We start from the raw sequence: 60,948 nt of genomic DNA, 5'->3' as shown, positions 1-60,948 counted from the left end.
CCTCTCCCTACACTAATCTGAGCAGAGTGACGGGCGGCGCTACGTGACTCCAGCTTAAATAGAGCCTGGGTCACATGCTGCAGTTGGCCAATCACAGCCATGCCAATAGTAGGCATGTCAGTGATAGCCTTTTGGGGCAAGTAGTATGTCGCTTGTTGATTGGCTGCTGTGCAGCCTTTCAAAAAGCACCAAGAAAGTGCCGAACACCGAACCCGAACTTTTACGTAAGTGTTCGGGTTCGGGTCCAGGTGCCGAAAAACCTAAAGTTCGGTACGAACCCGAACTTTACAGTTTGGGTTCGCTCAACTCTATTTAAGAATCCTACATTGCCAGGTCTTGTAAAAAGCCTCCAAACACAGAAGACATGACTGCAGCAAACACCTTCTGGTTATTACCTACAAACCTAAACAGTCCCAACACTATGAACAGGAGCATTTGTCATTTCACTCCAGAGCGTTTACCACCCGCCGCCACCAGCATCATATGCCGTTCACAAGGACTCATTGGCGTTAAACAGAAAAGAACGCACACCTCATACAGCATTCACAGCAGTAGACATTTCAAGGAGAGGAAAAATTATTATAAATGAACACAAACGCATTTCAAACAGTTATATCTTTTAGGCATGAAAAAAGCTCCAGTCTTCCAAATGTAGAAGAAACATTGGTGCGTTACTTGCTCCCACTGCTCTCTGCACACGCTCAGTATGGCCACTGGATCGAGAGACACATCTCCAACTTACCTACCCCCACACTAAGCCATACTATCTACATGTCCCAAACAGAGGACTTTGATTCCATGTTCGAGCTCAAGCCCCCAATGAACCCAGTACCAGAGCCACCATTAGGAGAACCCCAGCCTATAGCAGAGTTCGAGCCATGAGAATTACTACCTGAGCCAAAACTCTGTGGCTGGTCTCTTGGCTGATTCTCTTGCCACTGATTGATACCTTGTGGACCAGGCTGATTCTGCTGACTAGCAAGCATACCCATCATCCCCCAGCTGCTCTGTACGGCTGCCGGAGCAGCAGCCATCATTGTAGGGTAAATGCTGAATGGCCCAAAGTTCATGCCACCACCATCCCCCATGTCATTAGGCTGGTTGTGCGCAAGGCCTCCATTGTTTGGCCTGTTATTAGGATATCCCCAATTCCCAAAGATGAGTCCTGGGAATCTGCCACCGCTCTCCAAAGGGCTCTTTCTATTGTGTTTAGATGCCGATACGTGAACACAGAATCCTTTGATAATCACATCTTCTCCACACAAAGACTCGGCAACCTTGGGAAAAAAATAAAGACATTCAGTCACCGAGGTGACATCTACAAATCCAATTCTAGCCCCAATGACTGGGAAAAACATTGGAATTACCGGGCTTCTAAACAACGGCACATTGGTTAACCCTTTCAGCACCGGGCCACTTTCCACCTTAAATCCCAGGCTGATTTTTGCAAATCTGACATGTGTCACTTTGTGTGGTAATAACTTTAGAACACTATTACTTATACAAGCCATTCAGAGAACGTTTTCTCGTGACACATTGTACTTCATGACAGTGGGAAATTTCAGTCGATATATTTCACCTTTATTTATAAAATTATCCCAAATTTTCAATTTTTTTTTAAAATTTACTCTTTTCTAATTTGAATTTCTCTACTTTTCAGACATCTAGTAATGCCTCATAAAATGGTTACCAATCAACATTCCCCATATGTCGGCTTTGTGTTGGCATCATTTTGTAAATGTTCCTTTTATTTTTAGGACATTAGAAGACTTTCAACAAAGTTTCCAAAACCATTTTTTAAGCACCAATTCAGTTATAAAGTGATTTTGAGGGGCTTACGTAATGGAAACCCCCCATAAATGACCCCATTTTAGAAACTACACCCCTCAAATTATTCAAAACTGATGTTACAAACTTTGTTAACCCTTGAGGTATTCCACAAGAATTAAAGGAAAATGGAGGTGAAATTTCAGAATTTCTCTTTTTTGGTAGATTTTTTATATTAATCGATTTTTGCTTGCAACACAGCAAGGGTTAACAGCAAAATAAACATTTTGGAGGCAGATTTCACAAGATTGGTTATTAGGCACCATTTTGTATTTGAAGAGACCCTGACATACCCCTACAGTGGAAACCCTCAAACAGTGACCCCATTTTGGAAACTCCACCCCTTAAAGATTATGTTACGGATGGTATTGAGCACTTTGACCCCCTAAGCGTTTTACAGAATTTGGAAACACTTTGCTGTAAAAATGAAGTTTTGTTTCTTCCAATAAAATGTTGCTTTAAGGGGGTGGAGCCTGCACCGGAGCTAGATGGCAGCTTGAAGTGCAGCTCTGCTGTATAATTAGCCTTCACAGCCTTCTCAACCCTGCTTTTTGGACCCAGAATGGTCAAAATAGGTGGCCAGAGACCCGTGGACACACAAGGGACCATCAAAGAAAAGATCCCGACAGAAGAAATGGATAAATTTCTAAAGAAAGCGGCTCAGGCACACGTTGCTAAAGAATCCAAGATGGCGCCCGGAACGCCGAGAGCAGCAGGGAGCAATGTGAAAAATGCAGCGACAGCTGAGAAGGTAAGGGAGGTTTCCCCTGGAGCTGACTCCCTGCCTATATCAAGATCATTCTTGAAAGAAGCTCTGTGTGAAGCGCTGGTCCCTCTGAAATCAGACCTCACTTCTATAAGGGAAGATATGCGGCACATTGGGAGGAGGGTGGAAGCGCTTGAAGAGTCACAAGTTGCGATCGTATCGCATCAAAATGAAGCGACCTCTGCACTGTCCCTGCACCAAAGACACCTCAACTCCCTTTACACACTCCTGGAAGATCAGGAGAACAGAGGGAGACGCAATAATCTGCGTTTTAGGGGTATACCTGAATCGGTGGGAGCAGGAGAAATACAGGAAGCTGTGGTAAATATCTGCATGCAGCTGCTGGGCCCAGATTCCTCTCATGAGATAAACATAGAGAGAGCACACAGGGCACTGCGCCCTAAACCCTTACCTACTGAACCACCAAGGGACGTGATCTGTAAATTTTTACATTACCCTGTCAAAGACGCTATCCTGACCAAAGCAAGGACTGCCCCACAAATAAGTGTGGATGATTGCCCTATTTCTATATACCAGGACTTAGCTCAAACCACATTAAAGAAAAGAAGGGCCCTAAAACCGCTGACGGAATGGTTACGTAACAACAAAGTGATGTATAAATGGCTTTTTCCGTTTGGTTTATCCTTTGTGTTCAATGGTCAAAGATTCTCCATCTCCACATTTCAAGATCTGAACAAAGCCTTCGACGTCCTACAAATTGACCATCTACACATTGAAAACTGGGACGTTATTCAAGGTAATATCTGTTCAACCAATCTCCCATCAGCGGTTCCGTGGGAAACTCCTCGTCCGGCCAAGTCTCAAAGATCAAGAAGAGGTCGTAACTCCTCCACGCCAAGACGTCTTCCCCTTAATGAAGATTGAAGACTCCTATTCCACATCTGGAAAAGACAGCTCCATTTACTGTGGACTTCCAGTACAGTTACCATTAAGTATTCTATGTGATACCTTATACCTCTAGCACCTTATATGTTTTTTGTCCTTTTAGTATAATGCCTTAGGCCCCCACCTATTCTTGTACCTAGTAGGGGTCCTTCCTATTAACCCATATGAAGGTGAAGTACATGGTCACATGATATTGTGTACTACTTCCCCCCCTTACCCTGATGTGAGCTTGAAAGCTCTAATCTCTAATTTGATGACAAACATTTGTTACTACTGTTACTACTGTTCTCATGTTTGTATTGTTCTTTTTGCTAGGATGACAGGTTATTCCAACTGCCTAAGACGCTTTTCCATAGAGAGGGGGGGCGTTTCTGGAACCCGGATGCTCCGCCGTGAAAGGATAAGTACCCTCACATTAAACTCTTATGAGATTTCACAAGACTTACATAGGTCAATCATCCCTATGAGCAATGGCTGACTTATGTGTTGCTTCGTTTAATGTTAAAGGGTTCCATGCCCCCTCTAAACGCTGCCAAATATTCTCACAAATGAAGAAAGAGAACTGCTCTGTACTGATGCTCCAGGAGACCCACTTTAAATTTAATAAATACCCCAACTTATCCAGATCTCTGTTCCCAATCTGGTTTCACTGTGGCTCTAACTCAGCAGCATCTAGAGGCGTGAGCATCGGGTTCCGGAAGGGCCTTCCCTTTTCCTATATATCGCATATTCAGGATGTAGAAGGTAGATACATATTTTTAAAAGGAACCATCGCCAACCAATACTATACCTTCGCTAACATTTACGCACCTAACGTCAATCAGGTACCTTGGATTGTAGAGGTTCTATCTCTTTTAGAATCTTATAAAGAGGGGGTAGTGCTGTTTGGAGGAGATCTAAACATTGCAATGGATCCGCTACTAGACTCGTCTTCCAAGAAGTCTGCTATTTCCTCTAAGGCTCTCAGACACCTTAAGAGTAAATTACAGCTAAGCGCTCTGTTGGATGTTTGGCGTCTACTTAACCCCGCCAGCCGAGATTATACTTTCTTTTCTCCACCCCACCACTCCTACCATCGTTTAGATTACCTGTTAATCTCTAAGGAGCATCTTGGCTTGTGTACTCGAGCACACATAGGCAACATGTTCCTCTCCGACCATGCACCCATTTTCTTGAATCTATTGGCTCCATCATTGGCTCCACGTGCCTTTAGGTGGCGGCTAAATGAGCAGCTTATCACAAATGAAGAAAACCTGAAATATGTCCAGCCATTATTAGAGGAGTTCTTCTTGCTTAATTCTCTCCCTGAAACTTCTCCTCATATTTTGTGGGATGCCCATAAGGCATATATGAGAGGTCAGTTTATTAGTCTGGGAGCGAGACTTAAAAAAAAGAGAAAAAAACAAGTTGATGCCTTGCTGTCCCAGATCCAAAGCCTAGAAACCCTTCACAAAAAGTCCCTAACACAATCCCATCTTGATGAACTCACAGACATGAGGTCTAAATTAAAAAACATCCTCAATACTTCTTCGGCGAAATATTACCTCCACACGCAATTTAAATATTACGCACATGGAGATAAGGCGTCAAAATTCATGATGCAGCGTATAAAACAGAGAAAGTCACATAACTATATACATAAGATCAAAACCACGGACATAGATGAGGTGTTTTCTACCCCAGAAATAGCAAGTCGGTTTCAAAAATTTTATTACTCATTATACAATCTAAAAGATGCGGATAAGCTGGAAAATAGTTCCCCACCTCCATCCCCGGAAAAATCTGCCGCGGCCTTTCTTAAATCCTTATCCTTACCATCTTTAACGGAAAGTCAATCCCAAATTCTCCAAGCCCCAATAACACTAGAAGAAGTCTTGTCTACAATCAAACAATTGCCAAACGGGAAGAGTCCTGGCCCCGACGGTTATCCAGCTTTATATTATCGCACCTTCCAAAACATTTTGGGCCCATATTTGCTTAACATCTTCAATAGCTCCCTGTCTGGTGTTCCGCTCTCCCAAGACATGACTAGGGCAAATATCACACTTATCCCAAAAGAAGGGAAGGACGCCTCTTTATGTGCTAACTACCGCCCTATATCCCTACTGAATATTGACTTAAAGATTTTAGCTAAAATATTAGCCTCCCGCCTGTCTAACCTTCTTCCGGCCCTAATCAAGGGAGATCAGGTGGGGTTCGTCCGTGGTAGGGAGGGTAGAGATAATACGGCTAAAGTCTTAAACGCTATATACTACGCTAAGAGGTTAGGTCGCCCTCTCGTCCTCCTTAGCACGGACGCTGAAAAGGCTTTTGATAGGGTCAGTTGGGAATATATAGGGGATGTTCTTCAAGCCTTCAACTTCCCAGACCCATATATCAAAGCTATTTTCTCACTATACTCCCACGCATCAGCTTCCATCATCATAAATGATACCTTGTCCCCACCCTTCATTATCCGGAACGGCACCAGACAGGGTTGCCCCCTCTCTCCACTAATATTTGTCTTAGTCATGGAGACATTATTACAGTCAATTAGGAGAGAACGAGGGATTGAGGGTATTAAAATTGGCCAACAGGAACACAAAGTAGCTGCATTTGCAGACGACCTATTGATATTAAACACTAACCCGAGTATAGCCTTGCCCCTGATATATAGAATTTTGGACCAGTTCAGTATCCACTCAAATTTTAAAATCAACATGAGCAAATCCCACATATTAAGCATAAATCTTCCTCCCCCTGTTAGAAACCTATTAAAATCCAGCTCCCCTTTAATTGGGACTCTCCCACTATAACATATCTTGGAGTTAAAATTGGCCCAGACCCCGCCTCATTATTTGATATGAATTACACCCCCTTACTGAAATCAATAACTGACCAATTATTATTACTGAGGAACCCCTCACTATCATGGTTTGGCAGGAAGAATATTGTAGCCTCCTTAGTCTTGCCCAGACTTACCTACCTTCAACAGGTATTGCCTGTCCCAATTCCCAAAACTTACTATGATAAAATTAAGCGTGAAATTAGCTCATTTGTCTGGGACGGGAAGAGGGCTCGACTCGCTCGCTCTGTTCTCTGCAGGCCCAAGGCTAAAGGTGGGATAGGATTACCGGATCCTGAACTTTATGGGAAAGCGATACTACTGTCAAGAGTGGTGGAATGGTTGACGTACCCTGTACACAGGCCTTGGGTCTCCATGGAACAGAATGATATGGGTTCGTGTCTCTCAGGTCTTTTAGTAGGCCAAGCTAAGTTTCCTACCTTGAATAGACCTCTTAATCCAATTGTAAAATCGACACTGTCAGTATGGAATTGGTTTCAATCCTCACAATTTGCAATCCCTCTCCCTTCTCCCTTACTACAAATAAGAGATGTAATGGCACACGCATCTCCTACCTTGAGGGACTGTTTACCTACATCGGTAAAGTATTCCACAACCCAAATTCTCTCTCTATATAGTGAAGAGGGAACACTATTAAGTAATGAGGAGATTCTCCTTCTTTTGCCTGAATGTAAACCCTTCCCTCATTTACTTACCTTTCTTCGTTCCTTTGTTATTAACAATGTTCCGTTGGAAGCCTTATTACGGCCAATAACGTGGTTTGAAAGCCTTCTAGTACATACCTCAAAACACACCAGACTGATCTCCAAACTATACAAAAAACTAATCACACCGTTAAATATGGTCAAACCGGCCTTTATAGGCCATTGGGAGAAAGATCTGGAAGTGACATTCTCCCAAGACGAGATATCACAGCTACTGGTTTTGCCCCACAAATCATCCAGATGTGTCCGAACCCAGGAAAATGGTTACAAAGTTTTGACCCGATGGTACAGGACCCCAGACATCACCTCTCTATATAGCCTGAATGGGTCGGACAGTTGCTGGAGATGCGGAGTCCAAAGGGGCTCATTCTACCATATCTGGTGGTCATGCCCAGTTGTGCAGAAGTGGTGGATTGAGATATTTAGGTTAGCCAACGATATATGTAAACTGGAGATCTCGGTATCGCCTCAATTGGCACTGCTGGGTTTCCACCCTTCCTCCTGTACTGGGACCCCCTCCCGCCTATTTTATTGCATGCTGAGCGCAGCTCGCCTCCTTATTCCGAAACTCTGGCTATCGTCAGATGTTCCTTCCATAACTCAATGGACGGAGAAACTAGATCAAATATACAGGTTTGAAGAGATCTCGGCTTGGGAGAATAGGAGGATCACCCCCTTTAGGTCCACCTGGAAGGCCTGGGCCTCCTTCAGGAAGTTTAACTAATATAGCTGACTTTTATTGTTTAGTCTTAGCATTATAATCCTATTCAGAAAACTCAAGGTGGGGTACTATATCAATTTAAGCTGGGTAGTTGGTATATAGAGAATGTGAGTCTAACCAGATATAAAGCTCATTGTGCCTCTGTATCCAAAATATGTATATTGAGTTTATTATATTGCTAACCTGTCATCCAAAAGACAAAAGATAAATTTGTATAATTTGTACAAGTTATGTTAATTTAATAGCATGTACTTTATATGTACGTTCTCAATAAAACTCTTTTAAAACTTAAAAAAAAAAAAAAAAAAAAAAAAATGTTGCTTTAGCCCCAAAATTTTTATTTTCACAAGGGGTAACAGGAGAAAAAGCATCAACTAATTTGTTACCCATTTTCTCCTGAATCGGTAACACCCCATATGTGGTGATAAACTGCTGTGGGGGCTCATGGCAGGACTCAGAACAGAAGGAGCGCCATATGGCTTTTGCAGCGCAGATTTTGATGGATTGGTTTACGGGTGCCATTGGTTTTTATTGTCTTACGTGGGGGCTCATTTTTTGCGGGATGAGGAGACCGTTTGATCGGTACCATTTTGGTCGCTTGGTATTAAACTTTGTGAGGCAAGGTGAAAAAACATGGCTGTTTTGGCATAGTTTGGTTACGCCGCAGGATACCACGGTCAGCGCTGACCGAGGCAGTGCAAGGGTTAATGCGCTGGCATCAGCATTTTCTCCGATGCTGGCTCATACAGCAGAGGTCCGACTATCAGTGACTGCCGGACCACTGCGGCTGATCGGACGGGAGCAGCTCCTGCGCCCGCACAGAGCACCGTAGCTGTATGGTGCTGGGATTTGTGACCCTGATACCAGCGCCGTACAGGTACAGTGCTGGTATCCTACGGGTTAAAGGGCTTGTCCAGGTTCAGGGCTGTAGCCGGATATAAGCTCCCCTTCACTCCATTACCATGTAGGAGTGCAGCATTTCCTTGCTCCGATGCTCCACTTGTGCAGGGCACGGTCTGTTTTACTGCCGGTGACAGATCAGGCTTCACATCAGTATGCTAGGCAGAGACTTCCACCTAGCAGTGAGCCTGGTGACGTCACCAACACAAATGGGTAGTGTATAGCACTGTTCTGGGCATCAGTGGTACTGCCTCTAAAACCCCCCAGAACAGCTATCTACACGGCCCATTTGTGCCAGTGACATCACCGGGTTCCCTGCTAGGCACAAGTCTCTGCCTAGCATACTGATGTGAAGCTCGGTACGTCACCAGCTGACAACAAGCTACACGATGCAAGGAAAGGGAAGCTTCTATCAGGTTCAGCTTTGAACGCAGCCACTCCTTTAATGACTTGTATTAGGAATGTAAGTGAGTGCTCTCATCTGGGGATTAAGGGCATAAACTCTTGGGCCCACTACTATCTTGAGAACGGGGCCCTACCTTACCCTGATAGGAGGCTGTGCACGCATGGATCTCCATTCACTTCTATGGAAGTTTCAAAAATAGCCAAGCATGGGTCCCCTTTTCAAGATTGTTGTGCTGGTCCCACTTCTGAGACCTGCCTCCATCAGACATTTAGGACATACCAGTGGATGTGCCACAAGTATAGATGGGACAACCCCTTTAAATCCAGACAGCCACATGCCAAAAAGGGGAAAGCTAAGCCAACTGGTGGTCCGTCATATCCACAATTGTCAGTGTGAGCACTTTTCAGAACCTACCCAATGCTGAGGCAAGAACTGGATCCATTAGTATTTTCTCCATAGATGTGCTATGGAAGGTCTGATCTGTGGAAGCCAGAGCTATATTGCCCACATACAGGGGGATATGTTTATGTGCTTATATAATAGGAAATGATACAATCCTCTAATATGCATGTATATAAAATTCTGCATACATACCTCTCATATCAGACAGCTGACCCTATATGAAGAAGAATGGTACAGCCCATGTATCAGTCCTGTGTAATGTATCCATGGCCGTCATGCCACACCCTTCACCATACAATGTATGACATTACTGACGCCATGTTTAGTCCTAACCAGCCCTCCTACGGATGCATTTTACAGGACTACAATGGACTGTGACAAAGGCCCGGATATAAAAAGGTCCATGAACAGAATTTGAAATAGATGTATATTAGTAAATTGCTCCATAAAACCGGAATATCTGGTTAAGAGGAAGTGAGCGCTTGCACTCAGCCCCCCAGACATCACTGCTTAGTTCTGCAGAAGATTTCATCTACTTAAAGGGAGTGCCCCAAGTCTTCCACAACCCTGACTCTGCATTCACTCTCCATGGGAGCCTCTGAAGTCTTAAAGGGAGTGCCCCAAGTCTTCCACAGCCCTGACTCTGCATTCACTCTCCATGGGAGCCTCTGAAGACTTAAAGGGAGTGCCCCAAGTCTTCCACAGCCCTGACTCTGCATTCACTCTCTCCATGGGGGCCTCTGAAGACTTAAAGGGAGTGCCCCAAGTCCTCCACAGCCCTGACTCTGCATTCACTCTCCATGGGAGCCTCTGAAGACTTAAAGGGAGTGCCCCAAGTCTTCCACAGCCCTGACTCTGCATTCACTCTCCATGGAAGCCTCTGAAGACTTAAAGGGAGTGCCCCAAGTCTTCCACAGCCCTGACTCTGCATTCACTCTCCATGGGAGCCTCTGAAGACTTAAAGGGAGTGCCCCAAGTCTTCCACAGCCCTGACTCTGCATTCACTCTCCATGGGAGCCTCTAAAGTCTTAAAGGGAGTGCCCCAAGTCTTCCACAACCCTGACTCTGCATTCACTCTCCATGGGAGTCTCTGAAGTCTTAAAGGGAGTGCCCCAAGTCTTCCACAGCCCTGACTCTGCATTCACTCTCCATGGGAGCCTCTGAAGACTTAAAGGGAGTGCCCCAAGTCTTCCACAGCCCTGACTCTGCATTCACTCTCCATGGGAGCCTCTGAAGACTTAAAGGGAGTGCCCCAAGTCTTCCACAGCCCTGACTCTGCATTCACTCTCCATGGGAGCCTCTGAAGACTTAAAGGGAGTGCCCCAAGTCTTCCACAGCCCTGACTCTGCATTCACTCTCTCCATGGGAGCCTCTGAAGACTTAAAGGGAGTGCCCCAAGTCTTCCACAGCCCTGATTCTGCATTCACTCTCCATGGGAGCCTCTGAAGACTTAAAGGGAGTGCCCCAAGTCTTCCACAGCCCTGACTCTGCATTCACTCTCCATGGGAGCCTCTGAAGACTTAAAGGAAGTGCCCCAAGTCTTCCACAGCCCTGACTCTGCATTCACTCTCCATGGGAGCCTCTGAAGACTACAGCAGGATGGGCAGGGTGTACGTGGGAAACTGGACCCCCACCAATCAGGTACTTCGTTATCCCTTATCCTGTGGGCAGGGGACAGCTTGAAAACTTGGCACAACCCCTTTAAAATGTATGAATGAACACGTTAAAAACTATTTACTCATGCAGAACAGATGACAGATACAATATATACCTGAGCTTCCACTTACCTGCTCATCGGCAAAGGTCACAAAGGCAAACGCTCTAAATGGCTTTGGGACAAACACATCCACAACCTCCCCGTACTGCGTGAAGAAATGGCGAAGCTCCTCCGCTGTCATATCCTCAGTGCACCGGCCAACATATACCATCCGGCTGCGTACAGGTTCATCCGTGCTTTGCTGTAGAGAAGCCACAATGAGTGAGAGGCCTAGAAGTATGCATCCCAACGTTGTGACGAATAGTAATAAAGTGACATGGCAGCGTCACGTAAATAGGCACAGCAGAGCTTTTACCATTTCCAGAGAACCCTCATTATACAGCTTATAAGAGAATGCATAAAAAAAATGCAATTGCTGTCAGACCGCTCAGGCAAGATGGCTGCCTCCACAGTGCGGGTCGGAAGATAGAAGGAACAAAGTCTGCCATGAAACTAGATTAGAACCAAAGGACTTGTGTGTCACTGTCTGGTTTTAACGGGCAGTAAAGACTTCAGTGACATATCCCTTTAAAGAGGACCTTTCCTGGGTGTGTAGTAATTGAGATAAATATCTGTGCTGCCACCCTGCCTGGTTTTTAAAATAGTGCTCCTGCGCCCCGTTTTGGCCCCCCACAAATTCTGCGCTCAGTATGCTAATACGGAGCAATGAGGAGGAGACAGAGTCTCTCTGTGGACGTCTCCTTCTCCCTGGCGGTAGAGCTGTCCAATCGCAGCGCAGAGCGTCACAGCCAGGGAGAAGGAGACGCCCAGAGAGAAAGACTCCGCCTCCTCCTCATTGCTCCGTATTGGAATACTGAGCGCGGAATTTGCGGGGGGCCATAACGAGGCACAGGAGTGCTATTTTAAAAAAAACGATATATCGCCAAAGCAATCGTATCCCGATAATCAACGATTGTGATATGGCGAGTTGGCCAACCCAAAAATGCTGTGATAACCTACAATGATACCCGGCCGCCCGCGATGCCGCACAGCGCGGTCGGCGGTTGTATCAACAGAGGGAGGAGGGGCTGGGGGCCGGCATCTGGATTAGGAATGACAGTGGGGACCGGTGCAGTCCGTGTATCCTAATGTACCGGCCCTGCTCACTGTTGTATAATCTTATCTAACCTGCATTGCTAAGATATAATAATCATGTGTAATCCAGCTGTATTACTTACAACTAGGTTCTGTAGAAGGGAGGAGGCAGGACGGGAGGACGCCGCCTGCTTCATTCATAAAGTGGGCGGCGCAGGTGCATGACGTAGTGAGTGACGCGTCGCCCGCCCGTCCTCCCGGCCTGCCTCCTCCCTCCTCCGGAACCTAGTTGTAAGTAATACAGCTGGATTACACATGATTATTATATCTTAACAATGCAGGTAAGATAAGATTATACAACAGTGAGCAGGGCCGGTGCATTAGAATACAGGGACTGCACCGGTCCCCACTGTCATTCCTAATCCAGATGCCGGCCCCCAGCCCCTGTATTCAGGGTCATTCACACTGCAGGGACACTGTTATGGGGGGGGGGGGATCTGTGGATGGCACAAAGCATAAGATGCTATAACAGTGTCATCCACAGATCCCCCCATAACAGTGCCAGCCAGAGATCCCCTCCATAGCAGTGTCATCCGCAGATCCCCCCCATAGCAGTGTCATCCACAGATGCCCCATCACAGTGCCATCCAGAGATCCCCAAAACAGTGCCATCCACAGATCCCCCATAACAGTGCCATCCACAGATCCCCCATAACAGTGCCATCCACAGATCCCCCATAACAGTGTCACCCACAGATCTCCTCCATAACAGTGCTATCCACAGATCCCCCCATAACAGTGTCATCCACAGATCCACCCATAACAGTGCTATCCAGAGATCCCCCATAACAGTGCCATCCACAGATCCCCCGTAATAGTATCATCCACAGATCCCCCATAATAGTGTCATCCACAGATCCCCCATATTAGTGTCATCCACAGATCCCCCATATTAGTGTCACCCACAGATCTCCTCCATAACAGTGCCATCCACAGATCCCCCCATAACAGTGTCATCCACAGATCCCCCCATAACAGTGCCATCCACAGATCCCCCATAACAGTGCCATCCACAGATCCCCCATAACAGTGCCATCCACAGATCCCCCATAATAGTGTCATCCACAGATCCCCCATAACAGTGCTATCCACAGACCCCCCATAACAGTGCCATCCACAGATCCCCCATAACAGTGCCATCCATAGATCCCCCATAACAGTGTCATCCACAGATCTCCTCCATAACAGTGTCATCCACAGATCTCCTCCATAACAGTGACATCCACAGATCCCCCATAACAGTGTCATTCACAGATCTCCTCGTAGACAGTGTCATTCAGAGATCCCCCATAACAATGCCATCCAGAGATCCCCATAACAGTGCCATCCACAGATTCCCCCCTAACAGTGCCATCTAGAGATCCCCATAACAGTGCCATCCACAGACCCCCCCCCATAATAGTGTCATCCACAAATCTCCTCCATAACAGTGCCATCCACAGATCCCCCATAACAGAGTAAACCACAGATCCCCCCATAACAGTGCAATCCAGAGATCCCCCATAATAGTTTCTTTTTTTTTTAACTCGTTTTATTGAAAAAAGAGTAACAAGGCACATACATGGCATAGACATATGCATATCGCAAAATCACATGCAGTAGGTTACAGCAAGAATAATGCAGACATACCGGAGTAGTCTACAGTACAGTACAATAAATAAAGAGTATACAGTCATACAGATGTCGTTATTTCCTTCACGAGCACAGTGTGGACGATCAAGCATATGGGAGAGCACTTAGAGGCGCTATACCCCGCTCAGGGGTTGTCTGACCTTACAGAATTGGGTGAAACGGTTAAAGAAGAATCGCACCATAAACCCCAAACTTTCTGAAATTTGTCAGGGCACTTCCTATTCACATAAAGTACTTTTTCGTACGGGACGATCTGATTCACTAGCCTTTTCCAAATACCCACAGTAGGAAGATCCTCCGCCATCCACTTAAGGGCAATCACTTTGCGGGCCATAAACAGGGATTCACTGAGTAATATTTTATTGTAGTGCGACCACCCGTCATTGTCAAATATACCCAGCAGACATACCTTGGGACATAGCGGAATCGGGCCCATACCCAATGACGACAAAACCCTAAGGATATCCTGCCAGTATAATCTGATATGGGAGCATTCCCACATCATGTGCCAGAAGTCCGCGTTAGTCTGTAAGCATCTAAGGCAGTTAGGCTGAGGCATCCTCCCCATCTTATGCAGCCTGGTAGGAGTCAGATAACTACGGTGCAACATATATAACTGTATCAATCTGTTGTTAACCGAGGGTGACACAGAGGTGACAGCCTCCAACGCCTCCGTCCAATCCTCTGCAGTAAGAAGAGGAATATTACCCCTCCACCTGGCTTCGGCTAGAATGGGTTGCGAGGACATTCGCAACCCCAGCAGATAAGTATAAAGGGCTGAAATCAAACCCCTAGGTCCTTGTGATTTAACTACACCGATTAAGGGATATGAAGAGATGGCCCTGCTCGGATCCCTAAACTGCACCTGCAGGGCGTGCCTGATCTGCAAGTATCTAAAAAATTGGGTACGCTCCAGGCCAAATTTCTCCTGAATTTGGGAAAAGGAACAGAGAACACCATTCTTATACAAGTCACGCAGCGCATGTATCCCTAAAGATGCCCAGACCTGAGTTCCCTCAATAGACTGTAGATGGGGAAGCAACGGATTATCCCACAGGGGTATATCATCTGCCCAGTCCTGATAACGCCTCAACTTGGAGTCTTTCCAAACTTGATGTGCCAGCTTGTGAATCTGCAATAGTTTCCCCGATAACGACCCTGCCCCTTCTAACACTGGCCATAAACTGGACAACCCCAAGTACTGCTGCAAGTAATATTCCATATTCACAAGAGGCTGCCCATTAACCCAACCGGCTAGAAATTTCAATTGACCCGCTAAGAAGTACAAGTGAAAATCCGGGAGAGCAGCGCCTCCCGACAACCTGGACCGCTGTAACGTGTGTAAGGCTAATTTATGTCTGGCCTTGCCCCAGATAAACTGCACCATTAAGGAGTGAAGCCTGTCAAAAAAATTCCTAGATATTGGAGTGCAGGCATGTTCCAATAAATATAACCCCTTGGGTAATAGGACCATCTTTATCAAGTTAATCCGTCCCATAATAGATATAGGCAACATTTTCCAGACTGCAAACTTGCTAGAAAACACAGATTCCAAAGGGGCAATATTTCTGGCATACGACTCCCTCGGCTCCTTGGTAATGAAGATCCCCAAATATTTAAAATGATCTACAATCTTCAGATTATGATAATCATTGGGCCAGTCTGCGCTCCATAAAGGCATGAGCGCCGACTTGGTCCAATTGATATGCAAACCCGAATACCGCCCAAACGTCTCTATAATACTGATCGCCCGCGGCAAAGACACCTCCAACCTGCTGATGAACAATATGAGATCGTCTGCGTATAGGCCCACTCTGTCCTCCCTCCCCCCAAGCTCTACACCCTCATATATTTGATCCCGTCGAATGCGAAGAGCCAGATGTTCAATGGCTATTGCAAACAGGAGAGGGGAAAGAGGGCAACCCTGCCTCGTTCCCCTTTGTAAATCAAAATAAGCTGAGGTGGTACCATTCACCAAGACATTGGCTCTGGGACTTTTATACAATACACAAATCCACTGCAGAAACCCAGGACCGAAGCCAAACTTCTCCATTACCTTCATCAGATAGGGCCATTCTAGCGAATCGAATGCCTTCGCGGTATCGAGTGAAGCCAAGGCCCACTGCCTGCCACCCTGAGTACCAATTTGGGCTACGACCTGAGTCCTACGTATATTGCTAGAGGTCGAGCGTCCAGGTATAAACCCAGTCTGATCACTATGTATTATGCTGGCTATCATCTTGTTCAACCTATTGGCGAAGATCTTTGTCAGAATCTTATAGTCAAGGTTCAGCAAAGATATCGGCCGATAGGAGGCACATTCCACTGGAACTTTATCCGGCTTCAAAAGCACTACTATAGTCGCTTCATACAAAGAATCAGGTAGCCTACCCAACCTCCACGCCTCTTGGAACATCACCTTAAGTTGAGGCCCAAGTATATCTACATATTTAGCATAAATCTCTAATGGCAGGCCTTCAGGGCCAGGGGCCTTCCCATTTGCCAGGTCTTCTATAGCTTCCCGTATCTCCTCGACAGTTATGTCCTCCTCTAACACCTGGCTATGCTCCACTGATAAAGTCAGATGGTCTATCTCAGCTAAATAAGCTTCCAATTCTACCTCCGAGTGCTCCGCTCGTGACCTGTATAGATCGCGATAAAAGTCGGCAAAACTCGCTAGGATATCCGGCACGGAGTCCCTCACCTCGCCATCCGTGGCCTTAATACGCAGAACCGGCGGGGCTGCCGAATTCCTATGGACAATCTGCGCTAATACTCTCCCAGCCCTATCCCCCACCTCGAAAGCCTGCTGTTTATAAAAGAACATCTTCCGACTACTCTTTTCATGCAAGTATACCATATACATCCTGCCCTTCTACAACCAATCCTGCCTGTTTCCCTCAGAGGGATCCGCAGCAAATCTCGCTTCAGCCTCCCTGACACATGTGTTAAAGGAGTCCTCCTTCTCCCTGGTCTCCCTCTTGATATAAGATATAGAAGATTTAAGACATCCCCTAAGGTATGCTTTAAGGGTATCCCACAATAATAACGGATTCGTTTCCACATCCTGCACCTCTAGAAACACTCGCAACTGATCAGGAATCCTGTCCTGATCCTTCAGGAGCGTGAGCCAGAAAGGGTGAATTCTCAGTTTCGTTCCAGACCTCCTCTCCCGTGAATCATTCAGCCTAACTAGTAATGGTGCATGATCCGAGACGCTCCTGGGACCATAAGAAATATCCGACAATCCCAGGCACACCTCAGGGGAACCAAACACGTAGTCTATCCTAGACATTGCACCGGCGGAAGGAGTGAAACAGGAATACTCTATGGAGTCCGGATGTTTCTCCCTCCACAGGTCCAACCATCCCATCTCCGCAATCCAAGACGCCAATAAACTCGGCGCACCAGATGGCGGGGAAGCCGGATTAGCATGAAAACGGTCCAACCGCAGGTCCATAACCATGTTCAAATCCCCCATACACAGCAGCCCAGCATGCGGATACTGAGCTACAAAAATAGCCGCGGTCTGCAGAAGTGACATGTTAGCAGGTGGGGGGCAATAGATGTTTAAAATCACAAACGGCATATTATTCACATGCGCATGGACAAAAATATACCTGCCCTCTGCATCAGACTCAACTGCATGCGGCTCCCACCTAATAGAACGGTTAACAAGCAGGGACACTCCTCTTGAATGGGAAGTACCAAAAGAGTGACTGGCCCATTGGACCCAGGGTTTCTGTAATCTAGCTGCCGTTTCAGCCGTGAGGTGGGTCTCTTGTAAGCCAAGCAAATGTGGGTTATATCTACGGACATGTGCAAACACGGACATCCTCTTACCCGGAGCTCCCAGACCCCTCACATTCCACGACATCAACATAAAGGCAGCCATTTCTCCTGTGTCATCCGGCTACAAACAAGGCTGTCTACCCTCCAGGGACCTCTGTGCACACTCCCCCCCATTATGCTACACACATATATCCTGCCACCTACTAGCAATGTCATACCATACAGTGCCCATACACAATAAAACAACATAAATGTGAACCAACCATGCCTTAAACTAGCATTGAAAAACAGCGTATAATGCCAAAAGACAGGTAATATCTCCTGTGTGGCTACATATTCAGGGACCAGCATGTCACGAGGTGGAAAACAGAACATGCCGGTATCTGACCAACTCCCTTAGCACGATATAGGTCGTGCTTGCAGCTATCATCATATGCATATAAACAGTGAAACAGCATAACTCACGCCGATATCGTAATGTCAGCCCTGTGCCTCGTTCGGGCAGCTAAGCACCACCTGTATGTACAGAATACGTCCCGGCCGACCCTTAAGGTCCCTTGGGTACAACAAAGGTAGGTTGCTGAAGTGCTGCTTTGCTTCATGGCGGCGGCGGTGATCTTCGCCTCTTCCTTGCGACCCAGTCATCCGCCTCCTTGGGATCCGTAAAAAAGACTGATCTGTCGCCATCCACCACCCGCAGCCTGGCGGGGTATGCCATAGAATATGGTAAGTTCATGTCCCGAAGTCTCCTTTTCACAGCAACGAAGGTCGCCCTCCTCTTCTGCAGGTCAGCGGAAAAATCAGGAAACAAAGACACCTTGGCATTCTCGTGCATGACGGTCTGCTTTTTCCTGGCGTGGGTAAGGATCAAATCCCGGTCTTTCCAATTCAGCATGCGGGCCAGGAGCGGTCTAGGCGGGGCTCCCGGAGGCGGCGGACGCGCCGGTACCCTGTGGGCCCTCTCAACTGCATACGCCATAGAAAACGCCGCCTCAGGAAAGGTCGATTTAAACCAGGCCTCCAGAAATGCCGCAGGATCCTGCCCCTCCGTCCTCTCAGGCAGGCCCAGAATGCGCACGTTGTTCCGCCTGGCCCTGTTCTCCAGGTCGTCGCACTTTTGCTGCCATAAGGAGACTGAACCCTCCAGGGCTTGGATCTTGGCAGGTAGCGGGCGTGTGAGGTCCTCCAGCTCGGAGATTCTATCCTCCGTCCCCCTCACTCTGTCCCTCAGTTGCTGGACATCATGCCTGAGGAGGCCCACATCCACGCGCACCTCCTCTATCTTAGTTGTGAGGGAGGTCTGGCACACCAATATCGCGGCCATTAGCTGGTCATGCGCCTCTTTTGGGGTAAGTTCCACCGCCTCTGGCTCGTCCGCAGCCGCCTGCAATGCCGCCTGACCTCGGGTGTGCTGAGATCGGGGCGTGCCACTCGCCGCTGCGCCATGTTGGGTCTCCTGGCGCGCGAATTCTTTCAGCCGGTCCGCCGCGGCTTGCGCTTTGCTGGGGCCCATCACGGACTGTAAGAAGGATCCAAGCTGTCGTCTGCCGATTCAGATGAAATACAAAGCTGCTCTAGCACTCAGGATGGTTCAGGATGATATACGGGAGCCGGAGCTCAGATCATGTGCGACCGCTCATGTCGGCTGTTAGCCACGCCCCCCCATAATAGTTTCATGCACAGACCCCCATAACAGTGCCATCCACAGATCCCCCATAATAGTATCATCCACAGATCCCCCATAATAGTGTCATCCACAGATCCCCCATAACAGTGCCATCCACAGATCCCCCATAATAGTATCATCCACAGATCCCCCATAATAGTGTCATCCACAGATCCCCCATAATAGTGTCATTCACAGATCCCCCATAATAGTGTCATCCACAGATCCCCATAACAGTGCCATCCACAGATCCCCCATAACAGTATCATCCACAGATCCCCCATAATAGTGTCATCCACAGATCCCCCACAATAGTGTCATCCACAGATCCCCCATAACAGTGTTATCCACAGATCCCCCATAATAGTGTCATCCACAGATCCCCCATAATAGTATCATCCACAGATCCCCCATAATAGTGTCATCCACAGATCCCCCATAATAGTGTCATCCACAGATCCCCCATAACAGTGTTATCCACAGATCCCCCATAATAGTGTCATCCACAGATCCCCCATAATAGTGTCATCCACAGATCCCCCATAACAGTGCCATCCACAGATCCCCTATAACAGTGTCATCCACAGATCCCCCATAATAGTGCCATCCACAGATCCCCCATAACAGTGCCATCCACAGATCCCCCATAATAGTGTCATCCACAGATCCCCCATAACAGTGTCATCCACAGACCAATATTAGTTCAAAACCCACCAAAAGCACACCTTTTTCAAAATATAATTTTTCTTATTTTCCTACTCAAAAACCTAGGTGCGTCTAATGGGCAGGTGCGTCTTATAGGGTGATAAATCCGGTATATTCCCTTATATTGCTGCTGCTGACTATGGTGTTCTGTAAAACGTTCCTGTTTGTTCGGTGTTTGGAATGATCACATGTTCTTCTCTCTGTTCTATCGGATTTCTCCGTTCTGTGCAGCGCTAGTAAGAAATGGGAAGTTCTGTATTTCGCACTTTTGCAGTAATGAAATATGTTATTCCCTTTAGTAAGAGATGTTTTAGTGTGTAAAGCGCTGTGCGTTTCAGTTCTGGAGTTGGGCATAACTGCATTTCAGCATTACCAGTAATGTGTGTGTGATTGTACCTAGAAAATCCAAGCAAATAGACCTCTAGCGCAATTCCCTTAAACTATCGCATATCGTTATCGCAATTTCTAGGGCCCTAATCGCAATCGCACAAAATTCCCATTTCGTGCAGCCCTAGTCAGATATTTATCTCAGTTACTACAAACCCAGGAAAGGTCCTCGTTACAAGATAGCCGCTTTCTACAGATCCGATCCAAAGCCCATTTACATCAATCTTCCCATAAGAACCGCTACAGCCATCAAATGCATAATGCCATACACGTCCCGCATTATGTTCCAGGGATTGTATAGAGTGGGCTGCAATGCCGAGCCCACCCCATATGCAGACGTGACGGCTATATAATAAAGCAGGCACCTGGCCACATTGAGCCCCACGGTACAGCTGTAGTTCTCAAGGAGCCCCACAGGTGGCAGCGCTCCATAACAAATATAGCAGATCTCCCGAACCCTGCAGAGCAAGGAACAGGCGATCTGAAGATCACAGAGTATTTTACACTAAAGTTATCCCTCTTTCCCCATAATGAATTCGCCTTTCACATTCACGTTTTGGCTTCTGTCTGCGAGATCCAAAACGGATCAGTTTGCATTCTAATGTATTCTGAATGGAAAAGGATCCGCTCAGAATGCATCAGTTCAGTCTCCGTTCCGCTCTGGAGGCCGCCTGCAGCGTCTTGTGTCCGTCTGATGGACTGAGCCAAATGTCCTGGCACACAATGTAAGTCAATGGGACGGATCCGTTTTCACTGACACAATCGGGCACAATAGAAAACGGATCCGTCCTCCATTGACTTACATTGTGTGCCAGGACGGATCCGTTTTCACTGACACAGTCTGGCACAATGGAAAACGGATCCGTCCTCCATTCACTTACATTGTGTGCCAGGACGGATCCGTTTTCACTGACACAGTCTGGCACAATAGAAAACGGATCCGTCCTCCATTGACTTACATTGTGTGCCAGGACGGATCCGTTTTCACTGACACAGTCTGGCACAATAGAAAACGGATCCGTCCTCCATTGACTTACATTGTGTGCCAGGACGGATCCGTTTTCACTGACACAATCGGGCACAATAGAAAACGGATCCGTCCTCCATTGACTTACATTGTGTGCCAGGACGGATCCGTTTTCACTGACACAGTCTGGCACAATAGAAAACGGATCCGTCCTCCATTGACTTACATTGTGTGCCAGGACGGATCCGTTTTCACTGACACAGTTGGGCACAATAGAAAACGGATCCGTCCTCCATTGACTTACATTGTGTGCCAGGACGGATCCGTTTTCACTGACACAGTCTGACACAATAGAAAACGGATCCGTCCTCCATTGACTTACATTGTGTGCCAGGACGGATCCGTTTTCACTGACACAGTCTGGCACAATAGAAAACGGATCCGTCCTCCATTCACTTACATTGTGTGCCAGGACGGATCCGTTTTCACTGACACAGTCTGGCACAATAGGAAACGGATCCGTCCTCCATTGACTTACATTGTGTGCCAGGACGGATCCGTTTTCACTGACACAGTCTGGCACAATAGAAAACGGATCCCTCCTCCAGTGACTTACATTGTGCGCCAGGACGGATCCGTTTTCACTGACACAATCGGGCACAATAGAAAACGGATCCGTCCTCCATTGACTTACATTGTGTGCCAGGACGGATCCGTTTTCACTGACACAGTCTGGCACAATAGAAAACGGATCCGTCCTCCATTGACTTACATTGTGTGCCAGGACGGATCCGTTTTCACTGACACAATCGGGCACAATAGAAAACGGATCCGTCCTCCATTCACTTACATTGTGTGCCAGGACAGATCCGTTTTCACTGACACAATCGGGCACAATAGAAAACGGATCCGTCCTCCATTGACTTACATTGTGTGCCAGGACGGATCCGTTTTCACTGACACAATCGGGCACAATAGAAAACGGATCCGTCCTCCATTGACTTACATTGTGTGCCAGGACGGATCCGTTTTCACTGACACAGTCTGGCACAATAGAAAACGGATCCGTCCTCCATTGACTTACATTGTGTGCCAGGACGGATCCGTTTTCACTGACACAGTCTGGCACAATAGAAAACGGATCCGTCCTCCATTGACTTACATTGTGTGCCAGGACGGATCCGTTTTCACTGACACAATCGGGCACAATAGAAAACGGATCCGTCCTCCATTGACTTACATTGTGTGCCAGGACGGATCCGTTTTCACTGACACAATCTGGCACAATAGAAAACGGATCCGTCCTCCAGTGACTTACATTGTGTGCCAGGACGGATCCGTTTTCACTGACACAATCTGGCACAATAGAAAACGGATACGTCCTCCAGTGACTTACATTGTGTGCCAGGACGGATCCGTTTTCACTGACACAGTCTGGCACAATAGAAAACGGATCCGTCCTCCATTGACCTACATTGTGCGCCAGGACGGATCCGTTTTCACTGACACAATCTGGCACAATAGAAAACGGATCCGTCCTCCATTGACTTACATTGTGTGCCAGGACGGATCCGTTTTCACTGACCCAATCTGGCACAATAGAAAACGGATCCGTCCTCCATTGACCTACATTGTGCGCCAGGACGGATCCGTTTTCACTGACACAATCTGGCACAATAGAAAACGGATCCGTCCTCCATTAACTTACATTGTGTGCCAGGACGGATCCGTTTTCACTGACACAGTCTGGCACAATAGAAAACGGATCCGTCCTCCATTGACTTACATTGTGCGCCAGGACGGATCCGTTTTCACTGACACAGTCTGGCACAATAGAAAACGGATCCGTCCTCCATTGACTTACATTGTGTGCCAGGACGGATCCGTTTTCACTGACACAATCGGGCACAATAGAAAACGGATCCGTCCTCCAGTGACTTACATTGTGTGCAAGGACGGATCCGTTTTCACTGACAGTCTGGCACAATAGAAAACGGATCCGTCCTCCATTGACTTACATTGTGTGCCAGGACGGATCCGTTTTCACTGACAGTCTGGCACAATAGAAAACGGATCCGTCCTCCATTGACTTACATTGTGTGCCAGGACGGTTCCGTTTTCACTGACACAGTCTGGCACAATAGAAAACGGATCCGTCCTCCATTGACTTACATTGTGTGCCAGGACGGATCCGTTTTCACTGACACAGTCTGGCACAATAGAAAACGGATCCGTCCCCAGTGACTTACATTGTGTGCCAGGACGGATCCGTTTTCACTGACACAATCGAGCACAATAGAAAACGGATCCGTCCTCCATTGACTTACATTGTGCGCCAGGACGGATCCGTTTTCACTGACACAATCTGGCACAATAGAAAACGGATCCGTCCTCCATTGACTTACATTGTGTGCCAGGACGGATCCGTTTTCACTGACACAATCGGGCACAATAGAAAACGGATCCGTCCTCCAGTGACTTACACTGTGTGCCAGGACGGATCCGTTTTCACTGACACAATCTGGCACAATAGAAAACGGATCCGTCCTCCATTGACTTACATTGTGTGCCAGGACGGATCCGTTTTCACTGACACAATCGGGCACAATAGAAAACGGATCCGTCCTCCATTGACTTACATTGTGTGCCAGGACGGATCCGTTTTCACTGACACAGTCTGGCACAATAGAAAACGGATCCGTCCTCCATTGACTTACATTGTGTGCCAGGACGGATCCGTTATCACTGACACAATCGGGCACAATAGAAAACGGATCCGTCCTCCATTGACTTACATTGTGTGCCAGGACGGATCCGTTTTCACTGACACAATCTGGCACAATAGAAAACGGATCCGTCCTCCATTGACTTACATTGTGCGCCAGGACGGATCCGTTTTCACTGACACAATCTGGCACAATAGAAAACGGATCCGTCCTCCATTCACTTACATTGTGTGCCAGGACGGATCCGTTTTCACTGACACAATCTGGCACAATAGAAAACGGATCCGTCCTCCATTGACTTACATTGTGTGCCAGGACGGATCCGTTTTCACTGACACAATCGGGCACAATAGAAAACGGATCCGTCCTCCATTGACTTACATTGTGCGCCAGGACGGATCCGTTTTCACTGACACAATCGGGCACAATAGGAAACGGATCCGTCCTCCATTGACTTACATTGTGTGCCAGGACGGATCCGTTTTCACTGACACAGTCTGGCACAATAGAAAACGGATCCGTCCTCCATTGACTTACATTGTGTGCCAGGACGGATCCGTTTTCACTGACACAGTCTGGCACAATAGGAAACGGATCCGTCCTCCATTGACTTACATTGTGTGCCAGGACGGATCCGTTTTCACTGACACAGTCTGGCACAATAGAAAACGGATCCGTCCTCCATTGACTTACATTGTGTGCCAGGACGGATCCGTTTTCACTGACACAATCTGGCACAATAGAAAACGGATCCGTCCTCCATTGACTTACATTGTGTGCCAGGACGGATCCGTTTTCACTGACACAATCTGGCACAATAGAAAACGGATCCGTCCTCCATTGACTTACATTGTGTGCCAGGACGGATCCGTTTTCACTGACACAGTCTGGCACAATAGGAAACGGATCCGTCCTCCATTGACTTACATTGTGTGCCAGGACGGATCCGTTTTCACTGACACAATCTGGCACAATAGAAAACGGATCCGTCCTCCATTGACTTTCAATGGTGTTCAAGACGGATCCATCTTGGCCATGTTAAAGTAATATAAATGGATCCGTTCTGAACGGATGCAGACGGTTGTATTATCTGAATGGAACCGTCCATGATGGATCCGCACAAAACGCGAGTGTGAAAGTCGCCTTATATGCATAGCCACGCATCAAAATACAGATGCATTTATCCCACACTGAACACAAAAGAGAAATCCCAGACAGCCGATTTGCCGTTTTTCCTCAGTCCACCTTGCACAAACACGGCCTGGTCGGTGACTAGCGGTGTGACTGACAGCTGCAGGTCGTGCATCCCAAACTCACAGCAGCCTAGGATCACTGCTGCGAGTTCAGCTCACATGACCTGTAGTCAGGAAAGGCCATGGTCACAGGACACACGCAGCCACGTGGCGTGTTACCGCGGGGCAGCATTGCACTTTTTACACTGCAGGTTGTGTTAGTTTTTGGGGCATATACAGTGGGATGCGAAAGTTTGGGCAACGTTGTTAATGGTCATGATTTTCCTGTATAAATCGCTGGTTGTTACGATGTCAGGTAAATCTATCATATCGGAGACGCACACAGTGATATCTGAGAAGGGAAATGAAGTTTATTGGATTTACAGAAAGTGCTATAATTGTTTAAACACAATGAGGCAGGTGCATAAATTTGGGCACCACAAAAAAGAAATGAAATCAATATTTAGTAGATCCTCCTTTTGCAGAAATCACAGCCTCTAAACGCTTCCTGCAGGTTCCAATGAGAGTCTGGATTCCGGCTGAAGGTATTTTGGACCATTCCTCTTTACAAAACATCTTTAGTTCATTCAGGTTTGATGGCTTTCGAGCATGGACAGCTCTCTGTAAGTCACACCACAGATTTCCCATGATATTCAGGTCTGGGGACTGAGGTGGCCATTCCAGAACGTTGTACTTGTTCCTCTGCATAAATGCCTTAGTGGATTTTGAGCAGTGTTTAGGGTCGTTGTCTTGTTGTAGATCCAGCCCCGGCTCAGCTTCAGCTTTGTCACTGATTCCTAGACATTGGTCGCCAGAATCTGCTGATACTGAGTGGAATCCATGCGTCCCTCAACTTTGACAAGATTCCCAGTCCCTGCACCGGCCACACAGCCCACAGCATGATGGAACCACCACCATATGTTACTGTAGGTAGCAGGTGTTTTTCTTGGAATGCTGTGTTCTTTTTCCTCCATGCAGAACGCCCCTTGTTATGGCCAAATAACTCAATTTTAGTTTCATCAGTCCACAGCACCTTATTCCAAAATGGAGCTGGCTTGTCCAAATGTGCTTTAGTCCACCTCAAGCGGCAGTTTTTATGCTGTGAGAAAAGGCTTCCTCTGCATCACTCTCGCATACAGCATCATCTTCTGTAAAGTGCGCCCAATGGTTGAACGATGCACAGTGACTCCATCTGCAGCAAGAGGATGTTGTAGGTCTTTGGTGCTGGTCTGTGGGTTGACTCTGACTGTTCTCACCATTCGTCTCTTCTGTCTAGCCGAGGTTTTTCTTGGTCGGCCACTTCGAGCCTTAACTTGAGCTGAGCCTGTGGTCTTCCATTTCCTCAATATGTTCCTGACTGTGGAGACAGACGGCGGAAATCTCTGAGACAGCTTTCTGTGTCCTTCCCCTAAACCATGATGGTGGACAATCTGTGTCTTCAGGTCATTTGAGAGTTGTTTTGAGACCCCCATGTTGCTACTCTTCAGAGAAAATTAAAAGAGGAGGAAAACTTACAATTGACCCCCTTAAATACTCTTTCTCATAATTGGATTCACCTGTGTATGTAGGTCAGGGGTCACTGAGCTTACCAAGCCAATTTGAGTTCCAATAATTAGTTCTAAAGGTTTTGGAATCAATAAAATGACAACAACAGAGACCACGTGTAGCACCGGCCTGATTGTGTGTAAACAGAGACCACATGTAGCACCGGCCGGATTGTGTGTAAACAGTTATAGCACTTACTGTAAATCCAATAAACTTCATTTCACTTCTCAGATATCACTGTGTGTGTCTCCGATATGATAGATTTAACTGACATTTTTTATCGTAACAACCAATGATTTATACAGGAAAATCATGATGATTAACAAGGTTGCCCAAACTTTCGCATCCCACTGTATAATGTCCTAGTGGAGAAGGGTCTTCACTACCGACCACTTCATCATAACAGATGTGAACACATACACCAAAGTCTGAACATGGCTTTACCGTGAAATTAGCCAGCCTACAACGGCACCATCTTCCATCTATCTTGTGACGCAGGGACATCACCTTCACTTGGGTTTCATATTCCGTAAACCTTATGAAGCCAAAACCTCTGGAACTGCCGGTGTGGGCATCTTTTTTAACCTGGCAAAACATTGAGAAAAAGCGTTAAGTGGCAAGAACCATGAAACCACAGCAGGCACTGGGGGACTTTAGCAACATCAATACCTGGGCCATAATGAGTTCCCCGTAGGTGCTGAAGTAGTCCTTTAGATCCTGCATTGTTGTTTCCCATGATAAGTTAAGCACAATGAGATCAGAGGTTTTTGGCGCAGCTCGCTTGGTTTTTACAGCAGAAGATGCATCAGTTTCTGCAACATAAAAAATAAAATGTAAAATGAATTAGAAACCTTCCTTAAAACTAGAGGGAGCGGCGGCTGCTGCAGAGCCCAACCGGGAGACTGCTAGGACTGCCTCTCACCGCACAGGGCAGGGGGTCGGGAAGTCTCCAGGTTAGAATCCAACTCAGGACTAAATGTCCTCCCCACAATTGCATAGGTTTCCTCCCACAGTCCAAAGACTCTCTAATAAGGAACTTATACTAGGAATCGTTTTACAAAGCACAACATCCTTGTAAGTAGAGGTAATGTCCCCCCATGCCCCTCTGCTTCCTCTCACACGTCCACCTGGTCAATACACATCAGACAGCCCCTGTAATAGGACAGCACGTAAGGGGTATGCTGCACAGTGGCATTTTCAGGTCAGCTGTAAAGTCGTACGGGCTTCTGTTGGAACACCTCACAAGATAGTTCCACTATGGCTCCACACAAATGAAAACTTCTCCTCACCTTTTGGGTACTTCACAAAATAGACCCGATTTCCCCAGCCATTTTCTGGAGCGTAGAGAATGCCTTCTACCAGGCGGACGCCGCGGATACAACGATTCATCGGAATCCTGTATCGGAGGCCGCAAGCACCAGGAAACTGGGCAGTTACGGTGGACAGCAGGACGGTGCCATCATCCTCGGATGGAATTTCCATTAGCTCCCCTTTCTCATCCTCGGCCACGTGGATATATTCCAGTTCCATGGCTGCAAACTAAGAGACAAAACAGTCACCACGGCACCTTCTCAAGTCCTCAAGAGAAGACATTCACAGCACACTCTGTCAGGCCATCCTATGGAGGGATGGCACACTGCTAGGACACTACTAGGACTTGATTTTTTATTTTATTTTTTATCACTTACTTGTGAGTTACACCGCCGGCCACCCGCCCCAGCCTGCGTGCGTCGTACGGCCCCGGCCCTCACTTACAGAGCGGCATGGGCCCAGAAACACGGTCACGGGGTCAGTCCAGGGGGGCGAGTGGCGCAGCAGCAGCAGGGACTGGAGCTGACTGTGTCTGTGAGTCTGACGCACACACAGACAGATTGCCGTAGCAGCAGGTGGGTAGGTGATCACTGATGAGCGCACTAGCGCCAGAGTGCACGGCATAAAGGTGTTTATTACACAAACAACAATCATAAATGGAGGGGGGGACAAAGTCTGTAGTCTGTGACATGGGGATGGGGCCAGGGCCGGCCGGGGGTGATGATGTGCCATGGGGGGGGCGGGACTGAAATGTGACACAATAGGGGGTAATGATGTGATCATGATGTGGCACGAAGGTGGTGATATGACATGGTTTGGAGGGGGAGAAATGTGACATAGATGGAGGGGGAGAAATGTGACATTGAGGGGGAGAAATGTGACATAGATGGAGGGGGAGAAATGTGACATTGAGGGGGAGAAATGTGACATGGAGGGCAGATGTGACATAGGTGATTTGACATGGTGGGGGAAAAATGTGACATTGAGGCTTAGAGGGGGAGAAATCTGACATTGAGGAGTTGAAATGTGACAATTTGTGACATGGAGGGGAGAAATGTGACATGGGGGGAGAAATGTGACATGGGGGTGATGTGACTGAGGGGATTATGTAAAAAGGAGAGGCAGAAATGTGACATGGGGGGCTGATGGCTTACATTGGGGGCTAATGGCTGACATGGGGGGCTGATGGCTGACCTGGGTGGCTAATGGCTGACATGGGGGGCTGATGGCTGAACTGGGTGGCTAATGGCTGACATGGGGGGCTAATGGCTGACATTGGGGGGCTAATGGCTGACATGGGGGGCTGATGTCTGACATGGGGTCTGATCTGAGGCATTGGGGGTCGGATCTGAGGTTTGATTAACATTGGGGCTCTGATTGCTGGTCTGACCTGAGGTATAATGGAAAATATTTTTTTCTTATTATCCTCATCTAAAACCTAGGTGCGAAAATACGGTCCTCAACCAGCGATTGTCTGAAGCAGAGAGAAGATACCAGAACCACACAGAGGAGAAGCCAGCTGCTGCAGACGGGACCAGGGCCAGGTGAGCTGCGAGGGGGGGGGGGGCGCCAAAATGTAGCTTCGCTTGTGTTGGAAAAAATCCTTGCACCGGCCCTGGTTGCTAAGGCTCAAAATGGGCCACTTTACAGCTATTTTTCTAATGGAAATGTATCCCAATACTTTATGGTATCGAAATCAAATCAAAATTTTGGCATCATGACAACCCTACTGCCGATGTGAGGGGGGAAGTTACTACTGTGCGGGCAGTGGAGGGGGGAATTAATCTAAGGTTTTATTATTATTACTGGGGCACTCTAGGTGGCATTTATTATTGCTGTAGACACTATAGGGACATTATTTCTAGTGGGGTCACTATTTTTTCAGCTGTATAGTACCTGGGGCATTGCGGAGCACCACGGGCACAGTATTGGGGGTGGCAGCAGGATGCCATTGTTGGGACACCAGGATGGGGGGGGTTGATGGAAAAATCTAACGTGTCTGTAACAAACTCTGTAGAGACGAGATGCTGCTGAAAGAATTAGTCATGGCGGTCGGGGTCAAATGGAGGAGAAGAGGAAAGAGAAGGTCTACATGACAGTAGATGTCACTGGATGTCATAAGTATGTGGTGCTCACCACTGTGACCTGTGTCTCTTCTTCTCCAAGTCTTTTTTTAAATTTTATTATAATTATATATTTTTTCAATTTGGCAACTAAAAATGTAATTTGGCTCCTACATTTTTTAGTTTAGGAGCCAATGGCTCCTGTTTATTTTTTTTAGTCTGGAGCCCTGCTGTGTCTACAGCTTGTTACAGGGCACCAGGGTCCACCAAAAATGAGTGGTTTAGAGCCAAGACCAAGAGTGGAGCCTACACGATGACTGAACGGTCTGTTCTGGGTTTGTGACCACAATCACCGATGGAAACCACTGACTGTGAACAAGGCTTCAGGTCCAGCATGCACGTTGCTCCATTTATTACATATGGGAGAACAAGAGACAGGTCCGGAGCTCTGTCCAACTGCCCCAGAGAGTAAATAGTCCATCAGCATGCACGCCTGACCCACCACTCCATTCAGACAGGAACAATCAGGACCACCCTCGTTCTCAGGATCAGTGGAGTCCTAGCCATCATACCCCCACCAATCGGGAAGATCAAACCCTCTCCTGGGGATAGAGGGAAGGTTTTAGTGGAGCTCCAACCCTAAACTGCTGATTCACAAATGACGGATACCACATGGATCATCCGTGTGCTTTCCTCTTCCATATGTTTAGCAAAAGATAGAACATGTCCTATTCTTAGCCGCAAAATGCCGACCGCAGACCCATTAACGGTTCCACAGAAACAAAACAGATGCAACACGGACCTCACATAGGAGTCATCTGTGTTTTACGGACTGCAAAACACATCCAGTCGCGTGCATGAGGCCTAAGGGTACTTTCACACTTGCGGCAAGCATATCTGTCAAAACATATGCAAACTAATGGCATTTGTCAGACGGAACAGGATCCTGATCCGTATGACAAATGCATTGAAATGCCGGATCCGTCTCTCTGGTGTCATTCGGCATTTATTTTTTTCACATTTTTTGCGGCCTGAGCATGCGCAGACCACAATGCCGGATCCATTTTGTCGAAAGAATGCCGGATTACGGCAAGTGTTCCGGAATTTTGGACGGAGATAAAACCATAGCATGCCGCGGTATTATCTCCGTCCTGAAAAGGGAAAACGACTGAACTGAAGACGTCCTGATGCATCCTGAACGGATCGCTCTCCATTCAGAATGCATGGGGATAAAACTGATCAGTTCTTTTCCGGTACTGAGCCTCTAGGACGGAACTCAATACCGGAAAAGAATAACGCTAGTGTGAAAGTGCCCTTAGTCACACCAGTGACTGACCACTACAGACTTGAGCCTCATTCACACATCAGTAATTCACAGATGTGAGCTGCACGTGTTCTCCACGGACAGCACGCGTACCCATTCACTTTAGGCCTCCTTCACACGACCGCATGGCTTTTTCAGTATTTTGTGGTCAGCAAAAAACACAGATCTGCAAAAAATACGGATGACGTCGGTGTGCATTCCGTATTTTGTGGAATGGAACATCTCGCCCCTAATAGAACAGTACTATCCTTGTCCGTGATGTGGACAATAATAGGACATGTTCCATCTTTGAACGGAACGGAAATATGGAAACGGAGGGCATACGGAATACCTTCCTTTTTTTTTTTGCAAATCCATTGAAATGAATGGTTCCGCATACAAAACCCAAAAAACAGAACAGAAACAGAAAAAATGTTTGTGTGCAGGAAGCCTTAAAGGGAACCTGTCACCTCCGAAAACCCTCCCAAGCCGCCAGCAGTACCTGCGTGTAGCCAGCAGCGTGTTTCTGATGATGCCTTTCTTCCTGGAGGCAGATGCAGCAAAAGTACTGAAAACGTTCCTTTATCCCCTGCCGGCGCTTCTCCGCACATGCTCCAAGGGGCTGTCTGAGACTGCGGAGCGTTTGGCTCCCCTGTTTTGGCCAGTCCCCTACAGTCCGTCTGAGTCCAAGGGGCTGTCTGAGACTGCGGAGCGTTTGGCTCCCCTGTTTTGGCCAGTCCCCTACAGTCCGTCTGAGTGTAAGGGGCTGTCTGAGACAGAGGAGCGTTTGGCTCCCCTGTTTTGGCCAGCCCCCTACAGTCCGTCTGAGTGTAAGGGGCTGTCTGAGACAGTGGAGCGTTTGGCTCCCCTGTTTTGGCCAGCCCCCTACAGTTCATCTGAGTGTAAGGGGCTGTCTGAGACAGTGGAGCGTTTGGCTCCCCTGTTTTGGCCAGCCCCCTACAGTCCGTCTGAGTGTAAGGGGCTGTCTGAGACAGTGGAGCGTTTGGCTCCCCTGTTTTGGCCAGCCCCCTACAGTCCATCTGAGTCCAAGGGGCTGTCTGAGACTGCGAAGCGTTTGGCTCCCCTGTTTTGGCCAGCCCCCTACAGTCCGTCTGAGTGTAAGGGGCTGTCTGAGACAGCGGAGCGTTTGGCTCCCCTGTTTTGGCCAGCCCCCTACAGTTCATCTGAGTATAAGAGGCTGTCTGAGACAGCGGAGCGTTTGGCTCCCCTGTTTTGGCCAGCCCCCTACAGTCCATCTGAGTGTAAGGGGCTGTCTGAGACCGCAGAGCGTTTGGCTCCCCTGTTTTGGCCAGCCCCCTACAGTCCGTCTGAGTGTAAGGGGCTGTCTGAGACAGCGGAGCGTTTGGCTCCCCTGTTTTGGCCAGCCCCCTACAGTCCGTCTGAGTGTAAGGGGCTGTCTGAGACAGCGGAACATTTGGCTCCCCTGTTTTGGCCAGCCCCCTACAGTCCGTCTAAGTGTAAGGGGCTGTCTGAGACAGTGGAGCGTTTGGCTCCCCTGTTTTGGCCAGCCCCCTACAGTCCATCTGAGTGCAAGGGGCTGTCTGAGACAGCGGAGCGTTTGGCTCTCCTGTTTTGGCCAGCCCCCTACAGTCCGTCTGAGTGTAAGAGGCTGTCTGAGACAACAGAGCGTTTGGCTCCCCTGTTTTGGCCAGCCCCCTACAGTCCGTCTGAGTGCAAGGGGCTGTCTGAGACAGCGGAGCGTTTGGCTCCCCTGTTTTGGCCAGCCCCCTACAGTCCGTCTGAGTGCAAGGGGCTGTCTGAGACAGCGGAGCGTTTGGCTCCCCTGTTTTGGCCAGCCCCCTACAGTCCATCTGAGTGTAAGGGGCTGTCTGAGACCGCAGAGCGTTTGGCTCCCCTGTTTTGGCCAGCCCCCTACAGTCCGTCCGAGTGTAAGGGGCTGTCTGAGACAGCGGAGCGTTTGGCTCCCCTGTTTTGGCCAGCCCCTTACAGTCCGTCTGAGTGTAAGGGGCTGTCTGAGACAGCGGAACATTTGGCTCCCCTGTTTTGGCCAGCCCCCTACAGTCCGTCTAAGTGTAAGGGGCTGTCTGAGACAGTGGAGCGTTTGGCTCCCCTGTTTTGGCCAGCCCCCTACAGTCCATCTGAGTGCAAGGGGCTGTCTGAGACAGCGGAGCGTTTGGCTCTCCTGTTTTGGCCAGCCCCCTACAGTCCGTCTGAGTGTAAGAGGCTGTCTGAGACAACAGAGCGTTTGGCTCCCCTGTTTTGGCCAGCCCCCTACAGTCCGTCTGAGTGCAAGGGGCTGTCTGAGACAGCGGAGCGTTTGGCTCCCCTGTTTTGGCCAGCCCCCTACAGTCCGTCTGAGTGTAAGGGTCTGTCTGAGACAGTGGAGCGTTTGGCCCCCCTGTTTTGGCCAGCCCCCTACAGTCAGAGGGACAACTGTTCTCTCCGTCTGAGTGTAAGAGGCTGTCTGAGACAAAGGAACATTTGGTTCCCCTGTTTTGGCCAGCCCCCTACAGTCCATCTGAGTGTAAGGGGCTGTCTGAGACAGCGGAGCGTTTGGCTCCCCTGTTTTGACCAGCCCCCTACAGTCCGTCTGAGTGCAAGGGGCTGTCTGAGACAGCGGAGCGTTTGGCTCCCCTTTTTTGGCCAGCCCCCTACAGTCCGTCCGAGTGTAAGGGGCTGTCTGAGACAGCGGAGCGTTTGGCCCCCCTTTTTTGGCCAGCCCCCTACAGTCCGTCTGAGTGCAAGGGGCTGTCTGAGACAGCGGAGCGTTTGGCTCCCCTGTTTTGGCCAGCCCCCTACAGTCCGTCTAGGTGCAAGGGGCTGTCTGAGACAGCGGAGCGTTTGGCTCCCCTGTTTTGGCCACCCCCCTACAGTCCATCTGAGTGTAAGGGGCTGTCTGAGACAGCGGAGTGTTTGGCTCCCCTGTTTTGGCCAGCCCCCTACAGTCCGTCTGAGTGCAAGGGGCTGTCTGAGACAGCGGAGCGTTTGGCTACCCTGTTTTGGCCAGCCCCCTACACTCAGAGGGACAACTGTTCTCTCCGTCTGAGTGTAAGGGGCTGTCTGAGACAGCAGAGCGTTTGGCTCCCCTGTTTTGGCCAGCCCCCTACAGTCCGTCTGAGTGTAAGGGGCTGTCTGAGACAGCAGAGCGTTTGGCTCCCCTGTTTTGGCCAGCCCCCCACAGTCAGAGGGACAAATGTTCTCTCCGTCTGAGTGTAAGAGGCTGTCTGAGACAGAAATACAGCGCCCCATACCTCTTACATCCAGGGTAATACAGCGCCCCATACCTCTTACATCCAGGATAATACAGCGCCCCATACATCTTACATACAGGGTAATACAGCCCCCCATACCTCTTACATCCAGGATAATACAGTGCCTCATACCTCTTACATCCAGTGTAATACAGCGCCCCATACATCTTACATACAGGGTAATACAGCGCCCCATACCTCTTACATCCAGGATAATACAGTCCCCCATACCTCTTACATCCAGGGTAATACAGTGCCCCATACCTCTTACATCCAGGATAATACAGTGCCTCATACCTCTTACATCCAGTGTAATACAGCACCTCATACATCTTACATCCAGTGTAATACAGCACCTCATACCTCTTACATCCAGGGTAATACAGCGCTTCATACCTCTTACATCCAGGGAAATACAGCGCCCACATACCTCTTATATCCAGGGTAATACAGCACCCTATACCTCTTACATCCAGGGTAATACAGCGCCTCATACCTCTTATATCCAGGGTAATACAGCGCCCCATACCTCTTACATCCAGGATAATACAGCGCCTCATACCTCTTACATTCAGGATAATACAGCGCCCCATACCTATTACATTCAGGGTAATACAGCGCCCCATACCTCTTACATCCAGGTTAATACAGCGCCCCATACCTCTTACATCCAGGATAATACAGCCCCCCATACCTCTTACATCCAGGATAATACAGCGCCCCATACCTGTTACATCCAGGGTAACACAGCGCCTCATACCTCTTACATCCAGGGTAATACAGCGCCCATACCTCTTACATCCAGAGTAATACAGCGCCCCATACCTCTTATATCCAGGGTAATACAGCGCCCCATACCTCTTGCATCCAGGATAATACAGCGCCCCATACCACTTACATCCAGGGTAAGACAGCGCCCCATACCTCTTACATCCAGGGTAAGACAGCGCCCCATACCTCTTACATCCAGGGTAACACAGCGCCCATACCTCTTACATCCAGGGTAAGACAGCGCCCCATACCTCTTACATCCAGGATAATACAGCGCCTCATACCTCTTACATCCAGGGTAATACAGCGCCCCATACCTCTTACATCCAGGATAATACAGCGCCTCATACCTCTTACATCCAGGGTAATACAGTGCCCCATACCTCTTACATCCAGGGTAAGACAGCGCCCCATACCTCTTACATCCAGGGTAATACAGCACCCCATACCACTTACATCTAGGGTAATACAGCCCCCCCATACCTCTTACATCCAGGGTAATACAGCGCCCCATACCTCTTACATCCAGGGTAAGACAGCGTCCCATACCTCTTACATCCAGGGTAATACAGCACCCCATACCTCTTACATCCAGGGTAATACAGCGTCCCTTACCTCTTATATCCAGGATAATACAGCGCCCCATACCTGTTACATCCAGGGTAATACAGCCCCCCATACCTCTTACATCCAGGGTAATACAGCTCCCCATACCACTTACATTCAGGGTAAGACAGCGCCCCATACCTCTTACATCCAGGGTAAGACAGCGCCCCATACCTCTTACATCCAGGGTAATACAGTGCCCCATACCTCTTACATCCAGGGTAAGACAGCGCCCCATACCTCTTACATCCAGGGTAATACAGTGCCCCATACCTCTTACATCCAGGGTAATACAGTGCCCCATACCTCTTACATTCAGGGTAATACAGCGCCCCATACCTCTTACATCCAGGGTAACACAGTGCACCATACCTCTTACATCCAGGGTAAGACAGCGCCCCATACCTCTTACATCCAGGGTAATACAGCGCCCCATACCTCTTACATCCAGGGTAATACAGCGCCCCATACCTCTTACATCCAGGGTAATACAGCACCCCATACCTCTTACATCCAGGGTAATACAGTGCCCCATACCTCTTACATCCAGGGTAATACAGCGCCCATACCACTTACATCCAGGGTAACTGTAACAATACAGCCTGGACCGCAGCGGCTCCCTGTGACGATACGCTGGCTTGCGCTCCAGCGTGGAACGCAGTGGCCGCCGGGCCTTCTGTGACTCCGCCCACCTACCGCCCGGCCCTTAAATAGTAGACAGGTGCTAAGCAGGGTGTTCCACTAATGGAGTGCGCACCCTGCTAGCTCCATTGCATCTGAGGACTCTGTCCACATATCCAAACCTGGATGCCTAACTACATCGTGAAGGACGGTCTACCTTCCTGCCACTGGCTTCTAGCCAGGACCAACTAACCGCAAGTATATGCCTGTTACCTGCTCTGACTAATGTCCTGGAACTCAGAGTGGGGTGGTTACTGCTGGTGTGAGGCGATACTCCCAATTCAACCCTGAACCTACTGCATAGTGTATACTAAACTGTGGACATGCTGTACTAACCCTGAACATACTGCATAGTATATACTAAACTGTGGACATGCTATACTAACTCTGAACCTACTGCATAGTATATACTAAACTGTGGACATGCTATACTAACCCTGAACCTACTGCATAGTATATACTAAACTGTGGACATGCTGTACTAACCCTGAACCTAATGCATAGTGTATACCAAACTGTGGACATGCTGTACTAACCCTGAACCTACTGCATAGTATATACTAAACTGTGGACATGCTGTACTAACTCTGAACCTACTGTATAGTATATACCAAACTGTGGACATGCTATACTAACCCTGAACCTACTGTATAGTGTATACCAAACTGTGGACATGCTATACTAACCCTGAACCTACTGCATAGTATATACCAAACTGTGGACATGCTATACTAACCCTGAACCTACTGCATAGTATATACCAAACTGTGGACATGCTGTACTAACCCTGAACCTACTGCATAGTGTATACTAAACTGTGGACATGCTATACTAACCCTGAACCTACTGCATAGTATATACTAAACTGTGGACATGCTATACTAACTCTGAACCTACTGCATAGTATATACCAAACTGTGGACATGCTGTACTAACTCTGAACCTACTGCATAGTATATACCAAACTGTGGACATGCTATACTAACTCTGAACCTACTGCATAGTATATACCAAACTGTGGACATGCTATACTAACTCTGAACCTACTGCATAGTATATACCAAACTGTGGACATGCTATACTAACTCTGAACCTACTGCATAGTATATACTAAACTGTGGACATGCTATACTAACCCTGAACCTACTGTATAGTATATACTAAACTGTGGACATGCTGTACTAACCCTGAACCTACTGCATAGTATATACTAAACTGTGGACATGCTATACTAACTCTGAACCTACTGCATAGTATATACCAAACTGTGGACATGCTATACTAACTCTGAACCTACTGCATAGTATATACTAAACTGTGGACATGCTATACTAACCCTGAACCTACTGCATAGTATATACAAAACTGTGGACATGCTGTACTAACCCTGAACCTACTGCATAGTGTATACCAAACTGTGGACATGCTGTACTAACTCTGAACCTACTGCATAGTATATACCAAACTGTGGACATGCTGTACTAACTCTGAACCTACTGCATAGTGTATACCAAACTGTGGACATGCTATACTAACCCTGAACCTACTGCATAGTATATACTAAACTGTGGACATGCTATATACTAACTCTGAACCTACTGCATAGTATATATCAAACTGTGGACATGCTGTACTAACTCTGAACCTACTGCATAGTATATATCAAACTGTGGACATGCTGTACTAACTCTGAACCTACTGCATAGTATATATCAAACTGTGGACATGCTGTACTAACTCTGAACCTACTGCATAGTATATACTAAACTGTGGACATGCTGTACTAACTCTGAACCTACTGCATAGTATATATCAAACTGTGGACATGCTGTACTAACTCTGAACCTACTGCATAGTATATACTAAACTGTGGACATGCTGTACTAACTCTGAACCTACTGCATAGTATATATCAAACTGTGGACATGCTGTACTAACTCTGAACCTACTGCATAGTATATACTAAACTGTGGACATGCTGTACTAACTCTGAACCTACTGCATAGTGTATATCAAACTGTGGACATGCTGTACTAACTCTGAACCTACTGCATAGTATATATCAAACTGTGGACATGCTGTACTAACTCTGAACCTACTGCATAGTATATACTAAACTGTGGACATGCTGTACTAACTCTGAACCTACTGCATAGTATATACTAAACTGTGGACATGCTATACTAACCCTGAACCTACTGCATAGTATATACCAAACTGTGGACATGCTATACTAACTCTGAACCTACTGCATAGTGTATACTAAACTGTGGACATGCTATACTAACCCTGAACCTACCGCATAGTATATACCAAACTGTGGACATGCTATATACTAACCCTGAACCTACTGCATAGTGTATACAAAACTGTGGACATGCTATACTAACTCTGAACCTACTGCATAGTATATACCAAACTGTGGACATACTATACTAACTCTGAACCTACTGCATAGTATATACCAAACTGTGGACATGCTATACTAACTCTGAACCTACTGCATAGTATATACTAAACTGTGGACATGCTATACTAACTCTGAACCTACTGCATAGTATATACTAAACTGTGGACATGCTATACTAACTCTGAACCTACTGCATAGTATATACCAAACTGTGGACATGCTATACTAACCCTGAACCTACTGCATAGTATATACCAAACTGTGGACATGCTATATACTAACTCTGAACCTACTGCATAGTATATACCAAACTGTGGACATGCTATATACTAACTCTGAACCTACTGCATAGTATATACTAAACTGTGGACATGCTATACTAACTCTGAACCTACTGCATAGTATATACTAAACTGTGGATATGCTGTACTAACTCTGAACCTACTGCATAGTGTATACCAAACTGTGGATATGCTGTACTAACTCTGAACCTACTGCATAGTGTATACTAAACTGTGGACATGCTGTACTAACTCTGAACCTACTGCATAGTATATACTAAACTGTGGACATGCTATACTAACTCTGAACCTACTGCATAGTATATACTAAACTGTGGACATGCTGTACTAACCCAGAACCTACTGCATAGTATATACTAAACTGTGGACATGCTGTACTAACTCTGAACCTACTGCATAGTATATACCAAACTGTGGACATGCTGTACTAACCCTGAACCTACTGCATAGTGTATACTAAACTGTGGACATGCTATACTAACTCTGAACCTACTGCATAGTATATACTAAACTGTGGACATGCTATACTAACTCTGAACCTACTGCATAGTATATACTAAACTGTGGACATGCTATACTAACTCTGAACCTACTGCATAGTATATACCAAACTGTGGACATGCTGTACTAACCCTGAACCTACTGCATAGTATATACCAAACTGTGGACATGCTATACTAACCCTGAACCTACTGCATAGTATATACCAAACTGTGGACATGCTATACTAACTCTGAACCTACTGCATAGTATATACTAAACTGTGGACATGCTGTACTAACCCTGAACCTACTGCATAGTGTATACCAAACTGTGGACATGCTATACTAACTCTGAACCTACTGCATAGTATATACTAAACTGTGGACATGCTATACTAACTCTGAACCTACTGCATAGTATATACCAAACTGTGGACATGCTGTACTAACCCTGAACCTACTGCATAGTATATACTAAACTGTGGACATGCTATACTAACCCTGAACCTACTGCATAGTGTATACTACACTGTGGACATGCTGTACTAACTCTGAACCTACTACATAGTATATACTAAACTGTGGACATGCTATACTAACCCTGAACCTACTGCATAGTATATACTAAACTGTGGACATGCTGTACTAACTCTGAACCTACTGCATAGTATATACTAAACTGTGGACATGCTGTACTAACCCTGAACCTACTGTATAGTGTATACCAAACTGTGGACATGCTATACTAACTCTGAACCTACTGCATAATATATACCAAACTGTGGACATGCTATATACTAACTCTGAACCTACTGCATAGTGTATACCAAACTGTGGACATGCTGTACTAACCCTGAACCTACTGCATAGTGTATACCAAACTGTGGACATGCTATACTAACTCTGAACCTACTGCATAGTATATACTAAACTGTGGACATGCTATACTAACTCTGAACCTACTGCATAATATATACCAAACTGTGGACATGCTATATACTAACTCTGAACCTACTGCATAGTATATACTAAACTGTGGACATGCTGTACTAACTCTGAACCTACTGCATAGTATATACTAAACTGTGGACATGCTATACTAACTCTGAACCTACTGCATAGTGTATACTAAACTGTGGACATGCTATACTAACCCTGAACCTACTGCATAGTGTATACTAAACTGTGGACATGCTATACTAACCCTGAACCTACTGCATAGTATATACCAAACTGTGGACATGCTGTACTAACCCTGAACCTACTGCATAATATATACTAAACTGTGGACATGCTGTACTAACTCTGAACCTACTGCATAGTATATACCAAACTGTGGACATGCTGTACTAACCCTGAACCTACTGCATAATATATACCAAACTGTGGACATGCTGTACTAACCCTGAACCTACTGCATAGTGTATACTAAACTGTGGACATGCTGTACTAACTCTGAACCTACTGCATAGTATATACTAAACTGTGGACATGCTATACTAACTCTGAACCTACTGCATAGTATATACCAAACTGTGGACATGCTGTACTAACCCTGAACCTAATGCATAGTGTATACTAAACTGTGGACATGCTATACTAACCCTGAACCTACTGCATAGTATATACCAAACTGTGGACATGCTATACTAACTCTGAACCTACTGCATAGTATATACCAAACTGTGGACATGCTATACTAACCCTGAACCTACTGCATAGTGTATACTAAACTGTGGACATGCTGTACTAACCCTGAACCTACTGCATAGTATATACCAAACTGTGGACATGCTGTACTAACCCTGAACCTACTGCATAGTATATACCAAACTGTGGACATGCTATACTAACTCTGAACCTACTGCATAGTATATACCAAACTGTGGACATGCTATACTAACCCTGAACCTACTGCATAGTATATACTAAACTGTGGACATGCTGTACTAACCCTGAACCTACTGCATAGTATATACCAAACTGTGGACATGCTATACTAACCCTGAACCTACTGCATAGTATATACTAAACTGTGGACATGCTGTACTAACTCTGAACCTACTGCATAGTGTATACTAAACTGTGGACATGCTGTACTAACCCTGAACCTACTGCATAGTATATACCAAACTGTGGACATGCTATACTAACTCTGAACCTACTGCATAATATATACCAAACTGTGGACATGCTGTACTAACCCTGAACCTACTGCATAGTATATACCAAACTGTGGACATGCTGTACTAACCCTGAACCTACTGCATAGTATATACTAAACTGTGGACATGCTATACTAACCCTGAACCTACTGCATAGTATATACTAAACTGTGGACATGCTATACTAACTCTGAACCTACTGCATAGTATATACTAAACTGTGGACATGCTATACTAACCCTGAACCTACTGCATAGTATATACCAAACTGTGGACATGCTATACTAACCCTGAACCTACTGCATAGTATATACTAAACTGTGGACATGCTGTACTAACCCTGAACCTACTGCATAGTATATATCAAACTGTGGACATGCTATACTAACTCTGAACCTACTGCATAGTATATACCAAACTGTGGACATGCTACACTAACCCTGAACCTACTGCATAGTATATACTAAACTGTGGACATGCTGTACTAACTCTGAACCTACCTCATAGTATATACTAAACTGTGGACATACTATACTAACTCTGAACCTACTGCATAGTATATACCAAACTGTGGACATGCTGTACTAACTCTGAACCTTCTGCATAGTATATACCAAACTGTGGACATGCTATACTAACTCTGAACCTACTGCATAGTGTATACTAAACTGTGGACATGCTTTACTAACCCTGAACCTACTGCATAGTGTATACTAAACTGTGGACATGCTATACTAACTCTGAACCTACTGCATAGTATATACTAAACTGTGGGCATGCTGTACTAACCCTGAACCTACTGCATAGTATATACTAAACTGTGGACATGCTATACTAACCCTGAACCTACTGCATAGTATATACTAAACTGTGGACATGCTATACTAACTCTGAACCTACTGCATAGTATATACCAAACTGTGGACATGCTATACTAACCCTGAACCTACTGCATAGTATATACTAAACTGTGGACATGCTGTACTAACCCTGAACCTACTGCATAGTATATACCAAACTGTGGACATGCTGTACTAACTCTGAACCTACTGCATAGTATATACCAAACTGTGTACATGCTATACTAACCCTGAACCTACTGCATAGTATATACCAAACTGTGGACATGCTATACTAACCCTGAACCTACTGCATAGTATATACTAAACTGTGGACATGCTATACTAACCCTGAACCTACTGTATAGTATATACCAAACTGTGGACATGCTGTACTAACTCTGAACCTACTGCATAGTATATACTAAACTGTGGACATGCAATACTATCCCTGAACCTACTGCATAGTATATACCAAACTGTGGACATGCTGTACTAACTCTGAACCTACTGCATAGTGTATACTAAACTGTGGACATGCTATACTAACCCTGAACCTACTGCATAGTATATACTAAACTGTGGACATGCTATACTAACTCTGAACCTACTGCATAGTATATATCAAACTGTGGACATGCTGTACTAACTCTGAACCTACTGCATAGTATATACCAAACTGTGGACATGCTATACTAACTCTGAACCTACTGCATAGTATATACCAAACTGTGGACATGCTATACTAACTCTGAACCTACTGCATAGTATATACCAAACTGTGGACATGCTATACTAACTCTGAACCTACTGCATAGTATATACTAAACTGTGGACATGCTATACTAACCCTGAACCTACTGTATAGTATATACTAAACTGTGGACATGCTGTACTAACCCTGAACCTACTGCATAGTATATACTAAACTGTGGACATGCTATACTAACTCTGAACCTACTGCATAGTATATACCAAACTGTGGACATGCTATACTAACTCTGAACCTACTGCATAGTATATACTAAACTGTGGACATGCTATACTAACCCTGAACCTACTGCATAGTATATACTAAACTGTGGACATGCTGTACTAACCCTGAACCTACTGCATAGTGTATACCAAACTGTGGACATGCTGTACTAACTCTGAACCTACTGCATAGTATATACCAAACTGTGGACATGCTGTACTAACTCTGAACCTACTGCATAGTGTATACCAAAACTGTGGACATGCTATACTAACCCTGAACCTACTGCATAGTATATACTAAACTGTGGACATGCTATATACTAACTCTGAACCTACTGCATAGTATATATCAAACTGTGGACATGCTGTACTAACTCTGAACCTACTGCATAGTATATATCAAACTGTGGACATGCTGTACTAACTCTGAACCTACTGCATAGTATATATCAAACTGTGGACATGCTGTACTAACTCTGAACCTACTGCATAGTATATACTAAACTGTGGACATGCTGTACTAACTCTGAACCTACTGCATAGTATATATCAAACTGTGGACATGCTGTACTAACTCTGAACCTACTGCATAGTATATACTAAACTGTGGACATGCTGTACTAACTCTGAACCTACTGCATAGTATATATCAAACTGTGGACATGCTGTACTAACTCTGAACCTACTGCATAGTATATACTAAACTGTGGACATGCTGTACTAACTCTGAACCTACTGCATAGTGTATATCAAACTGTGGACATGCTGTACTAACTCTGAACCTACTGCATAGTATATATCAAACTGTGGACATGCTGTACTAACTCTGAACCTACTGCATAGTATATACTAAACTGTGGACATGCTGTACTAACTCTGAACCTACTGCATAGTATATACTAAACTGTGGACATGCTATACTAACCCTGAACCTACTGCATAGTATATACCAAACTGTGGACATGCTATACTAACTCTGAACCTACTGCATAGTGTATACTAAACTGTGGACATGCTATACTAACCCTGAACCTACCGCATAGTATATACCAAACTGTGGACATGCTATATACTAACCCTGAACCTACTGCATAGTGTATACAAAACTGTGGACATACTATACTAACTCTGAACCTACTGCATAGTATATACCAAACTGTGGACATACTATACTAACTCTGAACCTACTGCATAGTATATACCAAACTGTGGACATGCTATACTAACTCTGAACCTACTGCATAGTATATACTAAACTGTGGACATGCTATACTAACTCTGAACCTACTGCATAGTATATACTAAACTGTGGACATGCTATACTAACTCTGAACCTACTGCATAGTATATACCAAACTGTGGACATGCTATACTAACCCTGAACCTACTGCATAGTATATACCAAACTGTGGACATGCTATATACTAACTCTGAACCTACTGCATAGTATATACCAAACTGTGGACATGCTATATACTAACTCTGAACCTACTGCATAGTATATACTAAACTGTGGACATGCTATACTAACTCTGAACCTACTGCATAGTATATACTAAACTGTGGATATGCTGTACTAACTCTGAACCTACTGCATAGTGTATACCAAACTGTGGATATGCTGTACTAACTCTGAACCTACTGCATAGTGTATACTAAACTGTGGACATGCTGTACTAACTCTGAACCTACTGCATAGTATATACTAAACTGTGGACATGCTATACTAACTCTGAACCTACTGCATAGTATATACTAAACTGTGGACATGCTGTACTAACCCAGAACCTACTGCATAGTATATACTAAACTGTGGACATGCTGTACTAACTCTGAACCTACTGCATAGTATATACCAAACTGTGGACATGCTGTACTAACCCTGAACCTACTGCATAGTGTATACTAAACTGTGGACATGCTATACTAACTCTGAACCTACTGCATAGTATATACTAAACTGTGGACATGCTATACTAACTCTGAACCTACTGCATAGTATATACTAAACTGTGGACATGCTATACTAACTCTGAACCTACTGCATAGTATATACTAAACTGTGGACATGCTATACTAACTCTGAACCTACTGCATAGTATATACCAAACTGTGGACATGCTATACTAACTCTGAACCTACTGCATAGTATATACTAAACTGTGGACATGCTGTACTAACCCTGAACCTACTGCATAGTGTATACCAAACTGTGGACATGCTATACTAACTCTGAACCTACTGCATAGTATATACTAAACTGTGGACATGCTATACTAACTCTGAACCTACTGCATAGTATATACCAAACTGTGGACATGCTGTACTAACCCTGAACCTACTGCATAGTATATACTAAACTGTGGACATGCTATACTAACCCTGAACCTACTGCATAGTGTATACTACACTGTGGACATGCTGTACTAACTCTGAACCTACTACATAGTATATACTAAACTGTGGACATGCTATACTAACCCTGAACCTACTGCATAGTATATACTAAACTGTGGACATGCTGTACTAACTCTGAACCTACTGCATAGTATATACTAAACTGTGGACATGCTGTACTAACCCTGAACCTACTGTATAGTGTATACCAAACTGTGGACATGCTATACTAACTCTGAACCTACTGCATAATATATACCAAACTGTGGACATGCTATATACTAACTCTGAACCTACTGCATAGTGTATACCAAACTGTGGACATGCTGTACTAACCCTGAACCTACTGCATAGTGTATACCAAACTGTGGACATGCTATACTAACTCTGAACCTACTGCATAGTATATACTAAACTGTGGACATGCTATACTAACTCTGAACCTACTGCATAATATATACCAAACTGTGGACATGCTATATACTAACTCTGAACCTACTGCATAGTATATACTAAACTGTGGACATGCTGTACTAACTCTGAACCTACTGCATAGTATATACTAAACTGTGGACATGCTATACTAACTCTGAACCTACTGCATAGTGTATACTAAACTGTGGACATGCTATACTAACCCTGAACCTACTGCATAGTGTATACTAAACTGTGGACATGCTATACTAACCCTGAACCTACTGCATAGTATATACCAAACTGTGGACATGCTGTACTAACCCTGAACCTACTGCATAATATATACTAAACTGTGGACATGCTGTACTAACTCTGAACCTACTGCATAGTATATACCAAACTGTGGACATGCTGTACTAACCCTGAACCTACTGCATAATATATACCAAACTGTGGACATGCTGTACTAACCCTGAACCTACTGCATAGTGTATACTAAACTGTGGACATGCTGTACTAACTCTGAACCTACTGCATAGTATATACTAAACTGTGGACATGCTATACTAACTCTGAACCTACTGCATAGTATATACCAAACTGTGGACATGCTGTACTAACCCTGAACCTAATGCATAGTGTATACTAAACTGTGGACATGCTATACTAACCCTGAACCTACTGCATAGTATATACCAAACTGTGGACATGCTATACTAACTCTGAACCTACTGCATAGTATATACCAAACTGTGGACATGCTATACTAACCCTGAACCTACTGCATAGTGTATACTAAACTGTGGACATGCTGTACTAACCCTGAACCTACTGCATAGTATATACCAAACTGTGGACATGCTGTACTAACCCTGAACCTACTGCATAGTATATACTAAACTGTGGACATGCTGTACTAACCCTGAACCTACTGCATAGTATATACCAAACTGTGGACATGCTATACTAACCCTGAACCTACTGCATAGTATATACTAAACTGTGGACATGCTGTACTAACTCTGAACCTACTGCATAGTGTATACTAAACTGTGGACATGCTGTACTAACCCTGAACCTACTGCATAGTATATACCAAACTGTGGACATGCTATACTAACTCTGAACCTACTGCATAATATATACCAAACTGTGGACATGCTGTACTAACCCTGAACCTACTGCATAGTATATACCAAACTGTGGACATGCTATACTAACCCTGAACCTACTGCATAGTATATACTAAACTGTGGACATGCTATACTAACTCTGAACCTACTGCATAGTATATACTAAACTGTGGACATGCTATACTAACCCTGAACCTACTGCATAGTATATACCAAACTGTGGACATGCTATACTAACCCTGAACCTACTGCATAGTATATACTAAACTGTGGACATGCTGTACTAACCCTGAACCTACTGCATAGTATATATCAAACTGTGGACATGCTATACTAACTCTGAACCTACTGCATAGTATATACCAAACTGTGGACATGCTACACTAACCCTGAACCTACTGCATAGTATATACTAAACTGTGGACATGCTGTACTAACTCTGAACCTACCTCATAGTATATACTAAACTGTGGACATACTATACTAACTCTGAACCTACCGCATAGTATATACCAAACTGTGGACATGCTGTACTAACTCTGAACCTTCTGCATAGTATATACCAAACTGTGGACATGCTATACTAACTCTGAACCTACTGCATAGTGTATACTAAACTGTGGACATGCTTTACTAACCCTGAACCTACTGCATAGTGTATACTAAACTGTGGACATGCTATACTAACTCTGAACCTACTGCATAGTATATACTAAACTGTGGGCATGCTGTACTAACCCTGAACCTACTGCATAGTATATACTAAACTGTGGACATGCTATACTAACCCTGAACCTACTGCATAGTATATACTAAACTGTGGACATGCTATACTAACTCTGAACCTACTGCATAGTATATACCAAACTGTGGACATGCTGTACTAACTCTGAACCTACTGCATAGTATATACCAAACTGTGGACATGCTATACTAACCCTGAACCTACTGCATAGTATATACTAAACTGTGGACATGCTGTACTAACCCTGAACCTACTGCATAGTATATACCAAACTGTGGACATGCTGTACTAACTCTGAACCTACTGCATAGTATATACCAAACTGTGGACATGCTATACTAACTCTGAACCTACTGCATAGTGTATACTAAACTGTGGACATGCTATACTAACTCTGAACCTACTGCATAGTATATACTAAACTGTGGACATGCTGTACTAACCCTGAACCTACTGCATAGTATATACTAAACTGTGGACATGCTATACTAACTCTGAACCTACTGCATAGTGTATACTAAACTGTGGACATGCTATACTAACCCTGAACCTACTGCATAGTATATACCAAACTGTGGACATGCTATACTAACTCTGAACCTACTGCATAGTATATACCAAACTGTGCACATGCTATACTAACTCTGAACCTACTGCATAGTATATACCAAACTGTGGACATGCTGTACTAACCCTGAACCTACTGCATAGTATATACCAAACTGTGGACATGCTATACTATCCCTGAACCTACTGCATAGTATATACTAAACTGTGGACATGCTATACTAACCCTGAACCTACTGCATAGTATATACCAAACTGTGGACATGCTATACTAACTCTGAACCTACTGCATAGTGTATACTAAACTGTGGACATGCTATACTAACCCTGAACCTACTGCATAGTATATACCAAACTGTGGACATGCTATACTAACTCTGAACCTACTGCATAGTATATACCAAACTGTGCACATGCTATACTAACTCTGAACCTACTGCATAGTATATACCAAACTGTGGACATGCTGTACTAACCCTGAACCTACTGCATAGTATATACCAAACTGTGGACATGCTATACTATCCCTGAACCTACTGCATAGTATATACTAAACTGTGGACATGCTATACTAACCCTGAACCTACTGCATAGTATATACCAAACTGTGGACATGCTGTACTAACCCTGAACCTACTGCATAGTATATACTAAACTGTGGACATGCTATACTAACTCTGAACCTACTGCATAGTATATACTAAACTGTGGACATGCTATACTAACTCTGAACCTACTGCATAGTATATACTAAACTGTGGACATGCTATACTAACTCTGAACCTACTGCATAGTATATACTAAACTGTGGACATGATATACTAACTCTGAACCTACTGCATAGTGTATACTAAACTGTGGACATGCTGTACTAACTCTGAACCTACTGCATAGTGTATACTAAACTGTGGACATGCTGTACTAACTCTGAACCTACTGTATAGTGTATACTAAACTGTGGACATGCTGTACTAACCCTGAACCTACTGCATAGTATATACCAAACTGTGGACATGCTGTACTAACTCTGAACCTACTGCATAGTATATACTAAACTGTGGACATGATATACTAACTCTGAACCTACTGCATAGTGTATACTAAACTGTGGACATGCTATACTAACCCTGAACCTACTGCATAGTATATACCAAACTGTGGACATGCTGTACTAACCCTGAACCTACTGCATAGTATATACTAAACTGTGGACATGCTGTACTAACCCTGAACCTACTGCATAGTATATACCAAACTGTGGACATGCTATACTAACTCTGAACCTACTGCATAGTATATACCAAACTGTGGACATGCTGTACTAACTCTGAACCTACTGCATAGTATATACTAAACTGTGGACATGCTGTACTAACCCTGAACCTACTGCATAGTATATACTAAACTGTGGACATGCTGTACTAACTCTGAACCTACTGCATAGTATATACTAAACTGTGGACATGCTATACTAACCCTGAACCTACTGCATAGTATATACCAAACTGTGGACATGCTGTACTAACTCTGAACCTGCTGCATAGTATATACCAAACTGTGGACATGCTATACTAACCCTGAACCTACTGCATAGTGTATACTAAACTGTGGACATGCTGTACTAACTCTGAACCTACTACATAGTATATACTAAACTGTGGACATGCTATACTAACCCTGAACCTACTGCATAGTGTATACTAAACTGTGGACATGCTATACTAACTCTGAACCTACTGCATAGTATATACTAAACTGTGGACATGCTGTACTAACCCTGAACCTACTGCATAGTATATACCAAACTGTGGACATGCTGTACTAACCCTGAACCTACTGCATAGTATATACTAAACTGTGGACATGCTATACTAACTCTGAACCTACTGCATAGTATATACCAAACTGTGGACATGCTGTACTAACTCTGAACCTACTGCATAGTATATACCAAACTGTGGACATGCTAGACTAACTCTGAACCTACTGCATAGTATATACCAAACTGTGGACATGCTATACTAACTCTGAACCTACTGCATAGTATATACTAAACTGTGGACATGCTGTACTAACTCTGAACCTACTGCATAGTATATACTAAACTGTGGACATGCTATACTAACCCTGAACCTACTGCATAGTATATACCAAACTGTGGACATGCTGTACTAACTCTGAACCTGCTGCATAGTATATACCAAACTGTGGACATGCTATACTAACTCTGAACCTACTGCATAGTATATACTAAACTGTGGACATGCTATACTAACCCTGAACCTACTGCATAGTATATACCAAACTGTGGACATGCTGTACTAACCCTGAACCTACTGCATAGTATATACCAAACTGTGGACATGCTATACAAACCCTGAACCTACTGCATAGTATATACCAAACTGTGGACATGCTGTACTAACCCTGAACCTACTGCATAGTATATACCAAACTGTGGACATGCTGTACTAACTCTGAACCTACTGCATAGTATATACTAAACTGTGGACATGCTGTACTAACCCTGAACCTACTGCATAGTATATACCAAACTGTGGACATGCTGTACTAACCCTGAACCTACTGCATAGTATATACTAAACTGTGGACATGCTATACTAACTCTGAACCTACTGCATAGTATATACCAAACTGTGGACATGCTGTACTAACTCTGAACCTACTGCATAATATATACCAAACTGTGGACATGCTGTACTTTCTCTGAACCTACTGCATAGTATATACCAAACTGTGGACATGCTGTACTAACCCTGAACCTACTGCATAGTATATACTAAACTGTGGACATGCTATACTAACTCTGAACCTACTGCATAGTATATACCAAACTGTGGACATGCTGTACTAACTCTGAACCTACTGCATAATATATACCAAACTGTGGACATGCTATACTAACTCTGAACCTACTGCATAGTATATACCAAACTGTGGACATGCTGTACTAACTCTGAACCTACTGCATAATATATACCAAACTGTGGACATGCTGTACTAACCCTGAACCTACTGCATAGTATATACCAAACTGTGGATATGCTATACTAACCCTGAACCTACTGCATAGTGTATACCAAACTGTGGACATGCTAGACTAACTCTGAACCTACTGCATAGTATATACCAAACTGTGGACATGCTATACTAACTCTGAACCTACTGCATAGTATATACCAAACTGTGGACATGCTAGACTAACTCTGAACCTACTGCATAGTATATACCAAACTGTGGACATGCTATACTAACTCTGAACCTACTGCATAGTATATACCAAACTGTGGACATGCTAGACTAACTCTGAACCTACTGCATAGTATATACTAAACTGTGGACATGCTATATACTAACTCTGAACCTACTGCATAGTATATACCAAACTGTGGACATGCTATACTAACCCTGAACCTACTGCATAGTATATACTAAACTGTGGACATGCTATACTAACTCTGAACCTACTGCATAGTATATACCAAACTGTGGACATGCTATACTAACCCTGAACCTACTGCATAGTATATACTAAACTGTGTACATGCTATACTAACTCTGAACCTACTGCATAGTATATACTAAACTGTGGACATGCTGTACTAACTCTGAACCTACTGCATAGTATATACCAAACTGTGGACATGCTATATACTAACCCTGAACCTACTGCATAGTGTATACTAAACTGTGGACATGCTGTACTAACCCTGAACCTACTGCATAGTATATACTAAACTGTGGACATGCTGTACTAACTCTGAACCTACTGCATAGTGTATACTAAACTGTGGACATGCTATACTAACTCTGAACCTACTGCATAGTGTATACTAAACTGTGGACATGCTGTACTAACCCTGAACCTACTGCATAGTATATACCAAACTGTGTACATGCTATACTAACTCTGAACCTACTGCATAGTATATACCAAACTGTGGACATGCTGTACTAACCCTGAACCTACTGCATAGTGTATACTAAACTGTGGACATGCTGTACTAACCCTGAACCTACTGCATAGTATATACTAAACTGTGGACATGCTATACTAACTCTGAACCTACTGCATAATATATACCAAACTGTGGACATGCTGTACTAACCCTGAACCTACTACATAGTATATACTAAACTGTGGACATGCTGTACTAACCCTGAACCTTCTGCATAGTATATACCAAACTGTGGACATGCTGTACTAACCCTGAACCTACGGCATAGTATATACCAAACTGTGGACATGCTATACTAACTCTGAACCTACTGCATAGTATATACCAAAGTGTGGACATGCTGTACTAACTCTGAACCTACTGCATAGTATATACTAAACTGTGGACATGCTATACTAACCCTGAACCTACTGCATAGTATATACCAAACTGTGGACATGCTGTACTAACTCTGAACCTACTGCATAGTATATACCAAACTGTGGACATGCTTTACTAACCCTGAACCTACTGCATAGTATATACCAAACTGTGGACATGCTGTACTAACTCTGAACCTACTGCATAGTATATACTAAACTGTGGACATGCTATACTAACTCTGAACCTACTGCATAGTATATACCAAACTGTGGACATGCTATACTAACTCTGAACCTACTGCATAGTATATACTAAACTGTGGACATGCTGTACTAACTCTGAACCTACTGCATAATATATACTAAACTGTGGACATGCTATACTAACTCTGAACCTACTGCATAGTATATACCAAACTGTGGACATGCTGTACTAACCCTGAACCTACTGCATAGTATATACTAAACTGTGGACATGCTATACTAACTCTGAACCTACTGCATAGTATATACTAAACTGTGGACATGCTATACTAACTCTGAACCTGCTGCATAGTATATACCAAACTGTGGACATGCTATACTAACTCTGAACCTACTGCATAGTATATACCAAACTGTGGACATGCTGTACTAACCCTGAACCTACTGCATAGTATATACTAAACTGTGGACATGCTATACTAACCCTGAACCTACTGCATAGTGTATACTAAACTGTGGACATGCTATACAAACTCTGAACCTACTGCATAGTATATACCAAACTGTGGACATGCTGTACTAACCCTGAACCTACTGCATAGTATATACCAAACTGTGGACATGCTGTACTAACCCTGAACCTACTGCATAGTATATACTAAACTGTGGGCATGCTGTACTAACCCTGAACCTACTGCATAGTATATACCAAACTGTGGACATGCTGTACTAACCCTGAACCTACTGCATAGTATATACCAAACTGTGGACATGCTATACTAACTCTGAACCTACTGCATAGTATATACCAAACTGTGGACATGCTGTACTAACTCTGAACCTACTGCATAGTATATACTAAACTGTGGACATGCTGTACTAACCCTGAACCTACTGCATAGTATATACCAAATTGTGGACATGCTATACTAACTCTGAACCTACTGCATAGTATATACTAAACTGTGGACATGCTATACTAACTCTGAACCTACTGCATAGTATATACCAAACTGTGGACATGCTATACTAACTCTGAACCTACTGCATAGTGTATACTAAACTGTGGACATGCTATACTAACCCTGAACCTACTGCATAGTATATACTAAACTGTGGACATGCTATACTAACCCTGAACCTACTGCATAGTATATACTAAACTGTGGACATGCTGTACTAACTCTGAACCTACTGCATAGTATATACTAAACTGTGGACATGCTATACTAACCCTGAACCTACTGCATAGTGTATACTAAACTGTGGACATGCTATACTAACCCTGAACCTACTGCATAGTGTATACTAAACTGTGGACATGCTATACTAACCCTGAACCTACTGCATAGTATATACTAAACTGTGGACATGCTATACTAACTCTGAACCTACTGCATAGTATATACTAAACTGTGGACATGCTATACTAACTCTGAACCTACTGCATAGTATATACCAAACTGTGGACATGCTATACTAACTCTGAACCTACTGCATAGTATATACCAAACTGTGGACATGCTATACTAACCCTGAACCTACTGCATAGTATATACTAAACTGTGGACATGCTGTACTAACTCTGAACCTACTGTATAGTATATACTAAACTGTGGACATGCTATACTAACCCTGAACCTACTGCATAGTGTATACTAAACTGTGGACATGCTATACTAACCCTGAACCTACTGCATAGTATATACTAAACTGTGGACATGCTATACTAACCCTGAACCTACTGCATAGTATATACTAAACTGTGGACATGCTGTACTAACTCTGAACCTACTGCATAGTATATACTAAACTGTGGACATGCTATACTAACCCTGAACCTACTGCATAGTGTATACTAAACTGTGGACATGCTATACTAACTCTGAACCTACTGCATAATATATACCAAACTGTGGACATGCTGTACTAACCCTGAACCTACTGCATAGTATATACCAAACTGTGTACATACTGAGTAACCGCGAATCCCACAGCCAAACACAAGGGTGGTGGGATAATAGTGGATGTCCATTGCTTCCGCAGTTGAGATCCTAACTGATCAACTAGGTGCGTTACAGTAACACAGCGCCCCATACCTCTTATAACTACTATAATATTACCTCCTATGTACAAGAATATAACTACTATAATACTGCCTCCTATGTACAAGAATATAACTACTATAATACTGCTCCTATGTACAAGAATATAACTACTATAATACTGTACACGGTCCCTTTATCCTGATGTATATAGCATATGATAAGTAATGGCTTCTCTGTGTGTCGTCTCAGTATGAGCAGGTATGGAGGACTGAGGCAGAAGAGGTACGGCACACTACTATACTACTATTATACTACTATAATACTGCTCCTATGTACAAGAATATAACTACTATAATACTGTACACGGTCCCTTTATCCTGATGTATATAGCATATGATAAGTAATGGCTTCTCGGTGTGTCGTCTCATTATGAGCAGGTATGGAGGACTGAGGCAGAAGAGGTACGGCACACTGCTATACTACTATTATACTACTATAATACTGCTCCTATGTACAAGAATATAACTACTATAATACTGTACACTGTCCCTTTATCCTGAATGTATATAGCATATGATAAGTAATGGCTTCTCTGTGTGTCGTCTCAGTATGAGCAGGTATGGAGGACTGAGGCAGAAGAGGTACGGCACACTGCTATACTACTATTATACTACTATAATACTGCTCCTATGTACAAGAATATAACTACTATAATACTGTACATGGTCCCTTTATCCTGAATGTATATAGCATATGATAAGTAATGGCTTCTCTGTGTGTGGTCTCAGTATGAGCAGGTATGGAGGACTGAGGCAGAAGAGGTACGGCACACTACTATACTACTATTATACTACTATAATACTGCTCCTATGTACAAGACTATAACTACTATAATACTGTACACGGTCCCTTTATCCTGATGTATATAGCATATGATAAGTAATGGCTTCTCTGTGTGTCGTCTCAGTATGAGCAGGTATGGAGGACTGAGGCAGAAGAGGTACGGCACACTACTATACTACTATTATACTACTATAATACTGCTCCTATGTACTAGAATATAACTACTATAATACTGTACACGGTCCCTTTATCCTGATGTATATAGCATATGATAAGTAATGGCTTCTCTGTGTGCCGTCTCAGTATGAGCAGGTATGGAGGACTGAGGCAGAAGAGGTACGGCACACTACTATACTACTATTATACTACTATAATACTGCCTCCTATGTACAAGAATATAACTACTATAATACTGTACACGGTCCCTTTATCCTGATGTATATAGCATATGATAAGTAATGGCTTCTCTGTGTGTCGTCTCAGTATGAGCAGGTATGGAGGACTGAGGCAGAAGAGGTACGGCACACTACTATACTACTATTATACTACTATAATACTGCTCCTATGTACAAGAATATAACTACTATAATACTGTACACGGTCCCTTTATCCTGATGTATATAGCATATGATAAGTAATGGCTTCTCTGTGTGCCGTCTCAGTATGAGCAGGTATGGAGGACTGAGGCAGAAGAGGTACGGCACACTGCTATACTACTATTATACTACTATAATACTGCTCCTATGTACAAGAATATAACTACTATGGGGGGCGGAGTCTGACTGCTGACCTGAGCAGACGCATGTAGGAGCTGCTCCTCTCCATGCAATCCTGCAACCTGGTTTATTTCGCTTAAAAGCCCAACAAGTATGGTGAAAATCGGCAGATATACCCCTAGAGACAAAACTGAATCTCCTAAACCTGATCGAGGGGTCTCAGACATGGAGAAGTTCTTAAATAAGAAGCCCTCCGGTGCGGTGAGCGGAGCTCCCAAGATGGCGCCGCATGATCCAGACGACTGGTCACAAGAAGCTGATGGTGCTACTGGAGGCCACGATGATGAGTCCCAGCTTTCAGGCATTGCGCCTATATCGAAGAAGTTTCTTCAACAAGCCCTCTCGTCGGCTATAGCACCTGTGCTACAGGACCTCCAAGAGATCAAGTCCGACATCAAGCATATCGGACACCGCGTGGAGACATTGGAAGGCAATCAAGCAGCCATACTCACCTTCTCCCGCTCACTAAGTGAGAACACCGCGGCATGTATGGACTCCTTGGACACAGCTTTCTCCCTCATTGAGGACCAAGAGAACCGCAGCAGGCGGAAAAATATTAGGCTACGCGGCCTACCGGAACTGATCCCACACGAGGACCTACCAGGAGCGGCCGCCGCCATCTTTGCCACCCTTCTAGGCACCGAAAACGCATCGGACATTGAAATTGAGCGCATACACCGATCGCTCAGACCGAAGCCTAAGGATAACGAAAATCCTAGGGATGTTATATGTGGCTTGTTGAAATATACAGACACGGCGGCCCTTCTGAAAGCGGCCAGGGAGCAAAAAGAACTCACCTATGAAGGGGCCACGATCCTGCTGTTCCAGGACCTAGCGCCGACGACGCTGAATAAGAGGAGAGTCCTCCGACCTCTTACAGACCACCTACGACATGTCAAGACGCCATATAAATGGCTGTTCCCTTTCGGCCTTACGTTTGCGGTCGGGGGTAGGAGGTGCACCATACGGGTCCCGAGGGATCTAGCTGCGGCCTGGGAGTTACTCCAGACAACTCCAATGGACATACCCTCGTGGCTGCCTTCGGCGGAGACCGGGATACCGCTGCCGGATCTGCCAGGAGTTCAACGGTGGTCCAAAGCCATGCCGAAGAGGAAGATGGGGCCTGGTTCCAGAGACACTTGAACGCTATGTCTCAGGGGGTCGCCCTGGCTTCTTGCCAGTTTCTCTCCGTGGGTGCTGAGTGAGGACAGAGTCATCTCCACACTTCTACTATCTGCCCAGCAAGTATCACTTGGCCATTTTGTGTGGTATCTGACGCAGTCAGGCTTGTTTGTCTGTTTAGTAGGCCTATGTCTTGCTCCGGTCCCCTGCACTCTACACATATTTCCCATGTTATGTTACCAGAATGTTTAGGATCCATACTGGGTTGGGTTCCTTGATGTTTTTCAGTGCGGCACCAGGTTAGCAGGATCTGCTGGATGCTAGGATCGATATTTGATCTTAGATCCCCCCCCACATGTCTTACATCAGGGGTATACTAGCGCAGTCCTGGTGTCAGCGCATTACCTGGGTGGACGGCATACTGACTGTATGCTCCTTCTTGGGAGTTGTCAGATGTATCCCCCACAAGTTCAGTTACGTGGCCATGTTCCTATGTTATACACGGAATAATGGATACGCGTCAGTTCTATTATGTTATGGATCTCTGTTGCACAGGATAATAGGTGGCTGCTGGTGGGTTCATATGTACATGCGAGATGTCTCAGATTAAGTGCACGTCTTTTAACGTCAGGGGGTTCAATACCCCACAAAAAAGATCGCAGGTTCTACGCTTGCTAAAGAAATCTCGCACGGGCATATGCTTTTTCCAGGAGCTGCACTTCAGGTCAGAGAATGTTCCCTCTCTCCAGAAGGGATACTTCAATAATTGGTTCCTTAGCACCTATACTAAGGCCCAAAGAGGGGTCGGTATCGCTGTTGCCAAAAGTGTCCCATTTACAATGACGGCCACACAGTCAGACGCAGAGGGCAGATTTGTCTTTGTTAAAGGGACAATAGGCACCCAACCTGTAACCCTCGCGAGTCTCTATAGCCCAAACAGAGGTCAGGAAGCTTGGATAGTGCAGACTTTACGAATCTTCAAAGCCTTCGCTGAGGGCATCTGTATTGTTGGCGGGGATCTCAATGTACCCCTTAACCCTAGTATAGATACCTCAGATGGTTCCACTCAGCAAACGCAGAAAACCCTGGGCCGTATTAACTCATGCATATCAGATGCTAACCTGACAGATGCCTGGCGTTTAGTACATCCTTCAGTCAGGGATTACACTTTTTTCTCAGCCCCCCATAATGTTTATAAAAGGTTGGATTACCTCCTGATTTCGAGCCCCTGCATTGATATGGTAGAGCAGGCATCGATCGATCCTATTACGGTTTCGGATCATGCTCCGGTGTCGGTGGTTATACATATAGCTAGCCTGCCTTCTCATAGTAAACAATGGAGACTTAATGAGACGCTGCTGGATAGAAGGGAGGTAGTGGATGCATTGTCGCAGAGGCTGAAGTGGTTCTTTGAGGAGAATTTAACCCCAGACGTCCCTCTAACTACGGTGTGGGAAGCGCATAAATCTGTTATGAGGGGTGAATTTATTGCTCTGGGTTGCAAGCTTAAAAGGGATCGTCAACAAACACTGCAGTCCCTGCTTAAACGGATTACTGAGATTGAAAGCCTCCACAAACGGTCTAGAGCCTTACAGGCTCAACAAGAGCTCCTCCTCATGAGAGCGAAACTGAAGGACCATCTGAATGTTTGCCACGCTAAGGCGTATCAATATGCGCAGTTTCGGTTTTACTCTCATGGGGACAGAGGTTCGAAGTTGATGTCTGCTCTTGTTAAGCAAAGGAAAGACGCTATGTACATTCCTAGCATAAAATCCGCAGAGGGTAAATCTTTACATAGAACGGTGGATATAGCTAAGGAGTTCCAAAAATTCTATCAAAACCTATACGGGCTAGATGATAACACTGAACGTTCAGATTTCACTGCAGATTCTGTATTAGAAGATTTCTTGTCTCACCTAAATTTGCCTCGCCTTGACAGGGATGAAGGTTCCTTACTGACTACCCCAGTCACCGAGGAAGAAGTAGGGACAGTTCTGAAATCAATGCCCATGGGGAAGTGCCCGGGTCCGGACGGATTTCCGGTGGGGTACTATAGGAAATTTACTAGTATTTTGAGCCCTCAACTCACGACTTGGTGTAATTCTCTTCTTGCAGGTGGACGCCTCCCTACCCAATCTTTAGAAGCTACAGTGACTATCTTGCCTAAACCTGGGAAGGACCACACGCTCTGCGGGAGTTACAGGCCCATATCTCTCCTGAATGTCGATGT

The 60,948-nt window shown here is 45.1% G+C and overlaps 1 protein-coding gene across 1 annotated transcript; it reads right to left on the bottom strand.

Moving 5' to 3' along the window:
- Positions 1-763: 763 nt before the first annotated feature.
- Positions 764-28,510, bottom strand: LOC122940432 (TAR DNA-binding protein 43-like). The gene is made up of 5 exons (XM_044297109.1): positions 28,237-28,510; positions 27,650-27,792; positions 27,425-27,565; positions 11,265-11,435; positions 764-1,277 (listed from the first exon to the last, which is right to left on the bottom strand). The coding sequence occupies exons 1-5, from the start codon at positions 28,508-28,510 to the stop codon at positions 768-770; spliced, it is 1,239 nt and encodes a 412-aa protein (XP_044153044.1). The 3' UTR covers positions 764-767.
- Between the last annotated feature and the right edge of the window lie 32,438 nt (positions 28,511-60,948).

The sequence above is a fragment of the Bufo gargarizans genome, chromosome 6 (genome assembly GCF_014858855.1).
Source record: "Bufo gargarizans isolate SCDJY-AF-19 chromosome 6, ASM1485885v1, whole genome shotgun sequence".
Classification (NCBI taxonomy): Eukaryota; Metazoa; Chordata; class Amphibia; order Anura; family Bufonidae; genus Bufo; species Bufo gargarizans.
Note: the sequence above shows the minus strand (reverse complement) of the source record. Positions and strands in the feature narration are given on the sequence as shown.

What these genes read in the sequence shown, in the direction of transcription:
- LOC122940432 (XM_044297109.1), bottom strand. Translation starts at nt 28,510, where the DNA reads ATGGAACTGGAATATATCCACGTGGCCGAGGATGAGAAAGGGGAGCTA. An exon ending in GGGAACTCATTATGGCCCAG is followed by an intron (nt 27,566 to 27,649) that starts GTATTGATGTTG and finishes ATGTTTTGCCAG; the next exon opens with GTTAAAAAAGATGCCCACAC. An exon ending in GTAGGCTGGCTAATTTCACG is followed by an intron (nt 11,436 to 27,424) that starts GTAAAGCCATGT and finishes GCTTCTCTACAG; the next exon opens with CAAAGCACGGATGAACCTGT.